The sequence below is a fragment of the Triturus cristatus genome, chromosome 2_1 (genome assembly GCF_964204655.1).
Source record: "Triturus cristatus chromosome 2_1, aTriCri1.1, whole genome shotgun sequence".
NCBI lineage: Eukaryota > Metazoa > Chordata > Amphibia > Caudata > Salamandridae > Triturus > Triturus cristatus.
Window position 1 is genome coordinate 61,400,070 of NC_140581.1, and position 72,089 is coordinate 61,472,158.

General features: G+C 42.7%; 1 protein-coding gene across 1 annotated transcript; it reads left to right on the forward strand.

Annotated features, from left to right (window-relative positions):
• Positions 1–11,692: 11,692 nt before the first annotated feature.
• On the forward strand, positions 11,693–46,567 carry LOC146863731 (uncharacterized). Its single transcript, XM_085627889.1, has 4 exons — positions 11,693–11,774; positions 18,616–18,701; positions 35,332–35,838; positions 41,149–46,567. Exons 2-4 carry the CDS (start codon positions 18,656–18,658, stop codon positions 41,640–41,642), a joined length of 1,047 nt encoding a protein of 348 aa, XP_085484015.1. The 5' UTR covers positions 11,693–11,774; positions 18,616–18,655; the 3' UTR covers positions 41,643–46,567.
• Positions 46,568–72,089: the final 25,522 nt, after the last annotated feature.

Sequence of the window (72,089 nt, forward strand, 5' to 3'; positions counted from 1 at the left end):
CCATAGAGCAAGCAGAAAATAATGGGTATTGTACGGGAATTCAATATATTCATGTATAAAATCTCCTCAGTTCTCCTAACTTGACGCTCTGCGGTTGCCACTTCCTTAAAAGCGGGAAACCTGCCCAGGAAGCAAGTACCAGTCCAGGATGCAGCCTACTGTATGTCGACAGCTTCAGGGGGATGTTGAACTTTGATACCGAGCACGGAGCACTCGGGTAGGGTGGGGGCTACTAGTTTGGATCAGAAGGCCTCGCAGACCTGCCTTCAGACTGCTATACACTAAAATTGCAGAGCTATGGTCAATTTAACAAAGAGGCCTACATATTGAACAGAAGGGCCTACACAGGGGTTTTATGCTGGCTGAGTGGTAAGGATGTCTCAGGATAATTATATAGCAACACAGGACCCGCTGGTCAATTTAATACGGCCTACAAATGCAGCTGGCAGGGCAAGGACAAGGGTCTCATACTTCAGGTGTGGACAGAACGGGCCAGGGGCCCCCTGTGATAGAAAATCTACCCTCCTTCAAGGCTGTGGCAATGTAATAGACCATTGTGGGCAGAAGGAAGAGGCAATGGTAGTACAACCATACATGCCAACAGACCCGATTCAGCCAGGAAACGTCCAATGTTTTTAAGCTCAAATGGGCTTTATTTGATCTGTCTCCTGTCTACAATATCCTCTTTTTCAATGTAACTGAAAGGGGAAAATCAATACCCCAGTTTTTTTTCAAAATCTCCCTCTTACCAAGTTCAAAATGTTCGCAAGTATGGTACATTGGATCATGGAAGGAAATGAGATAGGGACATGGACTTGGATAACAGAGGACAGGAGGGACATGGAGAGGTGCCCCAAACTGACCCTGCAGGGCAGGCATCAGGGTTTGCAGCAGCACAATACACCACACAGGGCATGCAGGACAGGAGTGCAGCACAACAATCCAGAGAAAGCAAGAGGGAGGGAACAGGACCATGCACATGGACAACAGAGAACAGAGGGGCAAGAGGCAATGGTAGCTAGCTGACCATAATGGACAGACAGGAGAGAAAGCTGCAGCATAACAGACCATAAAGGGCAGGAGGGACGGATCAGGGGCATTACAATGGAACAGACAAGCCAGGAGGGAGGGAGTAGGGCTGGGGGCAAGGGGGCAGGGCAGGAGCAGCAAGATAGCCATGGAGGTCAGGCAGGATGGGCACTAGAAGCAAGACACACCATGAAGAGCAACAGTGAGACTGTGATGGCATACACACAGACCATGGAGGGAAGGTGGGAGGGGGTCAGGGGCAGCTAACTGACCACACAGGGAAGGTGGGAGGGGCCATGGCAGCACAGAAGACCATGCATGGCAAGTGGGAGGGTTAGTGGCAGCACAATGGCTATGATGGGCAAGAAGGAGGGTGGAGGGGCATGCACAAAGGACGATGGAGGATAGAAGGGAGGGTCAGGACCTGTGCACAGACAAGAAAGTTCAGGGGAAGGGACCTCACAACAGACCACACGGGGCAGGCAGGAGGAGCAGTTGCAGCACAACAGACCAGGGAGGGCAGAAGGGTGTGGCAGTACAATGGACCATGTAGGACAGGAGGAAGAGGATAGGGGCATGGCATGTGGACAGGCAGGGTGGAGGTGGCAGGGACAGGTTACAGTCATCTGACAATGCTAGGCAGGAGGGAGGGGAGTGGCAGCTCAACAGAACACTCAGAGTAGATAGGAGTGGCAGGTCCATGGGACATGGTGGGCAAAAAGGGTGGAGCAGGGGCATGCACAAAGACATCGGAGGGCAGGGGGAAGGAGAATAGGGGCAGCAAGCTAAGCACAGAGTTTAAGCAGGAGGTCAATGATGGGGCATAGAATTGGGCAATGGAGGGCAGGAGGAGTGGACTGGTACATCATACTAAATTGAGGGCAGTGGCAGCACATCAGACCATGCATGGCAGGAGGGAGGAGGCTAGTCCATGGATTCACACAACAGAGGATAGGGAGGAAGGGGATGGGGCAGCAAGCTAACTGTTCAGAGAAGGCGGGTATTAGGAACTTTATTGTTTTTAAAACATTGTGTCTGTGCGAACTACTTAAAATATGAACAAGTATGCAGCATAATCTCACTTTTATTCAGGAAGAAGAGGACGTTTGTGACTGTGACTCCGGGCTCACTTGGCAGAAACACCCCCTGACCCTCCACCCCCTATCGCAAAATGTAATGCCCGTGAAAAGGGTAGGTGAACACAGTGTTATATAGAACATAGTCCTGAGAGCACGATTGAAAATGAAAACTAGATATAGTGTATGGTATAAACTATGCACCAAAAAGTGTGATATAAGATGAACCGGGCGTGAAATATAATATGCAATACATTGTGCGCAATGACAGATTCATTGGAGAGCGCGAGATAGCACAGGCACTAGCGCATGCTATGCGATATGCGCCTTGGAGTGTAATATGCACAGGGCAGTGTTGTGTAACCTAACTAGTCTCTAAAGTTGTAATATAAAATATGTGCTGGGGAGTGTAACGTTGCATATGCACTGTGACAAAGATATGGATCCCAGATTGTAATATGTATGGCATAGCACTGTGCGTTATAACATAGGCATCGAGAAAGGCACGTTAGATGGGGCAATATAACCCGTGCGAAGACAAGTGTGGCATGACATATTCACGGGGTGGTGTTACAGTGCACATGGGCTAGAGAGTGTCATAGCATATGCACTAGCTAGTGGAATACAACACAGAGGTGTGTGGCACTCGGCAGGCAATGGTGGGTGTAACACAGCATTGGGCTCTGTCAGGAGCACGCTGTGACTCTCAAGTGATGTTCGTCCCCTTTCCAGAGAGTAAAATAAAAAGTATTACACATCCGGCAGTGGATGTGTGTTTTATTAACCGTGAGGGGGGTTTCTTGCATAGTTTAGGTCGAATTTTTGTCGAATCCCCTTTGAATGGCTTGGTGTGCATGTGTATTAAATGTGCCCGTCAATAGCTACCCATGTTTGTATAAATAAACGACAAGGGTGTCTACCAGGATTAGGCACGGTAGGGCATCAGACATGTCAGAGCTTCACTAGTGGTGTAAATACATTCCACGTGGATTCATTGCATGCATGGTCGCCTTTTAATGAATATCACGCAAATCGTCATGGTGATAGGTACGTACGGTTTGTCCAGCATGTCCTAGGTGTGTCTATGAATATATATTTTTTAAAAATAATAAAAAACAGTGGCCGGCCCTGGGGATTGGGGTCAAAAAAATATAATTAGGAGACTGGCCCTGGGGGATGGGGTCATCAGGGCCAATAAATTAGAATAAGAAGGGGAACCAAACAGCCCCCCTTCTTAAAAAACTAAAATAAATAAAAGACTGGCATCGTGCCAGAGGCCATGCCCCCTCCGTGCAGCACTCTGCAAACGCGCCCCCAACAGGCATCTCCAGTATGCGCCAGGGAGCTGCGCTGAAGCCGGGTGTTCTGAGGCCAAGCCCCTTTTTACACCTCTCTGCAACGCAGCTCTGTGGCGCTTACTGGAGGTACCTAGTGGTCTAGTTTGACCCTAGGGACCCTTAGGATTCAAGGGGACTTAATCTCTCAACTTAGAACAGCCACAGGGCGCGTTTACACAGTGGTGAAGGGAGGGGACGGGGCCTGAGGTGACGTGTGCAAACACGCACTATGGCACGTTTTAAATTGGGGATATAATTTCCCTTCAATACTGAGGGCCCCTGGGGGCTAACTAGCCCACCAAGTGCTTCCAGTAAGCGCCACTGAGCTGCATTGCAGAGAGGTGGTCTAGGCCGTGCCACTTTTTACACCTCTCTGCAACGCAGCTCTGTGGCACTTACTGGAGGTACCTAGTGGGCTAGTTGGACCCTAGGGACCCTCAGGATTCAAATGAACTTAATCTCCCAACTAAAAATGGACACAGGGCGTGTTTACACAGTGGTGAATGGAGGGGACGGGGCCTGAGTTAACGTGTGCAAAAACGCCCTGTGGCCTGTTTTAAGAGGTAGTTTTAATCCCCATGCCCTATTATATACTAGGGGCTTACAGAGGAGGTCATGCTAATCACAGGGGGACCCCAACGCATAATGTTCCCTAGTGTATGTAGGTGTTTTCACTGTATTCTAAGTGTCTTTTAACATAGCACTGGCTCTAGGACTGGTTAGTCAGACTCAGTTACCACCAGTATCCGTCTGAAAAAGTTGAGGGTACAGGATGATTTTGCAACAAGGCTTCTTTCTGCTCTTCTTTTTGTTCTTTCTGCACGTTATCCTTCTTCCTGCACTTATCTTCGTATTTGAGGACTTCTGTTGCTTCTTTCTTCACTTCTTTTGTTTCTTTCTGTACATTTTTTCTTCTTTCTTCACATGTCCTATCTCTGTAGGCATAGTTAGAAATTAGCATTTAAAAAACCTTTGAAATTCACAGAAAAAACCATAGGTTTCAGGCACGTTATAGTTAGGAATTAGCATTTAAAAAACCTCAGAAATTCACTGAAAAAACCATAGGTTTCAGGGGTGTTATAGTTAGCTGGACTTTTTACTTGTACAAAACCATTGAAATTCCCCCGTTATAGTTAGTTCAGCTAACTATAACTCGCGCGCCCGCAATGCACTGCTGATGACGTCACATATTACATCACTCATGACATGGTCAGTGACATCACTCATGACATCACTGATGACGTCTCAAATGACATCACTGATGACATCACTGATGACATCATCCTTGTGATAGAGTGGCAGACCTCCTCTCACCCTAATATAACCTTTGATACACACATTCAAAAATAGAGACTAAAATTTTCAAAACAATGGACATACCAATACCAGTTACAACAACCTCTTCAGTAATTCTAAGATCCACATACACATCCACTCATTCACCAACAGTCCTATACAGTCACTCATACATGTACTCACTCATCATATGTACTCATACACCTATACATCCTGTTACACAATGCCACTCATCCATAGAGTTACTCACACACATAGTCACTCATGCTAATAAAGAATCAAACATACATTTACTTGCATATACAGTTATACACACACCACCATACTTACTTCTACGGAAACTTACACATACTTAGTCTTTTAAACAATCACTTATAGAAACACATACTTATTCATACAGGAACTCTTTCAATCTCTCACTCTCACATATAATCACATATATACACCAATAGTCACATATACTAGTTTAAAACATATGTAGTTACTCATAAAGACACTATTGAGACAGTCATTCACTCACTAACACACCCATACACACACTCATCCACCCATACAGTCCTGCACACATGCTGTGTTCAACCCATACAAACAGTGAGTCACTCATTCATGCACCTATGCACTACGTAATACCCCCCACCGAACCATGCAGACACTCAGACTGATACTCAAAAAAACAACTAATAACCTATATAGACACCCATGTAGCTACTCACCAACCCATGCAACCACTTATACACAAAGTGAGAGACTGATACAGATATTTACATATTTAAACATTACTCACTAAGCCATGTATTCACTATGATACACTTAATCAGTCAGTTACACAATCAATTTTTCAAAAACAAATCATCCATTTAGACACTTATATACCCATTTATTCTTCCATCGACCTTGAGATATACATATATAAAACATATTTAATTTTCAGAAAAACACACATTCACTGGATGATGTCATCAGTGATGTCATCAGTGATGTCATTTGAGATGTCATCAGTGATGTCATGAGTGATGTCACTGACCATGTCATGAGTGATGTAATATGTGACGTCATCAGCAGTGCATTGCGGGCGCGCGAGTTATAGTTAGCTGAACTAACTATAACGGGGGAATTTCAATGGTTTTGTACAAGTAAAAAGTCCAGCTAACTATAACACCCCTGAAACCTATGGTTTTTTCAGTGAATTTCTGAGGTTTTTTAAATGCTAATTCCTAACTATAACGTGCCTGAAACCTATGGTTTTTTCTGTGAATATATATATATATATATATTATATATATATATATATATATATATATATATATATATATATATATATATATATATATATTCATATATATTACAGCAATTCCTTCTGAGTCCTTAGAAGGAAAAACGAAGCTGTGTGTGGTCCTTCAAAATTCTTTATTCACTCTTGTTCACTGACAAATGAAATCAAAGCGAGCGGCCATTTTTACATTGTTTACCACGTGATTGAGTTAAACTACTAAAAAAGTGTATTAGAAAACAGACTTGTAGTTTTTGGGTTTCTTCAATTGAAAGGTAGCACGCGATGGTTGACAAAACCGCATTTGTTAAAATTTCACTTGATATAGAGTAAAACATGCGTACAACCTAGTTGTATCAAATATACATACTAGTTAATAAATATTATAAAACTCAATTGTTGGCAATACAGCCCCAGTGGGCTCACGTAGCCAGGTTTTTGTCACTTTCGCTGCTATTCATTTCTGCCCCAGTGGGCCTACAACCACCATAGATACAATCTTTTTACTACATGTCATGAATTCATCTTAAAACCCATTAAACCCAACGTTTAAAACTGATAATGATAAAATAATACATTACTCAGACTAGATGAGTATACAAATCTTCTTCTATGTTCAGTCCATCAGGTTGTTTGGAATTTAGTTCAACAATATACCTTGACTCTAATTTTCTCAAAGCTCTTTCCCGGTTCCCTCTTCTTATGTTTTTTGGAACCGCATCAATTACAAAGTAGGATAAACCTTTGACATCTTTTTTATGAAATTTCTCAAAATGTCTGGCGACTGGGTATGCCCGATCACCATTCTTAATAGCCCTAAGGTGCTGTAGAATCCTCTTGTGTACCTCAAGGATTGTGCTGCCCACGTACTTCAGGCCACAAGGGCACTGGAGCACATAGACAGCAAAATCTGTTTTACAGGAATATTTGCCTCTAATTTTCTTTGAATGTTTACTAAAGCCTGGTTTGTATCTTTCTGTATTTAGGCCATGCGTACAAGCTTTGCATTTGGGGCATTTAATAAATCCTTTGCGTCTTGTAAGCCAAGTGGTTTTTTGTTGTGGCTTACATAAGGTATTTTTCACCAGGGCTTGTTTGAAAGATTTCGCTTTGTGGAATGTAATCTGTGGTCTCCGTGTGACAGTCTAACCTACTATTGGGTCATTTTTTATTAAATGCCAGTGTTTATTGCAGATATTCCTTAATTTATCATGCTGAATGCTATAGGTTGTTATGAATCTACATTCCTTGTTGGTTTCTTTTTCATCTTTTTGTTTAGCTTTCTTATTGTTAAACAAGATCTCTTCTCTTTTCTTTTCATTAGTTCTACGCATTGCATCTTCAACCCAACTGTCAGGATACCCTCTACCTTTAAACCTTTTTTCCAAGGTTCTCATTTCTTTTTGCAGTTCTTTCTCACTGCTACAATTCCGTCTGGTTCTTAAGCATTCCCCGTACGGGATGCTTCTCTTTAAATTTACCGGATGGAAACTTGTAGCATGTAGGATTGTATTACTGGATGTGGGTTTCCTGTAAAGTGTGGTTTGTATTCTGCCATTTTCTATAAACAATGTTACATCCAAAAAGTTGACACTAGTCCGGCTAATTTCACTTGTGAAACTTAAATTGAGGTCATTTTGTTGGAGCTTATTTATGAAGGATTTTGCTTGGTTCTCAGTACCCTTCCACACTACAAATAGCTCATCTATATATCTGCTCCAATGCATGATGTTTTCTTCCCATTCTTTGCTATGTTGTTCCCTGACCACCTGCTCCTCCCACCAGCCCATATGCAAATTCGCATAGCTGGGGGCGAAGCAGGTGCCCCTTGCCGTACCACAGGTCTGTTGAAAAAGTTCTTCATTAAAGAGGAAATAATTGCTAGTCAAGCATTTTTCAACCATGCTAAGGATCATTTGGGTATGCGACCACAAAGTTATAGGTCGCATGCTCAAAAAGTGCCTGATAGCCATCAAGCCGTCTTTGTGGCGAATACTGGTATACAGTGTTGCCACATCAATGGTTATAAGTAAATACTCATCTTCCCAAGGTATGTCATAAATTCCTCTTTAAAAATCTCCAGTATCCTGAATGTAGGAAGCTAAAGGGTTGAGAAAAGTATCGACATATTTAGATGTATTTTCCAGTGGGCTCCCTATGGCTGAAATAATCGGGCGCCCTGGGGGATCTACAATGCTTTTGTGGATTTTTGGGATCAGGTAGAAAACTGGTGTAATTGGATGTTTGATTAGAAGAAATTTGTATTCATCATGGCTAAGTAAACCTTGATCAAACCAAATTTTCAACTTGTTGTTGTAGCTGGTGTTACTATCTACTAGATCTCTTTCTACTACTTTTCTATAACACTTTTTGTTGTTAAGTTGTTTGTAGGCTTCTATTAGATACTTTTGTTTGTCCCAGAGGACTATATTGCCCCCCTTGTCTGCATTCCTCACGATACAGTTATCATTTTCTGACAGTTTTTTAATTAGAGCCTCATAGTCTTTATGCTTAACAGTGTTGTATTTATTAATCCCTCCACTCGTGCTCACTTGTGTACTTAGTTTTTTCAATTCATTTACTACAATGTCACAAAACACATCTATCCCATCTCTAGCCATCATGGGAATGAAGCGTGAAGCTGGTCTGAATTTTGTAGGCGCTTCTTGTGTGATAGAAATACTTTCTTCCTGTGCAGTCTTCTCAGCTCTTACGTCGATTGTTTCTACGTTTTCCATATCCATATCTTTAAGTTCCAACATTAAATCAAAGTCTCCCACCTGTAATCCTTTTCTTTGGGGGATATCTGGGTTATTAATAGTTGATTTATGCGTTGGATTGGATAAAAAATGTTTCCTCAATTTTAATAACCTGATGAATTTGTATAGATCAATTCGAGTCTGAACATAGTCTAGATTCGTTTCTGGGCAAAATGACAGTCCCAGTTTTAGTATGTCCTCTTCTTGATTGGTGAGAGTCACATTAGCTAAGTTAACAATTGTCACTTCGTTTATTGCTGTTAGTCCCAATCGTTCTTCTTCTTTTCCTGTCCCTGCTGCCCTCTTCCTGCGAGCTGCCCCCTTCCTCCTCTTCGTCCTCTGCCTCTTCCTCTTGGTCATCTTGATGTTTGTGTTTGTAGCCTTGGTCGCAGATTGAACCTGCGTTCTTCGCGTAAAAAATCGAATTCATCGATTACTGTTGGTGTTTGGCCTTGTACTTGTTGTTCTTCATCCTGATCTGTATCTACCTCAGAGCTTTGTATGCTGCTTTGTTCTGAATGAGGCTCTTGCATCACACTTTTTTCTTTGCTCATCTTATTTTTCCTTATGCTGTCGAACTTTTTTGCAAAAGTATAAATCTGCCCTCTGTCGTAGTCTTGTTTGTCTCTCATACATTTTTGAGCTTTCCTCTCCTTTATCGATGTTTCTAATTTTTTCATTCTTTCTTTCATGGCTGTTTTGAATTCATTTATCTGCTCCTGATCTTCCTCTCTGCTCAGATTTTCCGACAGTGTCTCAATTTCAGCAAGGATTCTTTTGCGGTCAATGTCGGCATACTTAATTAGAATGGCTAACATTCTTCTTGAGGCATCGTTATTGTTGGCTGCCCACTCGTGTAGCATATCTGGATTTGGCTCTTCGTATGTGGGTGTGACCATAATACGTAGACCTCTCGGCACTCGCTGCACTTCAAGGTATCGCTGTAGGGATTTGGACTCCCACCATTTAGAAAGTTCAAGGCGGTGCAGTTTTTCTAAGCGTTTAAGATGCATTCTTAAATTGCTTGCTGTTCCGCTTTTATGGACTGCTCCCAGATCCTTATCAGTCTCCGAGTGCTCATCATTAAATATTTGCGAAGCTGCCTCCTCGCGTTCTTTGATTTCAGTGGCTGACATTAGCTTTGATATACAGGGATTCCCTGTGGACCACAACCGTTTAGTGCTCCGTGAAAATGCACTGCAACTAAACTTTACTTCCTCCCGCTTCGCGTTATCAAACAAAACCCAGCCTTACCGCGAAGTTACAGCGTTGTCTTCCCCTCTCTGGAGTCGGCTTCGCTGTAGACTTCGGTGCTGGTATCTTTGACGATTGGAAAGTCCTCAGTCTTTATGCGGCGGGTGGGAGGTAGCGTTGAAAATAGGAAGGCGTCCTCTGTGTATAAACTGCCTCCACCACAACGGAAGTCGCATCGTTACGGGAGGACCCCACAGAAGCGGGTCCCGTTAAATTACAGAAATTCCTTCTGAGTCCTTAGAAGGAAAAACGAAGCCGTGTGTGGTCCTTCAAAATTCTTTATTCAGCCACTGGTGGAAGGTGGATATCATGGCTAAGTATGTGAGGCCCTATTATCAAGCTAACGCCAAACTTTGTGGGAATATCGCTGGGTTTCCAGCGATAATCTCACGTTTGGCAGTTAGCACTAGGATTTTTATCGCTTTTGAGATAAGGGTTGCTAGTAGCATGCTATCTCAGAGATAAAAATCCATGCTAACCGGCGACAATTTTCCTAGCGCTAAGTGCGCTTAGCGATAATTATCGCCGGTTGTTGCTGATATGCCCCTAAGGGCCATATCTACAAGGCGGCGATAGAAATTTATCGCCGCTTTTGCGGCCGTTTTCAGCCGAAAAGCGGCGATAATTTTATCGCCTAATCAGCAAGGTCACGCTATCTCGTGAAACCTTGCATTAGCGCACAAAATCTTAACGCCCAGCATTGCATCTCTAATGAGATGCAAAGTGGGCGTTCCTGACCTGACATGACTGGAGAAAAGTCGGTAAGCGACATTTCTCCTATCAACAAGCCCCACGCTATGAAGGATAGCAGCAGGAAAAGTAGCGATAACCCCTGTTATCGCTACTTTCCTTACGCCTGCTTCTGGGCTGACTTAGCCTTGATATCCTATGGAAAGTGGATATCATGGCTAAGTTTGCCTTGCCTTATCATCAAGCTAACGCCAAACTTTGTGAGATTATCGCTGGATTTCCAGCGATAATCTCACGTGCGGCAGTTAGCGCTAGGATTTTTATCGCTTTCGAGATAAGCATTGCTAATAGCACGCTATCTCAGCGATAAAAATCCACGCTAGCCGGAGATAATTATCCTAGCACTAAGTGCGCTTAGCGATAATTATCGCCGGTTGTTGCTGATATGCCCCTCTACTTCTGCCTTTTCTGACTCTCCACTCCGGCTACTTTCATGTTTTATTTTTGTGTAACTGCATTTGCTTTGCATTTGCCTAGACGTCTCAATAACAAAAAGTCATTTTATCGGGTTTCACTTAAGCAGTTCACAACTCCATTCATTCAGGCATACAAGGTTCACCTCCAACTGAGCATGAATATCTAGAAAACCTATCTGATTTACTGGCTCCTCTTTATATCGCACTCCAATACAAAAATAAAAATATAAGTATACAATAATGTCATTTACAATGCCAATAGCTCTAACTTTCACAAATGTGAGACCTATTGTTTAAATAACTTTTTGCAAAGTATTGTGAAATGTTCTCAGAAGCCATTTCTTGGGCCTTCAAGTTGCATCAGTGTGCTGGGGGCACGGCAGGTGAAGACATTTGGCAGGCATGGGAGATAGCTGCAGGGGAGGGGTCACTGTGCAGTAGGACATCCCACATTTTGCCTCCTCCTATAGTTGCATACCAGGCTCTTTAAAAGAAGAGTGTCTGTGGCAGAGGCATCCACTGTGCAGAGGGATCCTTCAAGCACAGACTGAAGCACCTGTACCTGCAGTGACCTCTTCAGACACCAGGTAAGGGACAAGCAATTTGCGTGAGTCCAAACCAGCGCCCCTGCTGCAGGTACTAACCCAGACCAGTAACTAATGCAGTGGACTGTTCCTGACTGAGTCAACAAAGTAACCCAGGGTCAGACCTGATTCTCTTATCATGTGTTTTTTTTTACCATCCCTTCTGATTGTTCATGATAAACATTCAAAATAGAGAAAGCGTTTTAGCTGTGCTGTTTTTAGGCAACCCCAAATGGGGAATGTAGCCAGGGGATTCGAAGCCACACAGCCTGAAACAGTCAGTGCAATAGAGAAGGAACCAAGTAGAACAACCGCTGCCCACCTCAATGGTAAGCTGCACATTGACCATGCCTTATGCACAGTAATCATGTCTCCTTGGATTATGTAAATAGGACACAGCATCTGTAAAGTTGTGTATACTTAATATGTTTTTTTTAAAACAGTAGCATTTTAACTGTTAGCCGTACATATATTACATCTTTGTCACACTTGTATTTTGCAGCCATGATAAAGCTTTTTGTAAGGTGAAATGAATTGGCTGCGCTATCTTGAAAATATGTAATAAAGGAAAATCTGCATCATCGTGCAAGACCCATGTTTACTAAATGTGTTTGTATTCAAGTGTTCTTGTTCTTAGGAAAGCCAGCTAGCAAATCTGCAAAAAATACATTTGCATGCCTGAACTCACCGTTGATTATTTCACAAACTCCAAAAATGATGTAGACGTGACAATGAAAATAACTCATTTCCACCTCCGCTGCTTTCTCTCATATCAATGGATTTAGATGTGTGGAAATGTGCACTTGAAAGCACATTTTGTCTTGTTTTTCTCTCTACCAAGACAGTATTTTTCCATGTAGAGATAACTCTACGAAACAGGAAGATTTTGACTACTTCAACTGTTCTGTTTTTATTTCCAGTTGTCCATTTATATCGATAAAGTAAGTACATGTTAGACTCAGTGACTGACCAAGAAAATATCTGGGCATGTATGTGGAATTTGTATAGCGGGAACCTCGCCAGACAGCAAAAGTGAGAGTTTCATGGAGTACTCCCATCATCCAAGGGAGAGGTGCCAGCATGTAGGGGGCTGGCTGCAGGGCCTTTGGTCATGCCAGGCAGGGGGTTGTATTTACATGGAATAGTTAGATATTACTTTACTTTAAAGAAACAACTCAAAATTAACTGAAAATAAAAGGTAAACAATCTATATAGTTTGGTGTGATAAAAAATACATGTTTTTTTTAAAATACCTTACTAATTCACTAAGAAAACAAAAGGTTAAAGTAATGTTATGGTTAAGTAAATATATCAGTGGCAATAATAATGCTTTGAACTAAACAAAAACACAGATTCACCAGTTGCAATTAGCAGTGCTAGCCATAACTTTCAACCCCATCATGCACTGCTTACGACCTGAAATATTACATTACTCAAGACATGTTTTATGTCATCATTTATGACATCACTGATGTCATCCTAATTAACATAATTTATGGCATCACTGATGACAGCAGACAATGAGTGTGTTTGTTTGTTTTATAATATAGATAGTGACGAGCGACTACCATATTACTTTTATACATATTTTGTAGATCCTGAGTCCAGGTAATGTGTGTAAGTGTTTACAAAACACAATTGCTCCTAATGCATCATAGGTGTGTAGGGGTATTAAACAAGTTATAAATCTTGGTATTCAAGAGCCCTTCCTCTGTGTGCACGTGATAGTTGATTTATGTTCATTATGTTCCACACAGGTTTTTCGGTTCAGCAGAAAATGTATGCAATAGTAAAATAACACTACCTAGTAGATGCTAATTTTTGCGAGCAGCCTTAACTTAGTGGACAGAATTGTGTCAGCATGATAATTTCTATATTACATAGAAGACTGTGAGCACCATATGGTAACCTATGTACACGTGCTTGTTTTTATTCTGAAGATAGGCTATCTGTAAAGTTTTCACCACAGTATGAAAGGTGCAGGTAGTATGATCTCCAGCACATTTAGATCTTGGTTATTTCTAGTAAATAGTGTATTTTTGACAACTGTTGCATGGAGTGTACATTGGTCTTAGTAGATACTTTTGTAATATTTCTTTGGTATAGAGTAAACTTTCTTCAGAGAGTAAACACTGTTTAGCGTACCCACTTCTCTACTGATATCATCTTAATTTCACAGTGTAGGTTGGTTGAGTGTCTGGAGTTGATTGGATGAGTGCATGGAGAGTGCCCGGGTGACTAGATAATTCCATGGGTAGTACCTGAGAGGATGCAGGAGTGTATGCATAGTGCCTGAGGGAATGGTAGAGTGCAAGGATAGTGTGTGAGTGATTGGATGTGTGCATGGGTAGTACCTATGTTGATGATTGAGTGCATGTGTAGTGCCTGAGTGATTGGATGAGTGCATGGGTGGTAACTGAGTAAATGCATGAGTTCTAGGATACTGACTGAGTGATTGGATGAGTGCAGCAGTAATGCCTGGGTGATTGGATGAGTGCAAGGGTAGTGCCTGGTTTATTGCATGAGGGCATGAGTGTGCCTGAGAGAATGGTAGAGTGTATGTGTACTACATGAAAGAATGAATGAGTGCAAGGATAGTGTTTAAATGATAGGATGAGTGCATGGGTTGTGCCTCAGTAAATGCATGAGTGTAAATATAGTGTCTGGGTGATTGAATGAGTGCATGGGTAGTGCTTGAGTGAATGGATGAGTGCAAGTGTAGTGTCTTGGTCATTGCATAAGTATATGGGTAGTGCCTGAGACAATGGAGATGTGCATGGGTAGTACCTCAGTGAATGGGTGAGTGCAAGGGTATTGCCTGAATGATTTGATGAGTGCATGGATAGTGCCTGGGTGATTTTGTGAATGCATGGGCAGTGTGTGAGTGATTGGATGAATGCTTGGGAAGTGCCTGAGTGAAGGTATAAGTCCAAGGATAGTGCCTGAGTGATTGAATGAGTCCATGGTTAGTGTCTGCATGATTGGATGAGTGCATGTGTAGTGCCTAGGTGATTGGATGAGTGAAAGCATAGTGCCTGAGAGAATACATACATTTGAGGTCAGTGTCTGAGTGAATGCTTGAGTTCATGGGTAGTGCCTGAGCAATTAGATGAGTGCATGGGTAGTGGTTAAGTGTTTGGATGAGTGTATGGGTAGTGCCTGGGTGACTGGATGAGTGCATGGGTATTACCTAGGAGAATGGATGAGTGCATGGGTAGTGCCTCGGTGATAGAATGATACCGTGTGTAGTGTCTGAGTGAATGGTTTAGTGCAAGGATTGTGCTTGAATGATTGGATGAATATATGGGTAGTGCCTGGGGGACTGGATGAGTGCAAGAGTAGTATCTGCGTCATTGTGTAATTCCATTGGTAGTACTTGAGACAATGCAGGAGTGGATGCATAGTGCCTGAGTGAACAAATGAGTGCAAGGATAGGGCCTGGGTGATTGGATGAGTGCATGGGTAGTGCCTGGGAGATTAGATGAGTGCATGGAAAGTGACCAGGTAACTGGATAAGTGCATGGATAGTACCTGATACAATGCAGGAGTGTATGCATAGTACCTGAGTGAATAGTTAAGTGCAAGAACAGTACATGAGTGATTGAATGAGTGCATGGGTAATACATAAGAGAATGACTGAGTGCAAGAGTAGTGCCCGAGTGAATAGATAAGTGTAATAGTAGATCCTTTTCTCTGGCAGCTTCACTATTCACCAACTGCTCAGAATGTTGGGTCTACTCAAATATAAAACAGCAACCCTTCCCTTGTCCCTGTTGTAAGTCTCATCATGTTTCGGAAGGCATCAATGCACGTGGTTATGCCTTTTCCAAGTGACATGATACATACAAAGACACCTAGAAATAGTAGAATATCTGTGGCTCAGACCGCATACTCTTTAAGTTTCTGTACAGGAAGGTGTATGTGTTCCTTTTTTCTCATAATACAGGGCACATGGATATTCAACAGTCTATTTGAGGGGGTTCTGTGACACCTATATAGGTAAGACATGTCTCCCTCGGCGACTGAATGATGGAGCGGAACTGAGAGGATTTGTGCACCTGTATGGGAAGCTATCAGGTTTTTAATCTAGTATCTTAAAACACACAGCACATGTCAGAATACATGAACAAGTAGACACATACAAGAGTCACAAGAGCACACAGACCTTTAAACTTGTCTGAGTGTACTTCCCATTGCAAGCAGACACCTACATTTATGCGGCCTATTTCAAGTTTACCTTTCCTGAGACTCATACGAAGAAGTCTAATCCATAATCTCTCTGCCAACATGTCTTAAACCTTACTTTTCTCTGGCAGCTTCACTGTTCAGCGACTGCTCAGACTGGTGGGCCAAGCCAAATATTAAACAGCAACCCTTCCCATGTCACTGTTGTAATTCTCACCATGTTTCTGAAGATGTACCTACTCACACCACTGTAGAATCTTTTATACACCCACTGCTGCTCCCACACAACCATTCACAAACCCATTCACAAATCCTTACCAGTACTTTACACACCCACTCACTGATTCATTAATCTATACACACATCCGCTCATTCACCCCTACTGCTACTCATAGATCCACTCAATCACTGATACAGCAATTGACATACCAACTCTTACAGGCATACATATGCTGATACACTGAGTAAATCACCCATAAAACTACTCACACACCTAGACACTCATGCATACAGTCAGTCATACCTCCACCTACTTACCCAAACAGTTACATACTCACCCACTTACTTACTCATGGAAAATAGGAACATTTTCCTTCTCAGCTATACAGTCACTGACAGAAGTATGCGCTCATCTATATAGACACTCTCACATTCACTAACTCACAAATACAGTCACTCATTTACCCCGTCACTCATGTATACTGCCTTTCACATACTCAGTTACTCACCCATACTGACACATGCACTCAATCACTGACACAGCCATACAGACACTCAGTCACTCATACAACTTTTCATATATCCACTTTGACATTAACTGAAAGACAGATACACACATTCATACAACCAGTCACTCACTCATTCCTTCACTGAGACTCCTAATCACTCACTTATACAGTCAGTCACACACACACTGAGTCATCCATACACTCATTCATAAACCCACTGATTTACCAATACACCTTTGTATATATATTTAACACTCATAAAATTTTAGAGCTTCTCGGCCTTCAAGGTCCCTCGGGAGTAGTGCACCACAAAGCCTGTTTGCAGAGTAGTGGTGAAAGGGGGGCATGGCCTCCGAAAACCTCTTAGCAATCCCACTGTGTGGGAACTACTGGAGGTAACAGGTAGGATAGTAGGCCCCCAAGGACGGCCTTTCAGGCCAGATACCCCTCCTATTACCTTCAGTAAGTCCCACACAGCAAAGTTGCTGAGTTCTGATACCAGGCCATGCCCTCTTTATCCACCACCCTGCAAACACACCTCCTGGTACACTCTTTGTTGGGGGATGAATACCCCATCGGTGCAGGGGGTAATTAGGGGCCAACTAACCTACCTAATACCTCCAGTAAGCCGGGAGCTAGCATTGCTATTGGACACAGTGAGCTGCTAACATGCAGCTCCCTTTACTAGAAAACAATTCTGCTTCCCTTCATGGAAGTGAGAGCATTATCAATGCTCTTGCTTCATGAAGCAAAGTAGTGTTTGCTATGGAATGGCGGGTGGGATGAAGAGTAAGGTGCAAGGTAGGCTGGTTTCCCAGTGTGAAGAGCTTTGTTAGTAAGAAAAGCAGTTCTGAAACTGCAACGAACTTCAGTAGGGAGCCAGTTCAGTTCTTTCAAGGCAGGGGAGATGTGGTTATATTTTTTGATTCCTCTGTCCATTCTTGCTGCTGCATTGTGCTTGGTTTTAAGAGGTACAAGATGGGATTTTGCTGTGTCTGTGAGGGTGGCATTCCTGAAGTCTAATCAGGATAGAACCAGTGTTTGTGTGGAAGATTCAAGATGATGCAGCAGTATGTAGGGTTTAATTTTGTTTAGAAGTTTTAGGTTGTAGAAGGCACTCTTTGCATCATTCTTTATATGATCTTTAATGTTCAGTTTACAGTCCAGTATAATTCCAAGAGACTTGATGGAGTCAGCTAGGGCTACCGTTCCATTAAGAGCTCCAATGGAGTTTAGCCAATCTTGCATCTAGGGTGACTGCTCTGAATTTGATATGAGAAGAACTTCTGTCTCATCCTGGTTGAGTTTTAGGTGGTTGTTATAGCCATAGTTGGACTTCTTTGACAGTGGAATATAACCGATGCATGTCTTCTAGTGAGAAGATTTCCATGTATAGCTGGGTGTCATCTGTGTATAGATGGAAGGGTATTTTTCCGGGGTTGAAAATGACGGTGAGGGGCCCTATGTTGATAATAAACAGAGTTGGCGAGAGGAGAGAGCCTTGGAAGACACCCCAGGCATTGCTGTTGTATCAGAGGTCAGATTGTTTGTTTTTATTTGTTGAGAGCATTTTTTAAAAAAGGGTGTGAACCAGCGAAGGACCATCCCATTCACACTAATCCCTTTTTAGAGGTAGTCCAAGAAAAGCTTATGGTCAACCTTGTTGAAGGCCGCCGCTAGGACTTGGATGACGAGAAGGCAGCATTGGTTTGTATCCAAGGATTTGTGTAGGTCATCAACTATGTTCTTGTCTATTTTTTATCACTTTCAATCTCATTTGATCTAGTCACTCATGTTTAGCACAATGGTCTAAATATAAAATATTCTTAGTGCTAAGCTATAGTTTCCAAAAACTCCAAACTTTCCCCTGAAATGCCATTGCTTTAATCTTTTACCTGACTGATGCAAATAATTTGCTTAATGTTTTCCAGGAGCTGGGATTCCTCCAACTGATTGAAACAAATCAAAGGCATGGATTCCACACGACTTTGGTCCTTTGTTTTCACAGTGATCATAGGTGAGTGACTTCACATCTCAGATCTCTCACAAATCTGCATAAGTAGACTATGAAGGCTTACCAGAGGGATTAAATACAAGGTAATTCATCATGGTATATGGACAAGAGAAATAGACAGTCCACTCCTTGTGCAGAATGACCCATCCAAAACTCCACCTAATCACTCTTTCTACATATCTGCACTTGTGTAGATAGCTACTTTAAATCACATTCTGCGTTTGTTTATAGTAAACTTATTTACTTAATAAATTAAATGAATTTGGTTGAATATAGGGTGTTAAAAGGTCAGTGGTAAATCCACTTGTTAAATTTACAAAAAACTAAGGGCCTCATGTAGGTAGCCAAATTCCGGTCGGTAACGGCCGATTTTCGGTAATTATACCGTTACCGACCGGTATTTTGGCTATTGGTATGTAGGGGGACAAGTTTTGGGGCCTCATGTAGGTAGCCAAATACCGGTCGGTAACGGCCGATTTAATTATACCGTTACCGACCGGTATTTTGGCTATTGGTATGTAGGGGGACAAGTTTTGGTTTCGGAATTTACCGAATCGGTAAAATTACCGATTCGGTAATAATACCGAATCGGTAATGTTACCGAATCGGTAACTTTTCCGAATCGGTAATTTTACCGATTCGGTAAATTCCGAAACCAAAATCGAGATGTAGGGGGAGTGTGTGGGTGTGTTTAAGAGTCGGTATTTACCACCAACTTATAGTTGGTGGTAAATAATTAATGTATGTGTTTAAGCATTTTTACGCGCGTAGCAGTGTGCAATGTGGCATACATACATGCCCTTAGGGCATGTATGTGTGCCACATGTGCACACATGGCCGAATCAGGGGTGCAACAGGGTGTCAATGTGACACCCTGCCACCCTTGCATGTTCTCCACAATTACCGAATCGGTATTTACCGATTCGGTAATGAGGCATACCTTCCCCTCAATGGGAAAGTATGCCTCATTACCGAATCGGTAAATACCGATTCGGTAATTACCGAATTGTAACGAATCGGTAAAAATTACCGACTCATTACCTACATACGAGTTACCACTTCTTAAATACCGATTCGGTACGGCTCGGTATTTAAGAAGTGGTAACTGGTATGTTACCTACATGAGGCCCTTGGTTTCGGAATTTACCGAATCGGTAAAATTAACGATTCGGTAATAATACCGAATCGGTAATGTTACCGAATCGGTAACTTTTCCGAATCGGTAATTTTACCGATTCGGTAAATTCCGAAACCAAAATCGAGATGTAGGGGGAGTGTGTGGGTGTGTTTAAGAGTCGGTATTTACCACCAACTTATAGTTGGTGGTAAATAATTAATGTATGTGTTTAAGCATTTTTACGCGCGTAGCAGTGTGCAATGTGGCATACATACATGCCCTTAGGGCATGTATGTGTGCCACATGTGCACACATGGCCGAATCAGGGGTGCAACAGGGTGTCAATGTGACACCCTGCCACCCTTGCATGTTCTCCACAATTACCGAATCGGTATTTACCGATTCGGTAATGAGGCATACCTTCCCCTCAATGGGAAAGTATGCCTCATTACCGAATCGGTAAATACCGATTCGGTAATTACCGAATTGTAACGAATCGGTAAAAATTACCGACTCATTACCTACATACGAGTTACCACTTCTTAAATACCGATTCGGTACGGCTCGGTATTTAAGAAGTGATAACTGGTATGCTACCTACATGAGGCCCTAAGTGACTTATTTATGAGTAGTGCATGTGTGATGCAACTGTTTGAAGACACGCAAAGCAACTTTGAGTGACTCTGAACGTCTTCAGTTATCTGGAGTAACAGACTCCTGTGTTGAATTACCCTGCACTGGGTATGAATTCCATGGGGACTGCATTGGTGTTCCCACGCAACTCCCATAGATTTTGACGCATCCTGAGATTTGCAAGAACTTATAAACCGTGGGAGGAGCCAAAATATTACACATTCCCACCTTCCCAAAGGCAGCCTAGCAAGGAGCAATATCTCTATTTCTCCTTGTTTCTTCTTATTTATGTGTGTGCTGCTTTCTTCAGCATGTGTTGCCTTAAATATGCCACATTATTACCCTTTCCCTGTCTGCAGTGCATTGCAACAAGGTGACTTGCTGCGCTGCATCAAAAGCTCATAAATGAGCCCTTCAATTCAGAAATGCATCCCTCCACTTGAACTAGCAGTTAATGGAAAGTTGTCCCAAGCAAGTATTTCCTGGTACATTACAGTGTTATCCATAGGACATATTCCCTGGGGTGGCATTTCCCCAGAGTATAATTGTACACAGTGTTGAATTACACACTGGATAAATTGAGGCTGATGCATAAATGCATATGTTTCCCATTTCTTTTTTTCTCCATGGGCTACCCTCTTCTCTTCTCCTCCCTCTCTTTTGAGTTTGGGGTGATCTGGTCTCCTTCCCACTCTGAAGGGGATTAGCTCTAGCACTTTCCAGAGAATCTGAAATACCCTCCCCCAACACTCTGGACAACAATTTGGTAACAGTGCCTTCAAGAAGGGGATGAAAGCTTTCTTATAAAATGGTCAACTCAGCATTAATGGGGGCATCAGGCTGATGGGACCTGGGATACTGGAATACTGGGTCCACTGTCAGCATCCACTGGAGCTATTATAAAACAGGTTTCATCCCATTCTATTGTCATCAAGATAGGGTCCATGTTGATGCTCAATTCATACATTTGCATGTACTTTGTTTGCATTGATATTACTTTTTATTTGTCCCTGGGATGGAATACACCAGGACATTAAGACCCTGCATGGACTGTGCTTGGCACCGGAACCTGGTTCTGATCAGCAGTGGCAGATAGGGAAGCATAGGGGTACCCTGTGACTCACAGGGGTCAAGAGGGTAGGAAGTGGAACAAGTAGCTTCCACGTGGCGCATGCTCCTTACTCCAAGGCTAGTGTACCGTATCTTCCAAAGCCAATAGTGCTGTGATTGCATGCACACCCACCACCATGAAGTGCCCCACAAGCACATTATGCATCCACCACAGTAAAGTACCCAGAAGCAGTTCAGTGTGAGCATGGCTGACCTGGGAGTCATGTGCACTCCAGAAGCCCTTGTGGCTGCCCTGAGGTTCCTGATGAAGTTGCAAAGTCAATAGAGATTGCAGGGGCCATATTGCAGTCAGGCAGAATGAATAAAAAACTATGGAGGTGGCCAATTTAAAGTAAGACATTGTGATGTCTCCATAGGAAACAGCCTGGGCAACCATTTTGGAGTTGGCAAAGGAAGTCTTTCTCCAAGTTAAGGTCAGGTCACTAAATTTTGTGAGGGCACTGGACACCTAGAGAAGTAAAGGACTGGACTGATAGCCCTAGCAGTCCTAAACAAAGCACACACATATGCAGGCAGTGGAAACAGCTAGTTAGTCATGTCAGAGGAAGACATCCCTATCTTCATATTTCACCATCCTCTGCCATTCAACCTCTCTGATTTGCTGATAAAGGTTGCCTGGTGTGAGAAATGGATCAGGTGCTTTGAGCAATACTTAAAAGCCACCTGCAAGAAACACACAGATGAGCAAGCCTGAGACCTGTTCCTCAACCTTGTGGGAGACGATGTGCAAGACCTGCTTGTAACATCCCCTCTTGAATAAATAACTACATACAAGGGTCAGATCAAATGTCTTACAGACACGTTCAATACCTCATGCCAACAAGTGGATATATCATGTAACATACTGTGTATTTGAAAGAGGAGGCATCTTTGAAAGGTGCATTTCAACTGACTTTAGAACACAGATTCTCAAAGAAACCTACATGCTTAACAAGACACTAGCCATGGCAAGGATGGAAGCCAGGGCAATCACTTTGCAAGTATCTGCCAATGTGGGCCCTAACAGCAGACAGAGGTCTGCCCAAGTGGCTGAGGATGAAGTCAAATCAACATGTAAACAGACAACCACGGTTCACCTGATGCCACTTCGATACAAGAGGTAAAGGAGTGCTTGTATCTCATGGTGGATGGTGATGTGGGTGGCCAATCTGAACACATACAGTTACTAGACAAGCAAAACATCAAGAAAACAGCAACTATGGCCCTAAAGGTAGGAGGTCATATGGCACAGCTTGTGTTTAACACCGGAGTCACCTGCAACATCATGTGTGCATAAGAATATGATACACTCCTCCCTAAACCATAACTATCACCCTCAAAGGTTGACCTCTTCAATTGGGGTCTGAAACATCCAGTGATAAACGTAGGCAAGTTTGCGGAAAAGTTCACGTACAATGACATATTGCAAGAAGAGCTACATGTACTACATGGAGATATCCCTGCAACATGCTTGCTCAGTATATTTACAGCACAAGTGATGGGGATGCTGGCCATGATTTACCATGTGTCAGGGCATCACAGTATCTTGAAAGCCATTCCAGTGCTGTTCAGATGACTTAGCAAACTGAAAGACATACAGTTCACCCTTCACATCATTGTAGCCTTAACACCCGTGGCTCAGCAACATCGCCAGGTTTCAGTGCATCTTCATCCACAGGTGGATGAAGAGCCTACTAGCAAAATATGTCAATGAACACATGGATGGGCCAACTCTGTGGTTCTCACCCATTGTCACTGTGTGGAAGAAAAACACACAAATGATATGCGTCTGTGTGACATGTGTATTCCAAACACAGCAATACATAAGGAAAGGTACCCAGGCCTCCATCTAAATGGCATGATCAGCTGCCTAAATGTTCTGTGTGTGTTTTCCAAACTGGACCTCTTCAAAGGCTATCACCAGTTTGAACAGGACCGCCAGTCACACTATATTACCATGTTCTCCACACTCCTAGGGCTATTGTGCTACAAACAATTAAGATTTGGTGTGCCCTCCGCAGCTGAAACAATCTAGGAGCAGGTGAGGAGGTTGAGAAAGTCAGTAAAAAACAACTTAAATTACAGTGATGCCATTCTGGTGTTCGGCTGCACCAAAGAAGAGCATGACACAGCACTGGTAAATGTATGCAGTCACTTGGAAAAAGCACGATTGACCCTAAACAAAGACAAATGTGAGCTGGAGAAAGACAAACTCATCTTCTTTGGACACATATTTTCCCACAATGGAAAGAGACCAGATCCAACATATGTTGATATGCTACACAAGACAGTGGCACATGCTGATGTTGCAAAATGTAGGTTATTTCTAGGGCTAGCAAGCCACTGTGCTCAGTACATCAAGGTCTTTGCCACTGTGAGTACCCATCTTTGGGAGCTCACAAAACAAGGGCAGCCATTCATCTGAACCCCAGAATGTGAAACAGCATTTGCAGACATCTGAAGTGCTGTCACAGCTATGTACCACCAAGGCTTATTTTGATGCTTCCCTCTGCACAAAACTGATGGTAGACACCAGCCCATTTGGTTTGATTTGAGAGCAATTTAAGCTCAACACAAGCCTGGTCATGACCAAGGCAAGTTGTTGCATATCCAAGCAGCAGTCTAACAGAAGTGGAAAAGGTGTACTCTTAACCTTAAAAAGAGAGTCTAGCAGTGGTGTCGGCATGAGAGCGCTGTCACATGTTCATATATAGGAAGCTATTTACAATAGTGACAGACCACCAAGCACTGCTAACAATACACAGAAATCAGAATTCAAAAATATCATCCTGCATTGAGCAATGGGGGATATGTCTGATGTACTATGAGTTAAAAATTGTTCACAAGCCAGGGAAAGAACACAGCCTTGCTGATTACATGTCGAGACACCCCCTGCCGACTACCAAACAGTTAACGTCCATAGTTGAACAGTTCTACTTTCTGTTGTGACAAAACATGCCACCAGAGATTAACGTGGATAAACTGATACAAGACTCAATTAAAGATGCCAATCTGACAGCAGTGAAGCACATCATGCGGCAACAGAGGTGGACACACGGGATAAACAATAGCCAAGATAATGAAGACAACAACAAGGAGGAAGTGCTTGTGTTCAGTAATGTACAAGAAGAATTGTCAAAAACGGAGCAGGGGATACTACTCTTTGACACCAGAATAGTAATACCACAGACCGTTCACCAACAAATGAAAGACACAGGGGACCCAAAAAAATTATGCTTAGGGAAATAGTATGGTTCCCAGGGTCTTGATCGTCTGGTGGAAGAAGTAATCCTAACATACCACCTATGCCAGACCATAGGAAGGCAACTTAAGCCAGAGCTACTACGCATATCAGAACTCTCTGATGCAGTCTGGTCAACACTGGCCACTAATTGTTTGGACCAATGGACACTATGGGTACCTCCTTGTCATGGTCGTCGAATAGTCTTTCTTCCCTCTAGAGCTAAAAGTGTCATTCACCTCAGTAGAAGGCATGCTACCTATCCTGGGTGAGATATTTGTGGCTTGGGGTGATCCCCTGATGCTCAAACTGAACAATGCCCCCACCGAAGGAATTCCACAGAGGTATGGCCTCCTGGGAATATATCATCAGGAAGTAACAACACTATGGACACAAGCCAATGGCATGGCAGAGCACTTTGTGAGAAACATCAAAAAAGGAATTCAGAGGGCCAAGTTGACACTAATATCACCTGGCCAAGCATTCTATCAAATGCTCCGAGACAAATACATCCAGCTGCAGAGTTCCACAAGGCAATGCCCATTGGAATTAGTGCTGGGAAGAAAAAGCAGAATGTGCCTTCCTCAGCTGGAAGACAAAGCCTCGCCAGACCACAAAGACATAGTTGTGCATGACCAGAAGGCCGAGCCAAACATGAAAAAGCTTTCAGACATGCAACTCCCTACCGGCTTAAACCAGGAGATTCAGTGCTTGAGCGCCTGGAAGTCAGAGAGTTCCTTATGAAGCCAGACACTGATGGTGACAGCTGTCAAAGGGACAATGATCACAGCAGTGGCAGGGCCCTACTCCATCACCAGGAACACTTCTCTGGCAGTTTCTGTTTCCAGAAAATTATGAAGAAGTAAGGAGCAAAAGAGACCGTATGCCGCTCCGGAGCAGCGCCACTACAAGGGTGGAAGATTGGGATCCATTTGCTAGTGTTGGTCCTTGTTGAGAAGAGAACGAGGAAGACTGACTTTTTCTCTCTCTCTTGTCTCTCTCTCTTGCGCCTGCTCCATTTGTATTTTTCTCTTTTTTTTTGTTTTGTTAACAAAGAAGTGACATGCCACTGGAATGGAATGCAGCAGGACACTAGGAACCTGCGCTGACTGTGCTGGACACTGGTTCTGGCCAACAGGGGCAGAACAGGAAGTGGAGGGACACCCTGGTACTCACTTATGATACAGGGGTCAGAGGGCAGGACTCATGACAAGAAGCTCCCACGTGGCGCATTCCTACAGTGCCCCTTAAACACAAACAAAGCAAATCTACGACATCCTGCCTGACTCTGTGTGCTTCCTTTGCTATGGGTTGTAAGGAAACAATAGCTCGTGTGGATTAATACTTATCAATACAGTATGTATTCTATAATAATAATAAAAAAAAAGAGGGGTTATGAGAGATGTCAGAAGAAAAGGCAAAGCCATACACGTTAGGTCTTTTTTGTGAAGAATGTTTTTCTTTTATATTACGAGAATATTTACATAGGAAGTGGACATAAATACACAATACAGATTGACATTAAACATACAAATTACAAATTACAAATTAGTGTCCCAATGAAAAAAAACCTAAACAGACAAATAACATAAAATACGACATACAGACAAGGTTTCCATTTCTCTTTACAAAGGCAATCACAAACAATTAATAATTCAAATTAGCAACACTTAAGCATTCTAAGTGTTGATTTAGTGATTTGCCTATCACTTGTCTGTATGTCGTATTTTATGTTATTTGTCTGTTTAGGTTTTTTTTCATTGGGACACTAATTTGTAATTTGTAATTTGTATGTTTAATGTCAATCTGTATTGTGTATTTATGTCCACTTCCTATGTAAATATTCTCGTAATATAAAAGAAAAACATTCTTCACAAAAAAGACCTAACGTGTATGGCTTTGCCTTTTCTTCTGACATCTCTCATAACCCCTCTTTTTTTTGATTATTATTATAGAATACATACTGTATTGATAAGTATTAATCCACACGAGCTATTGTTTCCTTACAACACATAATACCCAGGCTCCTTGTGGGTAGGGTCTCCTTGTTTCCCAATCAAGTCCTTTGCTATGGGGCCACACAGCCTGACAATATTATGCATATTAATGCTTACATTTCTCTGGTTTTTATTTTTTCATCTGCATTCTCATTTTCAGACTGTTGAAAAGCTTTCTCAGCACTATGCTCAGCCTCCCTGCTCAACCTTGCTACCTTACTGAGTCTCTTATGCTGTTGCTGCATGGGCCAACATCCTCTCAAAATAGGGCCAAAAATGCACAATGAATGGAAAAGGCTAAACAACACTAAAGGACACTGTGATTGAGACCATTCTTGGTCTCTTGCATGCCACTGGGAGGATTGGCGCCCCCTTCAGATGACTTCACACCTCCCCAGAGGGACACGCCACACAGTTTGAAGACCAATGTACTCTACTTTTATCCCAAGTATTTCTCTTTAATGTGGCTCTTTACATGCTCTACCATACCCCATGTTAAGAGCTTGCTTGATCACAACGATGTGGTGGGCGCCATACAGAGGTAAAAAACAAAATCATTTTAAAGGATTCCTACTATCCATGCAGCCTCATGTTAGCAGATAAGGAGGATACAAAAACTGTCTGCAATCATGACACCTGAATAACACCCTGAACCCACTTCTGCGATCATTTCTTCTCGACCCATCAGTTTCTGGAATTCCCCTGCCCCATTTTCCACATTGGATGTTCGCTTACTCTTGCATTCAACCTCTACCCCTATCCAGGATGAGGATCCTATATGTCTTTGACTGCCAATGATAATGTGAGCGTTCGGTTTGAGCAGCTAATTTTGTCCTTGAGCAAGTACACTTACCAGTCCTGTGAACAGCTTTATTTTTTCATGAATTAAAGTATTAATAAGTCTATTCATGAGTTCAGAATAACATCTAATGAATTGCTATAACTAATGTTTCACTTTGGTACCATAGTCTTGTCAGGAACAGCTGCAACTGCACCTCCAACTCTAAGATCAGGAATGTGCAGAACAAGCAGCTTTCATACAAACGTAGTGGACTATTTGAGTTGTACTTCTCGGCAGCTTGCATTATGATCATATGTAATGCTTCATGTGAAAAAGTCATGCAAGATATCTACTACATTTAGGGGCATATTTACAAAGAATAGATGCAAAAAAGAACAGTAGGCGATGTTGCAGATTTGGGTCAAATTGAGAGATAAGAATTGTGGAATATTTTCAAAGATATGGCACAATTCTGCCCTCTCATTGCAATGGTGCACTTTGGGATACCTTTCACAAATAAAAGCACTCTTGTGCCTCGGCCTAATGGTGCCTGTTTTGTGGAAATAATATCTGTTTGGTAATGAAGGGCCTCTTTGTACAAAAAACTAACCGTTTTATATGTGCTGCAGACTGCAGCACACATGCAAAAAGGAAGTAGCAAGGAGTAAAATAAAATATTTCTCCTTGTTATGCCAGCCTCAGGTAGGCGTACCATTTTGGCACAAACGCATGTTAACAAGTATTGGTATATACCAGTTTGCATCACACTTCATAGGTATGCCCGTGTATCACCCAGGTAACACCTAACTGATGGAAGATAATGCAAGGCAGTGTAATGTGATAGTTTTGTTTACTTAATTTGTTTTACAAACACATGCCAATCTCATTTGAGTGGCTTTGTACATTCCAAAACCAAATTTGAGTCAGGGCTGCATCACAAAAATGAGGCACTCCCTATTAAAATCTAATCTGAGTAAATATGGGCCTTATTTTCAAAATAGATTGACACAATGAACATTCTCTGCAAAGCACTTGCACACCCAGTTTTCCTGCTACCTGCTTTTTTGCTTCTGTTTAGATGAGTCTTCCACATGTAAATGTTTTACAGAATGTGTAAACAGATAATACAACTAAAGTGAAGCAATTTAATTAAGCACTTTTTTCTGAGCCTATCCTGGACTAGAAACACAAAACATTTCTTTTGGATATGATAGATTCATTTGGAGATGGTCATCATCCCTTCCATTATACATTTATCAGATGTAAATTTACAACCATATTCAGTGTGGAAATGCACATGCATAATGCATATAGGGTAGAAATGTCCATGTCAACTACATTGAGGGTGGAAATGTCCGTGACAAATGTCTTTGAGTACCCTCATCTACTTTGGTACATTTGAAATGTGAGCAAGTGGGTTTCCAAGTTCAGTTTTACATTTTGTAAATCAGGGATCTCAATGTGTAATTATAAGAGATGAATCTCAATTTTAAATCCCCCCTAGTTTTTTGTTTTAGATCTAAAATGGTTTTCAGAGCTCAGAGCCTTGTGTTAAATGTCTTAGATTCAACACCCTAAGCCACTTTCCAAAGATTCTACAGGGAAATTGTTCTAAATGACATTGCCCTGCAAACAAATAAAATAAATAATAATCTTCAGTTAACCATGTCCTTGTGCTAGCCCATCAGCGGAGAAGATCCTTCTCACAAACATAAATATATCAATGTATGCAGACGTCCTCTAAATGGACTTTGTAAATGAACACACATCACTCTTTCCTGGCTCCCCTGGCAGTATTCAATATGCTGATGAACTCATAGCCCTTTTGAAAGGTTGGTGGAAGGTTAAGAAAGTGATTTGGACAAACACATTTCACCACCATGTGATGAAAGCAAGTTTTTGTAGGAATGTATGATAAGAATGTTTATGAAGTTTTGTCAGTGTGGTGATACTTTCTATTTTTTTGTGATGCTGTGTTTGTGTGCTGCATTCTTGCAATGTAATGTTGTGCTGGACTTTGGTTGCTGAGTTGGATAATTTTTTACTGCTTTTACTCTGTTAATTTCATTGTTGTGCTGTTTTGAGTCCTTTATTGTGTTATGTCCTCTTGTTGATTTTAGATAAGATTAGAAATACTCTATTATTTCTAGCTTAGAGCAAATGACTTTAAAATCCCATGAATAAGCAAACACCCCTTTGTAAGGGGACACCATAGCCCTGCTCCAGCTTTTCAAATTTTTAAGACATTTGTCAGCCCAAATCCGAAGGTTATGTTATGTACGTTTTCAGAGCCTCTATCACCTGGGAGGGTATTCTGGCACTGAGCACTCTAGATAAACTTAGAGCCTAGTGGCAATACCTGAAAAGCAAGATTGTGGAATTCAAGGAGTGATGTAGGTGAAGGCTCAACCGCCGGATCTGGTTTCCCGTACACATGATGGACCCGATTCAGATAACTAACTTAAGACAAAATCCTAAACTTACTACCATTTTGGTATTCACAGAAGGCACTTACTCATTTTGGTATTCACAGAAGGCACTTACTCATTTCGGTATTCACAGAAGTTAGGAGTCCTAACTTTAAGACTCCTAAATGCCTTCTGTGAATACTGAAAGTCTTAAAATTAGGATTTTTCTCAGTTTATTAGTAGTATAGTTAGGACTCCTAACTTTAGGACTCCTAAATGCCTTCTGTGAATACCGAAAGTCTTAAAATTAGGATTGTTCTCAATTTAGTAGTAGTAAAGTTAGGACTCCTAACTTTAGGACTCCTAAATGCCTTCTGTGAATACCGAAAGCCTTAAAATTAGGATTTTTCTCAGTTTAGTAGTAGTAAAGTTAGGAGTCCTAACTTTAGGACTCCTAAACTGAGAAAAATCCTAATTTTAAGACTTTTGGTATTCACAGAAGGCATTTAAGAGTCCTAAAGTTAGGACTCCTAACTTCTGAGAATACCAAAGTGAGTAAGTGTCTTCTGTGAATACCAAAATGAATAAGTGCATTCTGTGAATACGACAATGGTAGTAAGTTTAGGATTTTGTCTTAAGTTAGTTCTGTTAATCGGGCCCGATATGTGTGCAAGTAGGAGTCTGGAAAAGTACTGGTGTGAAATTTGATTCAGAGGTTCTTGGCATGAGTAGTGGGGATGAGTGTCATTCAACCTTAGCTCGGTTGACCATCAGTTGTAGTCCCACAGTAATGTGTTCTTACCAAAGATCACAATTTTAGTCTTTTCAGGGTTCAACTTCAGTCAGTTGATCTTTATCCAGTGGGCAATATCAGTCATGCAGGCATTGAACTTAATCCGGGTACTGTGAGAGAGATAATGAGTAGTGTGTTGTCAGTGTTGGAAACAACATTGATGTCATCAGAGCAGATGATGCTGGCTCCAAGGATCATGCATGCATTGGAGAGGGTCAAGTTCAGGTATGATTTTTGTGGAACTCTGCAGATGAGTTGTCAGGCATCCGAGGTTTAGAATGTCAGGCTCACTAACTGGGTCTTTCCAGTCAGGAAGGAGCAGATCCATGGCAATGTGCGTCCTTGGAATTCAATGTTGTCTAGGCAAAGGATGAGGATGGGAATGAGGTGGGAGACCACGTCAAACAGTGTAGCAGATACCATCTCTTTAATTAGCATTCCAAACTCCCACTTCATGTGGTGCCACTCCATGTATCAGCCAATGACTGAAGGACTAGATTTAGCCCAGAGCATGACTGGAAATCAAGAATTGCAAAACAGAAAACAAAGAAGCAACTATTCATAGACTATGGCTTCTTTCTCTCAGAAATCACAGTTTTTGATTCAAGTGTTAATATTCTTCCCCAAATGTTTCTTAGATTGTAACAGTGTGTAATGAGATGTCAGGTTTCAGTTAGAGCTAGCACAGAGAATGTGTTCCAATTCACCATATGGAAAGTACTCTACAAGTTTATTGAATGTATTTTTTGTGTTATTGGGATTAAGCACACAATTATTTGAAACAGGCTTTGGTTTAGAATTTGAGACTAAAGAGACACCCCCACTTGTCCAGGAAACTGAGCAATATACAATATGTTCCTATTTGAGAGTTTACATGTAGATGGGGAGGCTGCACAGGTACTTTCCCTCTTTGATACCCAGGGTCATAGCCACAAAAAATATTTATTTAGGACAAAGCCTTCACTTTACTTTAAAATATAGCCTACCAATTAATTAATGTATCCTCTTGCTTTCGGGTAATCTATATAGTTATATGCTTCTAGAGATGAAAATCATCAAAGCTTCCTGAAACTGATGTATCACACTTTGTGCTGGAGTTAATAGCTGAACTTGATGCACTGCTAAAGTGTGGTGATGATGAAGAGGTGTGTGTGTGAGCTGAAGGATGGTTGCAATGCTCAAAGGTCATGCAGAACCATAAGATGCTTTCCTCTGATCAGGATCCGGTGTCTTGTCATGATTTACATTACTGTCTTCATCATGAAAAAGATCGTGTAGTGTCACTTCCGGCGATGCAGTGGCAATGATATTGGTCTGGCATTAGATAGGGTGAGGAATCACAAGCGAATGAATCTGAATATCAACTTCTACATTTGTTTTTTAAAACTGACACAAAGATATTGGCAAAAAGGACAAATGCAATAGTTATGCTGCTCAGGCTTGTTTCATTGTTGAAAACATGCTGCATTTTAAAACAGCATATGGGATTAATACATCCGCTGCAGAGGCCTTTGTGTCCCATGCAAGTTAGGCGGTATTAAATGAATAGGACACCTGTGGTGTTCAGTGCCATTGTTGGTGAAATCAGTATACACTCTGATCACCACTTTGACTCATTACCACATCGAATGGACAATTAGTGAGTCTGCTGAAACAAACACCATTTAGTGTACCAGTCACAGATTTGCATTTTGTGCCCACTGCTCAGCAAGTTACTGCTTTATTGACTGGCATCTAGGAGCTAGATTTAAATAGCAAATCGTAGGTTTAGAGCCTTATTGTTTATCTCAATGTTTTTTTAATCCAATGTTGCTAAAATTAATTCCTATGGCGAGCTATAAAGACTTCATAGTAAATGTTTATCTGACATCCTTATAGGGCATCCATAGTTTTCATATCAATCTTAAAAAACTAAAAACCTGCATCCAATTCACAGTTTTCCTCTTTACTTCCCGTGAAGATGATTGTGTTTGCTTTGTGGCATCAAGATGTGAAAGCTCCAGTGAACCCCCAGCCAAAACCTACGGCCAGACACATCAGTATTAGCATTTCCTAATTTTGATTCCATCCCAATTGCAATTTGGAAATCGGTATTCCTTATGTGATTCCTAGTGGGTCGCAAATCGACCTACCCCTTGCATACCTACCCCTTGCATACCTACCCCTTGCATACCTACCCCTTGCATACCTACCCCTTGCATACCTACCTCTTGCATACCTACCCCTTGCATACCTACCCCTTGCATACCTACCTCTTGCATACCTACCCCTTGCATACCTACCCCTTGCATACCTACCTCTTGCATACCTACCCCTTGCATACCTACCTCTTGCATACCTACCCCTTGCATACCTACCCCTTGCATACCTACCCCTTGCATACCTACCCCTTGCATACCTACCCCTTGCATACCTACCCTTTGCATACCTACCCCTTGCATACCTACCCCTTGCATACCTACCTCTTGCATACCTACCCCTTGCATACCTACCCCTTGCATACCTACCTCTTGCATACCTACCCCTTGCATACCTACCCCTTGCATACCTACCCCTTGCATACCTACCTCTTGCATACCTACCCCTTGCATACCTACCCCTTGCATACCTACCCCTTGCATACCTACCCCTTGCATACCTACCCCTTGCATACCTACCCCTTGCATACCTACCTCTTGCATACCTACCTCTTGCATACCTACCCCTTGCATACCTACCCCTTGCATACCTACCCCTTGCATACCTACCCCTTGCATACCTACCCCTTGCATACCTACCCCTTGCATACCTACCTCTTGCATACCTACCCCTTGCATACCTACCCCTTGCATACCTACCTCTTGCATACCTACCCCTTGCATACCTACCTCTTGCATACCTACCCCTTGCATACCTACCCCTTGCATACCTACCCCTTGCATACCTACCTCTTGCATACCTACCCCTTGCATACCTACCCCTTGCATACCTACCCCTTGCATAGCTACCCCTTGCATACCTACCCCTTGCATACCTACCCCGTGCATACCTACCCCTTGCATACCTACCCCTTGCATACCTACCCCTTGCATACCTACCTTTTGCATACCTACCTCTTGCATACCTACCCCTTGCATACCTACCCCTTGCATACCTACCTCTTGCATACCTACCCCTTGCATACCTACCCCTTGCATACCTTCCCCTTGCATACCTACCTCTTGCATACCTACCCCTTGCATACCTACCCCTTGCATACCTACCCCTTGCATACCTACCCCTTGCATACCTACCTCTTGCATAGTAAGGAGGTAGGTCGCCATTTGCAAACTATTAGGAATCACAGCCTCACCATCGCCATGTCTGTGATTGCATCTAAAAAGGAAAAATGAAACTTTGGAGATGTATTTTCTTAAAAGTAGGCAGAGGTTCATGGTACTGCTGCCTCCTCATGTAAAATACATTTTTTCAATTTTCAAAGGAGTCAGTTAAATATGAATGTTTTGCAGCTGAAATTTGTTCGTGAAACATTCATATATCTGATTTAGATTCAGTATTTGAAAGGGTTGCTGTGAAAACGCCCCTTCCAAGTACCAAATCACAAACAGAAGTTGCGATTCGGTAATGTGTTATCGAAATGCAATTTGTGTTTTGTACATATGTACAAAAGCATTTTTGCAGTCGGAAAAGGCCCAAATGGCCCTTTCTGAATGCAAAAATGCTTTGTACATCTAGCCCTGAGGCTAAAATAAAAGGAAGGGTACTAACCTCTCACTCTAACCTCTTACTCAATGCAAAAAGAGCACCATATCTGTGATTGCTTTTTAATAAAGCCATCTTTTTTTTAAATGCCCCCTTTTTTTTTAAAGGGAAACGACATGCATTTAAAAAAAGAAAAGTAGGAAGCGCCTGCTCTTAAAAGGTATCTTTTTTCCTTTTTAAATGGTAAGGGGCCCTCTGGGCACTCCTTTGAGGAGTTGGTCAAATATGAATGTTTAGCAGCCCTAAACATTCATACATCCCATTCACATTCATTATTTGGAAAAGATCCCTCGAACACACCCCTTGCAAATACCAAATTGCAAACACAAATTGCAATTTGTGTTTTGTACATATATAAAAGAATTTGGTTTTGCAAAAACTGTCTGATCGACCCTTTCCAATTGTAAAAATACTTGGTACATGTGGCCCTAAGACTCAATCAAAAGGAGGGGTGCTGACTTCTTATTTGAGCCATTCCTGTGGGGCCCAGCTGGCACTGAACTCAAGAGGCCTTCCTCACCCATTCAGCTTCAAGTGCTGAATTCAAAGCACACAATGCGCCGCTCTGCTGAAAGGGCCCTTTGTTAGGCACCAGGACATTTTGGCAGATATCAGTGGGGTTAACCGGATCTTACTTTGCAATATCTGCCAGATGGATCCCCTGCATTTCCAGCACTGTTTTGAAACCCAAAAAGTCTTAGCCTTGTTAGTTGCTAAATATTCTCAAGCTGCATAGCGGTATCTTTGTAGTTTGATGGTGGCCTCCTCCTGAAAAGGTCTCTAACCTTTATTCTTCTCTTCTACCCTTTTAGGCACTGTTCTTCCGGGTCACATTCTGGGAGTCAATCCATTTACAGAAAAGAATTATGGACAGACTGTTGTGACACCCTTTGTGGATGCCTTAAATTCTTTGACGTCTGTTGCTGATACTTTGCTGACCAGCACCGATCTTCAGCAGGACATTCAAAATGTTCGCCAACTCCTAGAGTCATCACAGGAAAGTATGTCAAAGGCAGAGAAGTTAACCGTGGCAGAAATGAAATCAGTGGGCGCTTATGTGGAAGAGTGCTTAAACAAGATAAGCCATCTGAATGAAGAAGAGAAGGTGTTGCAAGCTCAGGAACAAAGTCTTAACGTGCAACTCTCTGCTCTGCAAGGGCAGGAGTCCATCCCCAGACAGAAAGTACAATCATCAGAGGAAGCTCTCAAGAATGCAGATGATGCTCTACACAGAGCAATTCAAGAATGGCATGATGCAGAGAAAACAAGAAAAGCAGGCATAGGCATGCTGACTCTTCCTTTTGTTGGAGGAATAGCAGGTATATATTGCTTTTTGGCTCATATTGAATGTCATAAAAGAAATAACACCCCCACATTCACATCACATAGTCACAAAAAACAACCAGATGAACATCTAGGGCCAGATTTACAAAGCTTGTATGCAACATAGGGCAGCTGAACTGTGCCATATCTGTGAAGAATTAGTACAATAATGCTCTCTCCATGTGCTGGGGAACATTCTACAGCCACGAGTCAACGTTAGCACCCTTAGACCTAGGACACTGGTGTGTAAGTTGTGGGCAGGATAGTTTTTGTACAAAAAGGATTTCCTTGCTGCACAAAAACTATGCTTCAATGTAATTTCCTCTGTTTATCCATGCTACAGAATGCAGCACAGAAGCAGAATGAAGAAAGGAAGAAACATAAACATATTCTCTCATTATGCCAGCCTCGGGGAGGTGTAATTCCATGTATACAAGTCTTGATAGCTATAAATTTGATCCAATGTGGGGATGAATAATACAAAAAGGAGTCTGTCAGTCTAAATGTTGGGCACGGTCAACAAAGAGATAGAAATAGATGTAGAGTATGAGAAAGAACCTTAGAGTGCTGAATGGTTGTAAAGGATTTCCATCAATAACCAGTGATTGGTAGGTGTCATCATCTGGATATCCAACCTTCCCACCACTATAAACCACTCCGACCTGGAGTATTATTTGTGGTACGGTGTTAACCAGAGCACTTGGATAAAGCCCGGGAAGGGGGAAGGAAAGAAGACAGCCAAGTCACTAGCTTAGGCAAGATGTGCAGGTATATACCGAAATGATATATAAACAGTGCAGTGCAGTGAAGTGAAAATTTATTCCTACCAATCCTTATTTAAAAATGGTGCAGAAACAGCTTTTAACAAATAGGCTGTTTAACAATGTGGTCGACATGTTTCAGCCTGCTTGACCCCATGGTCAAATGGCTTTCGTCAGGACCTTTAAATTATTAATTGCTACTGCAACAGTGAAATGTGAAAAAAGGAACAGTGAATATGTTAAAATACAACCTTTTGCGGTGTATAACTCCTTCGTGCACTCAGTCTATATAAGTTAATCTGTGGAAATACGGAAAAAACCAAAGACAACAGAGTAAGGTATTAACAAAAAACATACTCTCTCACGAAAAACTAGTTACTTTGTTGGCCCGGTGTGTAACCAAATCTCAAGTGCTTACCTGGTTAGCACGAGAAGTAAACCTCACCTCACCCGGAATAGACTCAGGTTTGAAGGAGGCCCCGCCCTGAAAAAATAGAAATTGTGGGGGGAATTGAAAAACTGTTAAACCCCAGAAGTAGTGAGTTCATGATTAAAAAATAGGATCTGAACAGAATGTCCTATATGCGCTCTGTTGTAACATCTATTGTGACTTCCCCTAACTAGCAGGTATAACAACCCCGAAGGCAAAGTATCGATTGCAAGTATACTGGCGGACACGCAAACGTAAGCGTTCCAGTGTAGATGGAACATACGATAAGCGGTTTCGCCAGTCTAAGTATAATATTCAGGCATTGTGAGTCAAAGAAATCCAATTCCTTACCTCTCCGTCGGTGCCTCGGAGTAGGTCTGAGCCGTTTGGGAGGTAACCGGCAACTCTGGTCTACGGTGTTAAAAATCATAAGGATGCGTGAAGTCGCATCACTATTCGTCGATCGGAAGCCAATCAGTTTCATTGTTATTATTTTCCTCGCTCACGGTCCAGCGAATCAGTATCCGGTATCGCTTGGGACTACAGAATGACGTCAGCGTACCTGGAAACCGTAGTTCCGCGGGCCGTGAGCAATCTTTATCAATCACGGTTGTATAAACGGACAAACAGCGACGCCAGTAGGCTTGCTAACTAACAAACACCTAATCTCTACATTAAGCTATAATCTGCGGTGGCGAAAAAAGCCACGATGTGTACATAATGCTAATAGGTAGCTTGGTGTCGTCAGTTAGTGTTCATTCAACAGGGTAGGGAGGCCCTTAATGTCAAGTGTGCACATAGGTGTGGAACAGCGTAAAGGCTAGGACGGAAAACAAATAACTGTCTTATTTCTGTGAAGTCATGGACAGGTGCAGATGGCTTTTGGACTATATAGCCCACTTGTATATCACAATGAGACCCAGGGAATGTCATCATTTAAACCTTTTCGATCACTGCAAATTCTAAAAACCCATCGTTGTTCTTTTAGAAACAAGCAGCGAGATATATCTAGGCCTGGGCGGTAAATTCCGTTCCGCTCGCGGAATTTGCGTAATTTGCGTAATTTCGCGTTCCGCGGAGAACGCGAAATTGCTAAAAAGTCTGCTTTCCGCGATTTCGCGAAATTTTTGCTTGTTCGCGATCTCAAAATGCGTGTTCGCGAGATATTTCTCCCCGAGCACGCAAACAGCAATTGTGAACAGGAAAAAAGCATCGCGAGCAAGCAATTCCGCGTGTTCGCGGAATTTCTGCGTGTTCGCGGAGATTTTTACCGTTTCGCGGAGATTTGCGTAACGCAATTCCGCAAATTCCGCCCACCCCTAGATATATCGCTGACATGGGATGGAATGAAAGGTTTTTCTAAAACTGTCCACCAGAAATCATTAGCTTGATGTTTTGCCTCTTCAAAATGTAAGTCTTGTGTTGGTTTTCTTGCAGCGGAAAGTGCTCTTGTGTTCTAGCATACACAGTCTAACTTTCCGAGTGGTCATCCCTACGTATCGAAGTTTACAGGGACATTCGATCATGTAAATTAGATTCTCACTGTTACAATTGGTGAAAGTTCTTTGTTCCCACGGTGTCTTTGTACCTATGTCCAATGATTTGGAATGACTGGTTTGTGGGCATATTGAGCAGGTGCCGCATGGGTGGTGTCCCTGTACTGCAGGTAGGTCCCATAAAGTGCCAATAGAGCGTGGTCTCTCATCTCGAGGTCTTGTATGGACCAATTTATCTCTGAGGTTGCTTCCTCGCTTCAGTGAAAATAGGGGTAGTTGTATCTTCTCTTTACACAAATTTAGGAGGCGCCAGTGTTTTTTCACACTTCTCTGAATCCCATTAGTTAGGGTGCTAAATGTATGGACAAAAGTTAACCGTTCTAACGGTGGTTTGGCAAGGGGAGGTTCAATCAATGCCTCTCTGTTGTTGTTAGAGGCGCGTTTGAACGCTTTTTTAATCAGAGATTTCGGATATTTCTTTTCAATTAGTTGTTCTGTAAGGTTCCTTGCATGCATCTGATATTTGTCAGAAGTGGAGCAGTTGCGTCTTACACGCAAGAACTGTCCGTAAGGAAGATTGTCTCTAAGTGATTTCGGGTGTTGACTATCATATCTCAGGAGGGAATTACGAGACATCGTTTTTTTGTAAAGTTCACTTTCCAATCCAGTAGGAGTGCTAAAGATGGAAAGATCTAAAAAGGCCAATCTCTCTTTGTGTGCTTCCACTGTGAACCTCAAGAAATTATTTCTGGTGTTCAACCAATGTAGAAAGGGGGAAATTGATGACAAATCTCCGCGCCAGACTACAAAGATGTCATCAATGTAGCGCTTCCATAGTCTGATGGAGTCGCTGAAGGGATTGTCATCATTAAGCACATGTGTCTGTTCAAAGGAGTGCACATAAAGATTGGCTAGACTTGGAGCAAAAATGCTCCCCATGCTGGTCCCGGAGACCTGCAGGTATATGGTATCCTCGAATTTGAAAAAATTCTCTTTCATAGCCAGATGTGCAAGCGTCATAATGAAATGTACCGGAGTAATGGTATCCAAGTGTGTATTGTTCAGGATTGAGAAGATGGTTTCAAGTGTCTCGTCCTGAGGGATAGATGTATATAATGATTCTACATCAAATGATACTAAAAGGTCTCTGTCAAGATCAAAATCTACTGTGGGCAGTAGACGTAAGACATCTTTAGTATCTTGTAGGTATGTTGGCATATCTTTTACCAAAGGCCTCAGGAAATGATCGACAAAAGTAGATAAAGGTTCTAGTAGTGACCCTTGGCCCGATATGATGGGTCTTCCTGGTGGGGGTCGTTGGGTTTTGTGAACTTTAGGTAAAGTGTAAAAGTAAGGCATCACAGGATGAGGAGTATGCAGGAATGATGCTTCTTGTGAAGTGATCCAGCCATTTGCTGATGCTTCTTCCACTGCTTCGGTGATGGCTCTCTGAATTCTCTTAGTAGGATCCTGTTGGAGAGGTTCGTAAAATCTCCTGTCTGCCAGTTGTCTAATGCACTCCTGACGATATGTTTCAGTGTCCTGAATGACTACTGCTCCGCCTTTGTCAGCTGGCTTGATTACGATCGTCTGGTCTTCCATAAGTCCTTTCAATGCCAAGCGTTCTTGCTTGGGTAGGTTGCAGTATTGATCTGATTTCTTCTTGTTCTTACATAAATTTGTAATCTCTTCGGTAACCGCTTGTTCAAAAGTTAAGACTTGTGGCGGTACGTCGTGTAGAGGTGGATTGAAGGTCGATCTATCTTTCAGACCAGTATTTGTTTCCCTAGGTGTAGTCAGGGACATATCTTTATTGTTAAAGTAGAAATGTAATCTTATTTTGCGGAAAAATTTGGCCAAGTCACACTGTACTTGGAAATCGTCTCCATGTGTAGTTGTCACAAAACCAAGTCCTTTATTAAGGATTGATGTCTCATCAGGCGTCAAGATCTTCTTGCTCAGATTCAGTACTAGGTCGTCTCGGTACTCGTTCCTGGTTGTGGTTGTCCCTTCTTGGTTTGGCTGCGTGTGCTCATTTGTTGAGGCATTGATGTCGACAGGTTCCAGTGTACCTGTGGCTGTTGTCCTCTTCTTTTTCCTCTGGACCTCCCTCGGCGTGACCCTAAAAAAGGCTTGAAACTAGGGTCCTGTTGGTGTATTGGAAACGGATTAGGTTGAAAGGGCTGGAACGGCTGTGGGGGAGGGGGGTATCCCCAAGGTGTCGGAGGCCACCATTGTTGGAAATGGGGTGTGTATTGTCCCCTCCAGTTCCTTCTGTTACCACGTCCTCTGTATTGTGGCCTATTCGCTTGTGGACCTACATTATCATCCACTGCAGATTAATTCCACCAGCGGAGTTTATCAGTAATTCTGCACAACATGATAACACAGAATTAACAAATTCTTCTGATTCCACTGGTGGAATAAAAAAACCGTCCAGGTCAAATATTAATAGTTAGAATGTTATTCTAGAAGCAAAACATAAAATAGAAGTTGCCTTATAGCCAAATAAAAAAAAATGCAATTGTATGATTTGTACACTGGTAAGTGCATCTATTCACACACTTCAGTGTTTCAGTGTGCCAATAAACATGTAGTCTTTTTTTCCATTCCTGTTAGGTGGTATGATGATCAATAAAGCAAATCAAGCCACTAAAAAAGTCGTGGATGCAGTTAAAGAAGCTGCAATAATGTACGGGAACCACCAGGACGCTGTGGCTAAGTATGAATCTCAGCTTCAATCCTACAGGGAGACAATTGATTCCACGGAAAAGACCATTGGAGTTAACTCCGTGGAAAGTCTCGTCCTGGAAATAAAGTTAAACTCATCAAGGGAGCTGTCTCAAAATTGGAAACATTTTCTCATCTCGTTGAGGACATGCACCAGTTTCTTCAGCATCCTGATTGACAATGCCAGTGTGGACAAAATGTACAAGGAGTTCAGTGAGATGTTTGATGGTATGATGGGAGTCTCGGATGACATCATAGCGAATTTTCAAGCCCTGGCTATCATTAATAAAGATTACTCAATCCTACTCTCTGATGGAATACCAACTCTCAAACATAAGCTGGAAGAGGCTAGCCAAAGGTTAAAGAAAGCTGCAGCAGTCTAAAGCAGTGTGTTCCTATAACACTGCAGTGTGTGGCAATCCCTATAACTGCTTCTTTTCTTGCATTTGCATTGTGCTTTTCAATACCTTTGGGTTGAATTCTCATATCTCCTAAGCTTCTCTCCTTAATTGTGAATGTGCTGCTAGCTGATCAGGGCCTCCAGCCTAAAGAAGGAATAAAATCAAGAACAATATTAACCCCCTGCCAGACCCACCTTTTCCTCATCACACAGAAAAGTGTGATCCCATTAACCTCTTCTTCAGCCAAATAATGCAGAAAAGCCAACAGCACTCTAAAACCATCAACCCTGCTTCATCTCTTGGACCAGCACCTTCCCATAAAATCCAGCAACAAATTCATATCTCTCTCACATTTCACCATCATATTGAACTCCCTCAAATTCACTTTTTGTAAAGATAATATCTTACTCTCGCCCTTCATTAAAGCTCACCTAAGAAAGTCCATCTCACCTGTACTCTCCATTGCCAATGCCTTCCTCACTCAAAGTATCTTTTCAGAAGCTCTCAATACAGGCAAGATACTCCCACTCCTAAAGAGTCCTCCACTGGACACTGATGACCTCATCAACTATCAGCCCATCACTTACCTTCCATTCATCTGGGTTCATCTGCAAGCTCATTAGATCTGGCTGATACTGCAGCTGTTGTGGGACATTAGGCAATCGATCCAAAAAACAACTTTAAGGAGGACTTACAGATAAGAGTCTTTAACTATGTCCTCATGTTGGTAGCCTGGAGTACTTACCTTGATTAGGCAAAGGATATGTGCTTCTAAAAAAGAAGTGCTTACCAAACACACAGATGAGATCATTTTGTTTATTTAGCCAGCTGCATTTGTATGGCACACACAACATCATCTTAGATAACAAGATGCTTTACAGTGTGTGTTCCTCTCTGGCAGCAGCACAGCTGAGAGGAGGGTGGTCATTACATTTGTGCTTCAGCCTGCAGCTTTGTGTTTGAAACCCAGGGTTTCACTATCATATATGGAATTTTTTTCTAGTATGAAAGTGAAACTGTTACCTGATCTTATATGGTCATCAAAACAGAGCTTTAGAAGTCTTAGGAAAGAGGGGCAGAGGCGCCTCCCACATATTGGTTCTGTACTGGATGTGAATTGGCACAATTTGTGTGCTTTTAGTTAAACACTACTTGTATTGCACTTTGTAGTTAATGGCAAAGTGTAAACTGCAGTAGGACTAGGCAAATTATAGGGTCAAGCCAGCGAATATGACTATAGGCCTGGACTGTCCATGAGTAAATATTATGATAAAGACAGTAGGCTGATAGGAATTTAAGGGTGGAATGTTCCTAGTCTATTTTAAAGCCTACAGATAGGTATGATGTAATATGGAATCTCACGTATGTGCCATAGTAGGCAATGGTCTTAGTGTCAATCACTCAGTGTGTGGATATAGAAGGCTTGTTGTGGGAGAATCCTTATTATCTGGTCTTTGGACAGACAGTAGTTTGGATAGATTTCTGGTTTTATGGCTGTGTGTCCGATGGTTTAATTGTGGAAAAGCTTACTCTCAAAACTGTAAGCCTCAGATGGTTAGAGTGATAGGCTATACGGCTGTTTGTTGCGTTGGAAATGTTATGTCAGATGACTTCGGTCTGGTGTTCTTATTATGAAACATGATGACAAAGGCAATTGGTCTAGCTTACTAATTGTGTAAAGCATATGTTAAAGTCAGCAATCTTTCATAGTTGGTTATTACATGGTGTTACAAGCTACAGACAATATTTTTAGTTACATGTAATCTCACAGATTACTGTAGTGGGCAAGGTTTATTGCATCAGCCACTCACTCTGGCAAATGTTGAGGTGATTATCCTTAATAGACCACATCTAGAGGGGTTGTTTATTAATTTGTAACTCTTTTTTTACATATTTGTAATTTTATTACTGTATGCATGGGGTGCAAGATAATGAGCACTCAAATAAGCCTGACATGGTTAAGGTGTGAAACATAAAGGTTAAAGGTGAAAGTCATGACAGATTTCATAGGTTTCATCTGTTTATCATGAAACAATATGAGAAAGTCAGTCAGCCCAACCTACCTATTGTGAAAATGATGTGTTAAAGACAATAGCCTGATAAGGATGGATTGCTATTATACTGTGCTCAGTCTATAGGCAGGTATATTGATAGATGGAAATGTCACTGGTTTAGTAGTAGGCAAGGGTTTTGGTGTTGGTGATTCTCCCCGAAAAACTCTGTGAATTCAATGATCCTTGTTAGGCTCTCTTCGGAATGATTGTCTTGTCCTTTACCAACTGTGATTTTCTTTACACTTGTACATGTATGACTGTATGCTGATAGTTGGCATGTGGAAAGCTTACAGAGGATTTTAAAGACATGATTTGCTTTAGATATGGAAGAAAGGCAATTCACTCTGCAGACGATGGAATTCTAAAGGACATTTTACTCCCATCTGCAAAGGAGGCAAGAACACTTCCTTTAAGTGCAACACAAATGTGAATAGTGTGGCTTTAGAGGATCCAGATGATGATGAACTATAGAAGGCTTGAGTTGGCATGGTGACAAGCCAATGATAAAATTAATGGCTTGAATGTTTATAATGAAAAGTTAGTAGGTCTGACATATTGATTGTAGAATGCATATGTTAAGGTTAATTGGCATTTAGGATTAGAACTCTCTATTTAAACCTACAGAGAGATATTTTGTATAGCATTTTGCTTTGTCAACTGTTACTTAATGCCTGATTGTTGCCTAGTGGAACACTTAAGCTCAGTACAGGAGTCCTCAGTTGTTTATGGTGATGAGACAATTATAACAGCTAGAGGCCTGATGGGTTCACAAGGAGAAAAACATTTCTGATGACATAGGATATAACTGTTTATTATGGAAAGCATATGTAAAAGTCAACACACATTAAAGAACAAATTGTTATTTCTCTATATTAAAGCCTACATATAGATATGTTGGTATCTTTAATGGATCTATGTCAATGTGCCGGCTCCATCATTTATAATGAGGAAGACACCAATGAATCTGGCAGAGACCCTTCACCTGTGAATGTCCTGTGCAGCATCTAAATGTGAAGAAGAGTCTCCTGAGCAAAGCTGAAGCCAGTTTTACTATAGAAGGCATTGTATGAGACCACTTATCCTGTAACTGTACTTTGGAAAGATCTGCATGACAGGTGCAATGAGATGTGGCCTAGTGGCTTGAGCTGGCAAACTTTAGACTTTGGAAGCCAGGGGGTATATTTATTAGGTGTTCACAAACATAGGGCAGCAAGGAAAGTTGCAACTCTTTGGTGCATTAACAGGCGAGAGCTAAATATCTCCTAAGCTATGGTTCCCTTCACCTCTCACCTAGCACCTTGAAGCTGCCTAGCACCAATGTAGTCACCAAAGCACATAGTGGAAGGGTTCCTGTGATATGGGCAGGATTGCGAGCAAAAGAATACCTTCCTGCAAAAAGCAATCCAAATAAGCAATTTCCTTTTTCAATGAGGGATGCAGAATGAGTCATGTATTGAAAGAGGAAATAACGAGGATAAGTACAAATATTGTCCTCATTATTTGCACCATGGTTGGAATGCTGCACTATTTTGGTGTAATCCCATGTTTTCTGAATTCAGTAATTGTGGATGCATGGGAATGCTCACTCGTCATGTGGATGCATCACCCATCAAATACCTGTCAATATGCATGTTAAAGCAACGCGGAACACTCCGTTGTGCTGCAATACATTTATTTACAAAGTCATGCATATTGCCTCTTGTGTTGTTTTGTAAATTGTTCCTAAGCCTTTACCTTGTTGATGCAAGGATAAGGCAAAGACTTAGTTTATCTAGGCCCAGGTTAGAATTCTGGAACTCGGCTCAACATTAGGCGAATCTGGTCAAACCACTTAACAACCTCATGGATTACACATTGTCCTTTTGCAAACTGTTCCATTGCTCTCAAGCCTGGCCCGCACAATATGAAGCTCTGAGAGAAAATTACTAAAATAATTCCAACCTGAATGACATCCACTAACCATGATAGGAAACAGGGAATATTTGTAATTCTGACTCTAATAGTCTGAAGAAACTTAGACTTTTTTACACACTAACTTGTATTTTTCAATTGTAATAGGATCTGGGATTATCAGTATAATGCACTGCATATGGCCACTTTCATATGATAAACACATGGGGCCCGATTCACAGAACTAACGTAAGACAAAATCCTAAACTTACTACTTTTGGTATTCACAGAATGCACTTACTACTTTTGGTATTCACAGAATGGATTTACGACTACTAACTTTACATCTGCACTCGGGCTGCAGATTCCGGCCTGGAGGCGGAGATTCCGGCCCGGAGGTGGGACTTCCGGCCTGGAGGTCGGAATTCTGGCCAGGAGGTGGGGATTCCGGCCCGGAGGTGGGGCTTCCGGCCGGTGGCGGAGATTTAGCCATGGCCAAAATCTTCACCTCCGGGCCGGAATCCCCAACTACGAACCGAAATTCCCACCTCCGGGCCGAAAGTCCCACATCCGTGCCGGAAGTCCCACCTCTGGGCTTGAATCTCCGGCCCATGTGCGGACGTAAAGTTAGTAGTCGTAAATCCATTCTGTGAATACCAAAAGAAGTAAGTGCATTCTGTAAATACCAAAAGTAGTATGTTTAGGATTTTGTCTTAAGTTAGTTCTGTGAATCGGGCCCATGGAAATGTAATGTATCCAAATTAAAGGTGGCACCTGTGTTTCTCTTGCTATGTAATTTATGACTCTTAATGATGATGCCATTGTGTTTTTTTACAGAATATCTGCACCTAATGAGATCACCACTTTTCTGTCTTATTATTGACTGTTTAATAAGTAATGTTTCTGACTCTAATAGCCGATTTTCACTGTTTTGCTTGCAAATAAAAATATCATATTACCGAACAGTGTGCATTGACTTATTCATAATTTGCATGGGTCAGACTCATTGCAGCTCATGCTCAGCCCTTTAATTTTTAACAGGAGCAAAATGAAAGCCACACCTAAACAATGGATATATTATTTTTGTTCTATAAAAACATACTGTTATGTTTCTCTGCAACTCGCACCGGGAACATGAATTAAACATGAGAACTCAAACGATTCTCAAAATATTAAGATTCCATGAGCTTTTTATTGATGATAAAAACATATTCAATTGTTTGCAAAAAAAAATCTTTTAACCTGAAATAACCTTCACTGCACCACTGGTTGAACATATACTTTCAGTTACATTTAGAGAAGTGTATTCAATATGTCCTAAGAAGAGACAATTTTATTAAACAAAATGGACAAAGATCTTCAATAAAATACCTTCAAGGGCAAAAGTAGAAGGAAATATATAAAGAATACAACATGTTTCAACACCAAATGTGACACGATCATATCACAGTTATGGATTTTTTATGTTGCCAATCTATATATTTCATGGTGAAATAACAGACTGTGTATCAATCACCATTCAGAGGGTAATATCAGAGTTTAACATAAGGCCCATGCTTCTATTTTTGGCAGTAATAAACAGAAACATTCCTCTTTGGTAACTCCGAAGACTGAGATGGCAGACAGCTACAACATATGTCAAAGGCCAGATGCAAATAATTAAATTCCCCTTTCACTGAAAAATGTGCCATGAATAAATAAGTTCCACCTCATTCCAAACCTGTCCCAGCACCAATGCAACAACCCTGATTATTGAATAGTAATGGAAGGTTTGAAGAAGGAAGATTTGAAGGATTAGGGTGAAATACAATGCTATAGAAAGAAGCTGTAATGAGAAAAGAAACAAAGAGAGACTTATGCATTTAAAATATGAATATTACATTGAATAAAATAATATCTGCTGTACATTATAAGTCTATTAGAGGTCAGAGATGAGTTCTGTTACCAAAAGAGCAAGGAAGCCAAAGGAAGATGTGACATGCAATACCATTTTAACATATGGCAAAAGGCATTGTGTTCCTTATAATTCTAGGTCACACCAATATCATTCCCAAATTGCTTACATTATTAGAATCGTGCTCCCTTTTGTGAAAGAGAAAGTATGGTGCAGACATGATGAATAAAAGCAGAATCTTTAGTATGAAATAATTCACCAAAAAGCATTTAGTAATATTTTGCAAAAACATATTAGAATTGGTTTAATATAAATCAGATTACTAATTGTTAGAGCTTAAAATGAATAGTGCCATGAAGATCTCCTTTCTACTGGCCATTCTTCATTGTACAAAAACTGTTCATAAATCTAAAAGTCAGTTTTTATTGTTATTGTTCAAGTGCACCCTCCTGATGCTCCATGACTTGACTTCAAACTTGGCTGCAGGCATTAGGACATCAACTGTAATGAGCAAATGAGTTGTTTATATTGGGATTTATGATTCCCATGACATATAATGATACTGAAACTATGGATGTTAAGTAATGACAGGGGTGTGCATGTGTGTCTGTGTGTGTTTGTGTGTGTTTGTGTGTCTGTTACTATCCTTGTGGAGACTTGGATGAGATAATACACTCACACTTTGAGAATTTGATTGCACAGCGTAGACCTGAACCCAGGTCCCTACAGGGCAACATTCTTTAAATGATAAAAAATTACTTCAAGAATATGTGTGTCAATTTTATTTAAATTATCTTGTGAGGACCAGAGTCAAGTATGTTTTTATTTTTGCTTAGCTCTGCCTCTGTAGACAGAAGATGGTACTGCAGTCTTAAACACAGTTTGCATTTAAACACACTTTGCTCATCAGGAAGGGCAAACGTTTCAAATAGAAACATCCATAATCCTTTATCTATCCAAATATTTTTTGTGAAAACCTTCTTTCTATTTATTAAAATAAAAGTTTATTTACTTGAGGCTAAGTGAAATTAGACTGTTAGTGTCTTAAAGTTGTTTGTGGTTTTATAAATATTCCTAAACACAATTAGTGTCCATTTCTAATCCCAGAATACTTCACTATTGCCGTTTGATCCTTATATGCAATTGCACTCCACTGAGATAGGATATAAATGGATCTGATTGTTTGTTGTGAATAACCCTGAGGCATCAATGCCTATTGTTACTTTATAATGCTTGTATCAGGAATTATGAGCTTTTATCTTGCTTTGCCTCTGTTCACATACTAATATGCACTTTGGAATACGTTGTATTAAATGGTGGCTAGATGAATGAGTGACTATTGCTGCACTGTGCTAAGGGCTACATTTTTTCATACAATGAATGTAATGCCCACAGCATGGGGAAGTATATTTTTAACAGAAGAGGGATGTTCTTATGAAATGATTTATCGTCTTATATATGTACAAATATTGTGATAATATTTATTTTCAGTGATTTAAAGAGCGCAATAATATGCAGAGAATAGATTGTGCGTAAGGAATTTGTGATGAGGGACAGTGTGGAATGTGAGATGTGGCACTGCGGCAAGTTGTTTGATACCTTTGCAGTAGGTCATCTTTCGTAGTGAATACTAAGTTAAACAGAATGTTTAAATTTCTTTATTTACATATATATGGTAGAACTGTTAAAATTATAGGTGTATTTTATTGTAATCTTTTTGATTAGATGCACTTAAACAAAAAGAGATGAATATATGTTGGTTGGCTGAGTAATGAGAAATTTCTGGTAGGACACTTACTGTTGTGTCCCAATTGGCCCATGGGCTCAACCAGTTTATCAATTAATTAAGTTGCTGACATCTAAGAATGTTCAGGTTTTTAATGTGGTGTAATCAAAGGGGAATGAATCACGTGTACTGTATGTTACCAGGGTCTGGGGTTCTTGGTGCCTTAAAAACCCTCATTCACGAAATAACCGTGGTCTTGGTTATGCTTTCCTCCACCTGGAGGATGACCAACTGGTATTTACAGTAGTGATAAGAGAGAGTCAGGGTGAGAGTGCAGTATCATTAAAAGGACACCCATCCGTCGATCTTGGTTTCATTGTGTCAGGGATGGGGTAAGGGTAAAAACAAGGTGGTGGTAGAGTGATAGAGAAGGCCTACTCTTCGATCGCACCTATTCAAAATCATGGCTGGTCAACATGTTTTAACCCAAGAAACTCCGAATCGGGTCAGCGGGCCCGGTTGAAGACGGCACCAGCATAAGTTGCTCACAGGACCCACAGAGAGAGAGTTTGACCACCCGTTCCCCGACAAAGCCCAATTGTCTTCCGATAAGTTATAGACGCAAATTCATCTATAACTCGCAAGTGTGCAAAAGGAAGCACTTAAGAAGAAGGGTGAGTGCACTACTTACCTTTGCACGTTATTACCTATCAGCTTGCTTTTCTTGGTCCTGAAGAAAGTCTGCTGACCCGATTGGGCATACTTGGGCTGAAACATGTCGACCAGCAAGAAGGCATTTGATTCCTTAGAATGGGAGTTTCTGTTCTAGGTTCTGTGACAAGTGGGTTTCAGACCACACTGTTTGGCATATGTTAAGGTCCTCTATGCCCAACTTCATGCACAAGTGTGGGTAACTCGGTACATTGAGTTCTTTCAGGTCAATTTCCCACTGGTTGAGGAACCGGCAGGGCTGCCTGGTCTCACCACTGCTGTTTGCCTAGGCAATTAAGCCCCTGCCACAAGGATCTGCTGTGATGCTCAGCCTTTGGGTTCCATTCGGCCGATGACTAGGAGGAATAGATCTTTCTATATGTGGATGAGATCGCCTCTTTATGGTTTTCTCCATTCCACTGGGCCCCATCTCCTTTATCTCCTTTATCTCCTCCATATCCTGCATCTATATGGCAGGGTCTCTGGTCTCTGTTTCAAATGGTGCAAATCACAGCTGCTTTCCCTCAGGAGAGATGACTTGAAAATCAACTTGTAGTCCCAGATCTCAATCTAATGTCTTAACTTTAAATATCTAGGTATCCAGATAACTTTTAAGCTGAGCCTGACATGGAACCTCAACTGCTGCCTCCTAAAACTGTGAATCCACAAGGACATGGCCATATATATCAATCTACCACTTAATATCTTGGGGCGAGTGGCTCTCCTTAAAATGATGATCATGCCTCAACTTTGATGTCTTGCTGTGGGAATATCATCTTTTTGCCCTGATCACCCCCATTTTTTGAGTAATACTGGTGGTTACTGACTCTGAATGTACCCTGGGCCTTGCTAACCAGGCCCAGGGCAGTGCTCTGTTTAAAAAGGTATATGATAATTGATGTGATTACAATTGGGTCAGACAACAAGACCACAGGGGAATCTTTGTACTTAAGTGTGCACTGCTGTGGTATCCAGAGTCATTTACAAGTCAGCCCTGCCTTGCAGGCTGGTTATAAAATAAAACTGTGCCCTAAATTAAGTTTTGAATTAAATGTACTTTAAAAGTCTAAAACTACCATTTCATTACATATACATCATCCTTAAGGCCTCCTCTAGTTGCCCTAAGGGTAGGGTGCCTTCTAATATAAAAAAGGGACATTTTAAAACATGATTTATATGTCCTGGTGAGGGAAAGCAGCCAATTGTTTTCCCCATTGTAGCACTGCTAGTTCTATAGGCTAAAATAGGCAGGCTTTATTAAACTTTAATAAAGTCTAACTTTTGACAAGGGTGAGCATGCAACATAATTCAAAGTATTACATTAATAGTTACAATAACTGCAACAACATACCAAGGTCGGATTTATTGAAACTATTGAAGGGAATGAGTTTTAGAACTTACTTTCCTGAAGTCACCTAAAGCAGCCCTGAAGCAGCCTCTTCTGATTGGCCTGCCTTTGACAGGCTGAGACAAGGTTTTCGCTGAATATGTGTGAAGCTTGGGGCTGAAACAATACATCCAATTAGTGGGAAGAGATCTCGTTTGTAGAAAAAGCCAGGGACAGGAAGGGGGCTGGGGAGATGGACTTGTCTGAGAAGCCCAGATGTCACAGGACCCAGGCCAGCCGCCACTTCTGTTATCCCCAGCCAGAAGGAAACCTTCTAATTAGGTTAGGAGAGGGGATGGAAGAGGAGGTTAGGAAAAAATTAGCCACACCTTTGGGTTGGGTTAGACAGACCCGAACTCCAAGAATAGATTTTCTCCATTATGATTTGTGCTGAGATGTGCATTTTGGGATAGAAATTAAGGGTGGGCGTAGTTACGCAAAGTGAAGTTCGCACTACGCGAGCTACGCGTAGCACTTCGCGAACTGCGTAGTAACATGTTCGCACTGTGCAAGATGTTGTTTTCAATGATTGCACAGTGCGGACAAGCAACCGGCACTGTGCAATCATTGAAAATGGCATCTTGCACAGTGCGAGCTGTAGTTTTCTGCTGCTCGAGTAGATTTTTACTCGAGCGGCAGCTTTCTCAACGCGAACTGGTAGTTTCTCATCGCGAGCGGTCGCGACTATACGCGACCCCTCGCAATGAGAAACCTGACCTCCTCGCGTTGAGAATCTCGCCGGGAGGTTTATTTTTCATTGCTCGCGATCGCCAACTTGATGTTGCTGATCGCGAACAAGGAAAAAGTCTCGCCGGGATGTCATTTTGCTTGCTCGCGGTCGCAAACTTGACGTTGAGGAACGCGAGCAAGCAAAAAATGACTGCAGCACTACGCAACACTACGCTAGGCGTGTTCGCACTGTGCTACGTGCAGTTCGCGTAGTGCGAAGTAGCGCGAACTTCGCAAACTACGCGAGCGTAGCGTAGTGCTTCGCCCAGGCTTAATAGAAATATACAACACTTCTCAGGAAGTAGTCATGGCAGAGCGTGACAACCTAAAACCCATTGTTTGAGGTGTCCCCCATCTTGCACATCCAGAATGGGGAATAAATATGGGAGAGCTGAAAGAGCACTTCAGATCCCTGCCTGAAAATATCTGGAGAAGACGAACTGCCCTACCGGACCTTTGTACTAAACAAGAGAGGACTGCACCTGCTGCACTATAAAGGTTCCAAAACAGAAGCACATTTCCTGTCTTGAAAGATAAGGAGTGAACTCCCTGAGCAACAACAGGTAGAAAAGTGCTGGAGGAACTAACGTGCAGCATCCACATCAAGGACAACTGCAGTGCAAGCAGTCCTCTAAACAACTACACACTTGTCTTTCACACCTTCAATTCCCCAGTCAGTATCTATACATTTCCAGAAAACACCCTGTCACTCCCCTTGGACTCCTCCAGTGACCCATTCAGTACCATGTACTAATCCATTCACTGCATCAAAACCCTATCACTTATAAATTCACCCAGGCACTCTCCTTGCAGTACTCTAATCATTCAGTCAGTACCCAAGTACTCATGCACTGAGCCAGGCCTTAGCATATGGACTGCTTCAAACGCCTATCCACTATGCATGCAGTCCTCTAACCACCTACACATTTGTCTTTCATACCTTCAACTCCCCAGTCAGTATCCATACACTTCAGCAAACACCCTATGACTCCTCTTGCACTCCTCTAGTGATCCATTCCGCACCATGCACTAATCCATTCATTGCGACAAAACCCAACCACTTATAAATTCACACAGGCAGTCTCCTTGCAGTATTCTAATCATTCACTCGGTACCCAAGTACTCATGCAGCGAGCCAGACCGTAGCACATGGACTCCTTCAAACCCCTATCCACTATGCATGCAGTCTTCTAACCACCTACACACTTGTCTTTCACACCTTCAATTCTCAAGTCAGTATCCATACACTACCAGCAAACACTCTGTCACTCTTCTAGTGACCCATTCAGCACCATATACTAATCCATTCCCTGCGCCAAAACCCAACCACTTATCAATTCACCCAGGCACTCTCCTTGCAGTACTCTAATCATTCAGTCAGTACCCAAGTACCCATGCACTGAGTCAGGCCTTAGCACATGGACTGATTCAAACGCCTATCCACAATGCATGCAGTCGTCTAACCAACTACACACTTGTCTTTCACACCTTCAATTCCCCAGTCAGTATCCATACATTTCCAGCAAACACCCTGTCACTCCCCTTGGACTCCTCCAGTGACCCATTCAGTACCATGTACTAATCCATTCACTGCGCCAAAACCCAACCACTTATAAATTCACCCAGGCACTCTCCTTGCAGTACTCTAATCATACAGTCAGTACCCAAGTACTCATGCACTGAGCCAGGCCTTAGCATATGGACTGCTTCAAACGCCTATCCACTATGCATGCAGTCCTCTAACCACCTACACACTTGTCTTTCATACCTTCACCTCCCCAGTCAGTATCCATACACTTCAGCAAAAACCCTGTCAGTCCCCTTGCACTCCTCTAGTGATCCATTCAGCACCATGCACTAATCGATTCATTGCGACAAAACCCAGCCACTTATATATTCACACAGGCAGTCTCCTTGCAGTATTCTAATCATTCACTCAGTACCCAAGTACTCATGCAGCGAGCACTACCATAGCACATGGACTGCTTCAAACCCCTATCCACTATGCATGCAGTCTTATAACCACCTACACACTTGTCTTTCACACCTTCAATTCTCCGGTCAGTATCCATACACTACCAGCAAACACTCTGTCACTCCCCTTGCACTCTTCTAGTGACCCATTCAGCACCATATACTAATCCATTCCCTGTGCCAAAACCCAACCACTTATAAATTCACCCAGGCACTCTCCTTGCAGTACTCTAATACATTCAGTCAGTACCCAAGTACCCATGCACTGAGCCAGGCCTTAGCACATGGACTGCTTCAAACGCCTATCCACAATGCATGCAGTCCTCTAACCACCTACGCACTTGTCTTTCACACCTTCAACTCCCCAGTCAGTATCCATACACTTCAGCAAACACCCTGTCACTCCCCTTCAACTCCTCTAGTGATCCATTCAGCACCATGCACTAATCCATTCCCTGCGCCAAAACCCAACCACTTATAAATTAACCCAGGCAGTCTCCTTGAGGTACTCTAATCATTCAGTCAGTACCCAAGTACTCATGCAGCGAGCCAGGCCGTAGCACATGGACTGCTTCAAACCGCTATCCACTATGCATGCAGTCCTCTAACCACCTACACACTTGTCTTTCACACCTTCAATTCCACAGTCAGTATCCATACACCATTACAATTATACACTCATTCATATAGTTACTCTCACAATCACTGACTCTTACACATGCATATTTATATACACCAACTCTCACATACAATGCCTTTTCTCCTTTTTACTTTGTTCAAGATGTACAACTAAAACATATATTCGCTCACCAACACACAAATAAATACACTCAGTCACCCAAACAACTCGTTCCACATGCACTCTTAAACCTATACACCTAGTCAATCAACCATTCACACATCTATCCAACCATACACAAACTCAGTGTCCCATACAAATACTCACCCAACTAATCAATAACTAATATGCACACTCATGTAGTTAGTGACCACTTGATCCAGCATGGTATACAACAACAGAGACAGTGATGCACACATTCACATAGTTTAGTTAATAATCCATGTATTAAATGAGAAACTTTTAATTACTCACCAAAACAGACAGTCAGACAGCTACTAAATCCTCCATCCAGACAGTTATATATCCACTCAATCTTCAATACAGATTGGTATATATATAATACATTTTTAAATTTCAAACTAAACCACATTTACTGGTTGATGTCATCAGTGATGTCATCATTGATATAATTTGAGATGTCATCAGTGATGTCATTGACCATGTCGTGAATGATGCAATATGTGACATCATCAGCAGTGCATTGCAGGCGTGCGAGTTATAGTTAGCAGAACTAAATATAACGGAGGAATATATATATATATATATTACCTACTGGCGGTCGCCAGTAGGTAGATATAGTTAGGACCTATTTTCCATAGGAAATCCGCAACATTCTATTTGGAATAGCATTGGTGCCGATTGACGAATCTTTGCAAAATTTTCCAAACTTTTGGCCAGCTCCGGTCTGCTCCTATCCTGAAAATTTCACGGTGATTCGTCAAGCGGAGCCCGAGAAAAAAGGGGGGTCCCAAAATGCGTTTTCCCCATGCATTTTCCCTTAGGGCCTGTTGACGCAGCTACAGCCCGAACTCCTGAACGGAATTACACCAAATTTGGCAAACAGGTAGTCCTTCAGACTCGTGCCTTTTGCTTAAATGGTGTAAGTCCGATCAGAAAATCAAAAGTAAAATCATAGATGTATCTATGGCCTAGGAGGATCCGCGCACCCTCCACGCACCCAGCGCGCACCCTGCCGTGCACGAGCTATATTCTGATTGGCTGTCAACACTCCAGATCAGGAAGTGTTGGCAGCCATCTTGTGCCTTGGTAGAACCGAGGCACAAGAAACCTAAAAAACAAACGCAAAAAACGCAAAAAGGGGGCAGGGTAGAAACACCCTGACCCCCTAGGTCTGCTCAGGAAGTCCCACAAGGACCTCCATGGCCAAAAAAGAATTAAAAAAACGTCAAGATTCGCGCACCCTGCGCGATATTTGGCCGAAAATAAAATAATAATTCAGCGCTGGCTCCCGTGCTGAATATTCTAATTTCCCCCCAGGGGCCACATCCCGGGGACATAATTAAAAAAAAAGTGTGGGGGGTCCCAAACCCCCCCACACTGCCCTGGGAAACACCAACCCCGGGGCTCGAAGATTGTATATGCGGGGGGGCTCACGGCCCCCACAGCCCCGGGGACCGCCACCCCCGGGGCTTCCTTAACATAGGTGGGGGGGCTCGCTGCCCCCCAGCCCCGGGGACCGCCACCCCCTGGGGCTTAAAACAATTTGATGTGGGGGGGCTCTCATGCCCCCCCAGCCCTGGGGACCGCCACCCCCGGGGCAACTTGTACATGTGGGAGGGGGGCCATGCGGCCCACATCCTGGAGCCTTGTATTGGCCCTGGGGACTGCCATTCCCCAGGGCCAGCTCTTGCAGTGTCCCGGGGTGCCCACCCCCGGGACTCTACTGTTTGCAATGGCAGGGCGGGAGCCTCGCGGCTCCCACCCTGCCATTGCAAACTGCTTTGTTTCATTGAAGCGAGAGCAGGGAAACCAGCTCTCGCTTCAATGAAGCAAAGCAGATTGCTTTTCTACATGGGGAGCAGCATGTTAGCTGCTCCTCATGTGGAAAAGTAATGCCGGCTCCCGCAGGAGGCGGAGAGCCGGCTGGGACCGTGGGGAGATTGGGGACCCCCCCACGGTCTCCAACGAGAGGCCAGGCCCTGGGGGATGGGATCCCTGGGGCCAGAAGTGGCCCCTCCGCCATTAAATTAAAAAAAAACTAAAACAATGACCGGCCCCAGGGGATGGGGTCCCCGGGGCCTTAAAGTGGCCAGAGGAGGGGGGCTACGCATCCCCCTCCATAAATTTTCTTTTTATAAAGGCCCATGCCCCGGGGGATGGGGACCCGGTGCAAATTATGGCCTCGGGAGGGAGGCCACGGGGCCCCCTTCCCGATTTTTTTCTCATATATAAAAACTGGGGTCAGGCCCTGGGGGATGGGATCCCCAGGGCCAAAAAAACAGAAAAAGAAGGGAGGCTACGCCCCTTCCTTACACCACTCTGCAAACGGGCCCCATGGCGCGTTTGTAGAGGGGGAACTAATTCCCCTTGAATACTGGGGGTCCCTGGGGGCCAACCAGCCCACCTGGAACCTCCAATATGTGCCACGGGGCTGTGTTGTAGAGAGGTTTACTGAGGCCATGCCCCTTTTTACACCTCTCTGCAACGCAGCTCCGTGGCGCTTACTGGAGGTACCTGGTGGGCAAGTTGGCCGCCAGGGGACCTCAGGATTCAAGGGGACTTAATCCCCCAACTTAAAACACGCCACGGGGCGCGTTTGCACCGAGGTGAAGGTAGGGGGCAGGGACTGAGGCGATATGTGTGCAAACACGCCCCGTGGCGCGTTTTAAGTTGGGGAATTATTTCCTCTTCAATCCAGAGGTCCCCTAGGGGCCAACTAGCCCACCAGGTACCTCCAGGAGGCGCCAAGGAGCTGCATTGCAGAGTGTTGTAAAAAGGGGCATGGCCTTTGAACACCTCTCTGCAACGCAGCACCCCGACGCATACTGGAGGTACCTGGTGGGCTAGTTCGCCCCCAGGGGACCGCAGGATTGAAGAGGAACTAATTCCCCAACTTAAAACGCGCCATAGGGCGTGTTTGCACACCTCACCTCGGGCCCCGCCCCCTTTCTTTACCATTGTACAAATATTCCTCTAAAATCAGCCGAACTACGAATTCCGATTTAATCACTTGTTATCAGGAGAGAACCCAGGGCTGCATCTTTTAGACCAGCACTGACCCTGAAAAGTAATTCTAAGCATACTTACCAGTAACTTGTATTTCCTTCTATAGGAATCCATTGTGTGGTTTTCACCAGAAAAGTTTCTAAGTGCCATTTTTGAAACGTACAAATATTCCTCTAAAATCAGCCGAAATACGAATTCCAATTTACTCACCTGTTATCAGGAGAGAACCCAGGGCTGCATCTTTTAGACCAGCACTGACCCTGAAAAGTAATTCTAATTATACTTACCAGTAACTTGTATTTCCTTTCATAGGAATCCATTGTGTGGTTTTCACCAGAAAAGTTTCTAAGTGTCCATTTTTGAAACTTACAAATATTCCTCTAAAATCAGCCGAACTACGAATTCCAATTTACTCACCTGTTATCAGGAGAGAACCCAGGGCTGCATCTTTTAGCCCAGCTCTGACCCTGAAAAGTAATTCTAAGCGTACTGACTAGTAACTTGTATTTCCATCCATAGGAATCCATTGTGTGGTTTTCAGCAGAAAAGTTTCTAAGTGTCCATTTTTGAAACGTACAAATATTCCTCTAAAATCAGCCGAACTACGAATTCCGATTTACTCAACTGTTCTCAGGAGAGAACCCAGTGCTGCATCTTTTAGACCAGCACTGACCCTGAAAAGTAATTCTAAGCGTACTTACAAGTAACTTGTATTTCTTTCCATAGGAATCCAATGTGTGGTTTTCAGTAGAAAAGTTTCTAAGTGTCCGTTTTTGAAATGTACAAATATTCCTCTAAAATCAGCCGAACTACGAATTCCGATTTACTCACCTGTTATCAGGAGAGAACCCAGTGCTGCATCTTTTAGACCTGCACTGACCCTGAAAAGTAATTTTAAGCGTACTTAACAGTAACTTGTATTTCCTTCCATAGGAATCCATTGTGTGCTTTTAAATAGAAAAGTTTCTAAGTGTCTATTTTCGCAAAATATTCCTAAAAAATCATCTGTATGACTTAAACACATTCTTTCAACTGTTTACAGGGGATTCACCTGTGCTGGATCCAGGATCCACCACTGAGTAAGAAAAAGTAACAATAACACTACTTTCCTGCTAAGTGAATTTTCTGCCATAGGATAACATTGGTGATTCTATGCTAAAAATGTTCTGTGTCAACTTTTAAAATACAATAATAATCCTTAAAAACGCTTTTACTCAACTGTTTACAGGAGATGTCCAAGGACTGAATCTAGCATCCAGTCCTGTGGTTAGATAAGTAATCCATAAAGTAACTAATTGCATTTGACTAGAAATTCACATTGAGCTCAATGTTGCATTGTGTTTGAAATTGTTTTGCCCATTGCAACAACTGTAACTACTGTACTTAAAAGTCTATTGCCTATTTGCAAAGTAAGTAAACTAAAGTAATTCATTCTGAGAAAGTATATTTTGTATTGTATTGTATAATTTAATTGAAATGTAATTAAAGAAAAATATCTAAAAATAAATAGTTTAAAAAATGTAGTCAATCAGTATCAAAAAAATCAGTAGAACAATTAATTCATTAAAAATTGTCATTTACAATCTTTTGAAATTCACTGAAAAAACCATAGGTTTCAGGCCTGATATAGTTAGGAATTAGCATTTAAAAAACCTTTGAAATTCACTGAAAAAACCATAGGTTTCAGGCCTGATATAGTTAGGAATTAGCATTTAAAAAAACGTAGAAATTCACTGAAAAAACAATAGGTTTTAGGGGTGTTTTAGTTAGCTGGACATTTCACTGGAACAAAACCATTGAAATTCCTCCGATTTAGTTAGTTGTACTAACTACATCTCGCGCGCCCGCAATCCACTGCTGATGATTTCACATATTACATCATTCAAGACATGGTCAGTGACATCACTGATGACTTCTCAAATGACATCACTGATGACATCACTGATGACATCATCCACGTGACAATCAGATACACCTCATCATACACTAGTATAACCTTTCATCACTCACTGTAAAATAGAGTGCCAGATTTAAAACCATTGACACACCAATACAAGTTTCTAAACACCCACTCAGTGATTCCTAGATCTATACACACATCTAATCACTTACCTATAGATTTACTCATACATGCTGTCAATGATCAATAGAACACTATCAAATTTACTTATACACCTATATCTCCCGAGAAATGTGCATGCGCAGGCGCCCGCTCATGCGCATTTGTGAGGAAGAAGTTAGCGAGGAAGCAGGAAGATGGAGCCCCGGGACGCCGCAGCTCAGGTAAGTAATTGTCTTTACTTTTAAGGTTGAAAGTAATTTTAAAATGAGGGTGGGCGGGAGGCGGGTGGCGGGCAACTCTGCTCCGCCGTGGCGTGTGCGTAGTCTGCCTGCTACGCCTAATTAGCGAAGCACGAAGTAGGCAGCACCACGCACACTCCGCGGGCGGAGCGGAGAACTGCGCCCACCTTTAATTAAAACAGGATCTAAAGAACTCGGGCCTGAATAGATAGTGCTCATGTAAATTTTGCCATGAGAAACGCTTTAACTTCTTTTTTTAACGATGCGGTAGAGGCATTCAGTCTGGTTTCAGGGGGAAGAGTGTTCCATATTTTGGGCGCCATCCCAGAGAAGGATCGTTTATAAGTTTTCTTCTTGTTGAACCTTTGTGGTTTCAGTAGAAGGTTTTCAGCACTCCTAGAGAATCTTAGACCACCAGAGATCATCAGTTTCTGCTCGACGTAGCTGGGAGTGCTATGATGTAAGGCTTTATGAGTCATGCATGCAACTTTTAGGTGGATTCTAGCTTCAAATGGTAGACAGTTCAAGGTTTTTAAGTCAGAGGAAATGTGTGCACTTCTTTTCAAGCCAGTGATGAGTCTTGCTGCAGCGTTGATAAATGCTCTTAGTGGCGCTGTTGCAGCTTTTGGGAGGCCACATAAGGAGACATTTTTGTACTCCACATGAGGGATAACTCGAGCTTGCACTGCCAGCTTGAAGTCCTCGACTGGCAGGAAGGGTTTCAGCTTCCTCAATGTATTTATCTGGAAATTAGCTCCCTTTGTAGCATTACTGATGTGTTTTTGCATCGTGAGGTTGCTGTCAAGAGTAATTCCCAAGGATTTTGCTGAGTCCACGATGGTTGGTTGAGTGTTGAAGGCGGTAAGCTGTTTGATCAGGTCATGCATTAAGGGGACTTTGACCAGTGGTGTTATGAGGAGAAATTCTGTTTTCAGCGCGTTCAGTTTGAGATGATTTTCTGACAGCCGAGACTAGGTGTTCCTGAGTGTGGAGTTAAGCATCTTAATGTCTTCTAGGGAGTTGATCTTGAGACATAATTGTGTGTCGTCCACGTACATATGAAATTGTACGTTAGATGCCTGTAGAATAAGGTCAGCAAAAGTGAGGACCCTTGCGGAACCCCAAGTGTTACAGGTAAGGAATTGGAGAGCGTGTTGTTGGCCTTGAATTTTTGTGTACGGTTATGGAGGAAGGAGGTAAACCAGTTTAACACTGTGCCTGACAGACCCATTCTATGCTCCAGGAGATCTATTAGTTTCTGGTGTTTGACCGTATCAAAGGCTGAGGAAAGGTCTAGCAGGATGAGTAAGCACGGTCCGTTCTGGTCAAGGATTTGTAACGCATCATCAATAATGTGTGTCATGGCTGATTCTGTGCTGTGACCTGCTCTGAAACCTGATTGGTGTTTATTTAGGAGGTCAAAGTGATCTATGTGATTAGTCAGTTGTCGGTGTACACATTTTTCCAGCAGTTTGGCCAAGGTGGGAATATTGGATATGGGACAATAGCTGTTAAGGTCCGTAGGGTCAGCTGTGGGTTTCTTTAGGATAGGTGAAACTTGACCTACTTTGAGGGAGTCCGGGATGCAGCCTTGTTGAAGTGAGCTGTTAATGATTTTGGTCCAAAGTGGAAGAAGCCAAGGTGAAAGGTCTTTGACTGCATTGGCAGGGAGAGGGTCAATGAAGTGATTGGCCGGTTTCAGGGTGTTGAGAATCTTGCCTTGTGTACGTATCAAAGGAGGACCATGCTGCCTCGTTTTTAAGGCCAGGCTTAGAGAGGAGTTGGCATGGTGCGGTTGGAAAAGAGGTGGTGATTTCCGTATGAGGAGCAATGTGTAGTAATCGGTCATTGAGGAGATCCTTCATGATGTTGTCGATTTTCATATTAAAGAAGGTAGAGAATTCTTCACAGTTTGGTTTTGGGCGAGCTAGGTCTTGTAGCCGTTGGGGTGCGTCCATGCATTGATTTTTGATTAATTCGAAAAGTTTTTTTGGGTGTTTTTTTGCTTGGTCTAGTTGATGGCTGAAGAAGTCAGCTTTAGTTCGCTTAATCTTTTTGTAGTATGCATTTCTCTTTTTCCTTAGAAGTTTAAGGTGGTTAGCTGATGGGATTGATCTCCAGTTGCGTTCCAAGGACCTGAGGGCCCGTCTAGCGTTGTACCAGGGCTTGGAGTCTTTAATGAGAGCTCTCTTAAGTTGCAGAGGGGCTACCTCATTAATTATCGTGGTCATAGCATTGAGATAGTGGTTGGTGAGATCATGGACGTCAGAGGTGCCCACAGGGGGCTGGAGCAGGTTGTAGCTGGAGGAGGGTAGTGTGTTGGGGTTGAGTTTTTTCAAGTCTCTTTTCCAGATCTTTGGTTTTGTGGATTGCGCTGAGTTGAGTTTAGTGGTTTCCTTGATATAGACGGCAATATTATGATGGTCCGACCAGTCACAAGGTTGGATCGAGTCCACATGTATGACGTCAGATTTGGAGATTATAAGATCAAGGTTTGAGCCTTTATTATGTGTCGGGCTGTTGCAGGATTGGATGAGGGCTAGATCATCCAGTAAGTTTTTGAAGCTGTTGACCACTGAGTCATTGTTGTCGTTCCAATGGAGATTGAAGTCGCCAAGGAATATTTGGGTATTTGGCCACCCATTGTTAGAGGAGATCAAGTCCATGAGGTGTTCGATGAAGAGGAGGTTGTCTCCTGGGAGATGATAGATGATGTCGAGTGAGCATACTGGTTTGCCATTGCAGCTAATGTCCAGACATAAGTATTCACATGATGGGAAAGTATGCGATATGGCTCTGTTTATGGTGATGCTGCTACGATGTATAAAAGCTATGCCACCCCTAGCTTGTCCGTTCTGTCTAATCTAATGATGTTGTAGTCGGGTGGTACTAGGATGTCGAGGAGAGGGGTGGAGGATTCTGTTAACCAGGTTTCAGTTAGAAATAAGATGTCCAGCTCCTGAGAGATAATGAGGTCAGCTATGTCAGCTGTGTGTCTGGAGGCCGATCTACAGTTTAGCAGAGTGCACATCAGATGGGGTGAAATGAGGGAAGAGGAGGGGTCCTGAGTGATAGGGATTCTTCTTAGGTTATTATCACTGACTCCTCTGTTGTTGTGTGTAGCGGGTCTGCGGGGGTTGAGGGGGATAGTTGGGATGGTCATCTGAGAGGACGTAAGGCAGTTGGGGAGGGAGGGTTCGTAAGAGTGCAGAAGAGAGAGATCGCTCTCCGGAAACGGGTTGGTGCTGCGAATTGGGCGTGTTAGTGTGTTGTGGGACAGAACTGTTTTCCAGCTGGGTGGGGGCATTTTAGAGGCAGATGAAATGAGGTCCGGGTGCTCGTGCAATTTATAGGTCTTTGAGGGAGTGAAATGCAATGAATGTCTCGACAACATCACCTTGAATGAATGCTCCGCTTTAATTTGGTGCAGGGCGATCATAATTTCCTCTAGTCTAGGGTCTGGTGTGGATGAGAGAGAGGTTGGTGAGTGTGTTATGCCTTAGGATGGCTGTGTGGGAGGGTGTAAAGTGAGGGTGGCTGGCTGTTGTGAGGGAGTAGGGATAGTATGGAGGGTGGATTGCTCAGAAGGAAGAGTGGCATCAGAAAGGGGGTGAGGTGATACGTTATTAGCCTGCAGTCTACGTGGGAGTGGGTGTCTGTCAAAGGGGAGGTGGCGGAAGAGATAGATAGTGAGGTATAGACTGTAAAGGGGGAGAGGAGTGGTGGTCTTCAGAGGAATAGGTTCCCCCTCTAAGGGAGGCGCATAGGCTGCCTCAGTTGTGCTGGGCCGTAGAATGCCCTGGTCAGGTGCAGTAACGGGAGGAGTGTGGATGGTAGGGGTGTACAGGGGGGGAGTGCCGTAAGGCACCGGTGCCAGTGGTGGCCGTGGTGTATGCAGCACGGGGGTGTCAAGCGAGTAGGGTGGTGAGGATGAGGTGAAGCATGGTGTGTGGGAGAGGGGGTAAATTGTGTGGGGGACAGACGAGGACAGGGCGGTAGCGGGGAGGTATTGTTTGCCAGGGTGGGGGGGGCTAATCCACTCTATGTTGCAGCAGGGAGCAGGTTGAGAAGACAGCTGGGATATAGACACCCGGTTTTTAATGATGGGGAAGATGTTGTCTAAGAGATTTAAATTATGGTCTGTGACTTGAATGAGGATAGTGCCGTTATTGTATATGGTGATGTTCGCTGTCGCATGAAAGAGTTGGGAGGGGGAAATACCGAAGGCTGTCCCATGCGCGGTTTTCCTCACAGAGGAGATCGAGAGAGAAGCTAGGAATGCTTTTCTCCATTGGGCTCTTCGTTTAGTGTGGAAAATGAAATCAGTGGTAGTAAACCCGCTACAAAGTGAGAAATAAGGGTCCAAGAAGAGAGTTTCGGGGTGGAGTTTTATGAAATTATGCTTGAAACATTTGGCTTATTGTTTAGTGAGGTTAGGGGGATAAATGATGCTGTAGGTGTGTGTACCTGCACGCTCATGATGCGAACCACCCAAATGCAGTGTGAAGCATGCTAGGGGGGCGATATGGGGGGGAGAAGCGAGAAAGCTGAAGCCAGGGGCTATGTAGAAGTGGACTGAAAGGAAAGGTGGGGGGTGGCACACTGGAAGTAGATGTAAGCCCTGGGTGCGGATTGCAGATAAGGAAGAGAAGTGCAAGAGGGGGGAAAGGAAAAGAACAAGTATTTAGAAGAAAAGAGGTCAACGATATGTCGAGTGAGAGATAAAAAGAAAATCGGAAGTGTGGAGAGAAGAAGCTATGGTCAGTCTTATCAGGGGTAATGGGTGGGGGCAGTCTAAGATGGCTGCCTCATTGGGACTGAGCCAATAGCGCAATTGTGTGGTCCATTGTCAGTTTCCAATGATCAAGTGAGCAACCTTGTAGTCCTATGTCACTGACTATAGTGGAAGGTGGGAGCTCTGGGCGAAAGAGGGACCAGCTATGTAGATTAGCTATAAGGGCTATGGTGCTGAGAGATAGTCCTATGTCAGTGGTAGTGGCTCAGTGGTGAGACATTTATGGTCTCGTCCATTTTAGGCAAGCATAACTATGGTTGCCGCCATCTTAAGGAAATCTAAAGGGACAAAAACGAGCACACCAATATGGGGTGGAGTAGTAGGGTGCCCAAAGGGGAACGGTTGCCTTAGAAGGAAAAGTTACCTTAGAAGGGAGGAAGAGGTGCCAAAGTGTAGATAACTTCGATATAATGACAAGACATCCGATGGCTTCATCCAGGACTTGTTGAGTTGGACGGGGAATTGTGGCCGCAGTATGGGTGAGACCTTTGCACTAAAGATATGAATGACAGTCAGCGGTGAAGCAACAACGGGACAAATAACGTGCTATCTGCGTTATTATGTGGATTTGGGTCTTTCCGTTTTCTTCATCTGTGACTTCATAAGGAGGGCGGGGCAGGGAAGACGGCATCAGTCGGTATCATATGTACATATGTAAAAGGCAGTGTATGTGAGACTTGGAGTATATAAATGACTATATGTGAGAGTCAGTGACTGTGAGAGTGGCTGTATGGATGAGTGTGTACTTGTATCAGTGATTGTATAAGAGAGTAAGTATGTGTTAGTATATATTTGAATAAGTGAGATGGTGTGTGAATAACTGTATAGGTGAGGAAATGGGAGTATTATTGATTCTTTGCATGACTGACTAGGTGTGTTAGTAACTCCATGTATGAGTGGCGGTGTGTGAGTGTCTGTACAGGTGTATGACTGCATATGATAGTGTTTTATTGATGAGTAACTATGTATGAGTGATTGTATGGGTGAATGCTTGGATGTGTATGTAGACCTAGGAATCAGTGACTAGTAACTGGTATTGGTGTGTTGATGGTTTCGAAAATAGTAGTCTGTATTTTACAGTGGGTGTATCAAAGATTATATTACAGTGTGAAGAGGTGCATCAGATTTTGACGTGGATGATGTAATTAGTGATGTCATCAGTGATGTCATTTGAGATGTCATCAGTGATGTCATCAGTGATGTCACTGACTATGTCATAAATGATGTAATATGTGATATCATCAGCAGTGCATTCCGGGGGTGTGAGTTATAGTTAGCTGAACTAACTATAACGGGGGAATTTCTTTAGTTTTGAGTGAAATGTCCAACTAACTATAACGTCCCTGAAACCTATGTTTTTTCACTGAATTTTTAAGTTTTGTAAATGCTAATTTCTAACTATAACCTGCCTGAAACCTATGTTTTTTTCAGTGAATTTCAATGGTTTTTAAATGCTAATTTCTATCTATAACATGCATGAAACCTATGGTTTTTTCAGCGAATTTCAATGATTTTTTTAATTCTAATTTCTAACTATGCCTACAAAGTTAGGACTTGTGACGAAAGAGGAAGAAACGCGCAGCAAGAAGCAAAGCAAATGCAGAAAGATGCAACAGAAGTCCAGAAAGACAAAGAAAAGTGCAGGAAGAAGCAAGAGATGTGGGGAAAGAACCAACAGAGGAGCAGAAAGTCCTCCTGTGCCCCCAGCGTTTTAGTGACAGGTACTGGTGGTGACTGACTCTGACTAACCAGGACCAGAGCCAGTGCTATGCTAAAAGACACTTAGAATACAGTGAAAATATCTATATACACTAGGGAACACTATGCGTTGGGGCACCCCTGTAATTGGCATGACCGCCTCTGTATTTGCCATGAGTTAGTGCCTGGGCCATTGCATGAGTACATGGGTAGTGACTGGATGATTAGAGTTCACCCAGGGACCCTCAGGATTGAAGGGGACTTAATTCCCCAATTTACAATGTGCCAGAGGGTGCATTTGTACACTTGCGATGTCAGGCCCTGCCCCCTCCCTGCACCACTGTTCAAATGCACCCACTGGCTCATTGTAAATTGGGGGATTAATTCCCCTTTAGTTTTAAGCGAATATTAATTGAAGACAAACTGTAAACTACTCATAAAAGTAATATATTTTTACATTTAATCCTATATTCTTTTTAAATTCAATTTTGCGGATGCACGCTGGGTGCGTGCTGCATAAGCGCACGGTGCGCGGATCCCATGTGACCTGAAAAAAAGAGATTTGATTGGTTCATTACACTTCCTGTTCTAACTATTGAAAGACCCCACCCATTTCAATCATTCTTCTTTGACATTCTTTGGAGGAGTATCTCTTTGCAGAGAAGAAGCTTTTTTGACTAGGTTTTAACTTAGCTCAAACTTTTTTCTAACCAAACAATGGCTTCAAGACAGCAGGCATCTCCTGGATCTCCTCATTCATCTGAGGATGATTTTTTGGAATAGCCACCACGCACACCTCGTTTTTCATCTGTGGTGGGGAAATTTTTCACATATCCAGCGGGGCAAACAAAGACCAATTCCACCGAAGGATGAGAGTCCTTCCTGCTCCTACGGATTCATCACAGCCAAGCACTTCAAGAGTGCATCCTTCTGCACAAAATTTTGACATCCGTCCGCAGCTCCCCCCCTAAAGATTTTTTTTCTAAAAAGTCCATGTCCCGGGGGTTGGGGTCCCCAGGGCCGATTAAGGCCTTGGGAGGGCCAAATTCATTTTTTTCAACAAAAAATATTTGGGTGCAGGCCCTGGAGGATGGGGTCCCCAGGGCCAATAAATTAGAAAAAGAAGGGGGGCCACACAGCCCTACTTCTTAAAAAAATAAATAAAATAAAAGACCGGCATCGCGCCGGAGGCCACGCCACCTCCTTTCAGCACTCTGTAAACACGCCCCCTGGCCAGTTGTAAGTTGGGGCATTAATTCCCCTTCAATACTGAGGGTCCCTGAGGGCCAACTAGCCCCACAGGTATCTCCAGTATACGACAGGGAGTTGCGTTGCAGACAGGTGTTCTGAGGCCACGCCCCTTTTTACACCTCTATGAAACGCAGCTCTGTGGCGCTTACTGGAGGTACCTAGTGGGCTAGTTTGACCCTAGGGACCCTTAGGATTCAAGGGAACTTAATCTCTCAACATAGAACGGCCACATGGCGCGTTTACACAGTGGTGAAGGGAGGGGACGGGGCCTGAGGTGACTTGTGCAAACACGCCCTGTGGCACGTTTTAAGATGTAGTTTTAATCCCCTGCCCTATTATATACTTGGGGCTTACAGAGGAGGTCATGCTAATTACAGGGGGACCCCAACGCACAGTGTTCCCTAGTGAATGTAGGTGTTTTCATTGTATTCTGAGTGTCTTTTAACATAGCACTGGCTCTAGGACTGGTTAGTCAGACTCAGATACCACCAGTATCCGTCTGAAAAAGTTGAGGGCACAGGATGATTTTGCAACAAGGCTTCTTTCTGCTCTTCTGTTTGTTCTTTCTGCACGTTATCCTTCTTCCTGCACTTTTCTTCGTCTTTGAGGACTTCTGTTGCTTCTTTCTGCATTCCTTTTCTTTCTTTCTGTGTGTTTTATTCTTCTTTCTTCACATGTCCTATCTCTGTAGGCAGTTAGAAATTAGCATTTAAAAAACCTTTGAAATTCACTGAAAAAACCATAGGTTTCAGGCATGCTATAGTTAGGAATTATCATTTAAAAAACCTTAGAAATTCACTGAAAAAACCATAGGTTTCAGGGGTGTTATAGTTAGCTGGACTTTTCACTCATACAAATCCATTGATATTCCCCTGTTATAGTTAGCTCAGCTAACTATAACTCGAGCGCCCGCAATGCACTGCTGATGACGTCACATATTACATCACTCATGACGTGGTCAGTGGCATTACTCATGACATCACTGATGACATCTCAAATGACATCACTGATGACATCACTGATGACATCATCCTTGTGATAGAGTGGCAGACCTCCTCTCCCCCTAATATAACCTTTGATACAAACATTCAAAAATAGAAACTAACATTTTCAAAACAATGAACATACCAATACCACTTACAACAACCTATTCAGTAATTCTAAGATCCACATACACATCCACTCATTCACCAACAGTCCTATACAGTCACTCACACATGTACTCACTCATCATATGTACTCATACACCTATACATCCTGTTACACAACGCCACTCATCCATAGAGTTACTCACACACATAGTCACTCATGCTAATAAAGAATCAAACATCCATTTACTTGCATGTACAGTTATACACACACCACCACACTTACTTCTACAGAAACTTACACATACTTAGTCTTTTAAACAATCACTTATATAAACACATACTTATTCATACAGGAACTCTTTCAATCTCTCACTCTCACATATACTCACTTATAAACACCAATAGTCACATATACTAGTTTAAAACATATGTAGTTACTCATAAAGACACTATTGAGACAGTCATTCACTCACTAACACACCCATGCACACACTCATCCACCCATACAGTCCTGCACACATGCTGTCTTCAACACATACAAACAGTGAGTCACTCATTCATACACCTATGCACTACGTAATACCCCCACCGAACCATACAGACACTCAGACACTCATACTGATACTCAAAAAACCAACTAATAACCTATATAGACACTCATGTAGCTACTCACCAACTCATGCAGCCACTTATACACAAAGTGAGAGACTGATACAGATATTTACATATTTAAACATTACTCAATAAAAGCCATGTATTCACTAAGATACACTTAATCAGTCAGTTATACAATCAATTTTTCAAAAACAAATCATCCATTTAGACACTTATAAACCCATTTATTCTTCCATCGACCTTGAGATATACAAATATAAAACATATGTAATTTTCAGAAAAACACACATTCACTGGATGATGTCATCAGTGAAGTCATCAGTGATGTCATTTGAGATGTCATCAGTGATGTCATGAGTGATGTCACTGACCATGTCATGAGTGATGTAATATGTGATGGCATCAGCAGTGCATTGTGGGCGCGCAAGTTATAGTTAGCTGAACTAACTATAACGGGGGAATTTCAATGGTTTTGTACGAGTGAAAAGTCCAGCTAACTATAACGCCCCTGAAACCTATGGTTTTTTCAGTGAATTTCTAAGGTTTTTTAAATGCTACTGGTGGTCGCTAGTAGGTAGTTATAGTTAGGACCTTGTTTCTATTCAAAAACGTTTTTTCTTTTGCCAATATCTGTGGGGCCATTTGACGAATCTTCGCGCAACTTTCAAAACTAGTGACCTGCTCCAGTCAGCTTCTGGCTTAAAAGTTTCAGGGTGATTTGTCAAGCAGGGGCTGATGAAAAAGGGGGTCTCAAAATACATTTTCCCCATGTTATTTTCCATAGGAAACTTTATACAAAGCTAGAGCTTGCACTAATGAACGGAATTACACCAACTTTGACAAAAAGGTAGGTCTTGGTTGAGAAAGAGCCCTTTTTGTTAAATGGTGTAAATCAATTCAGTAGTTTTAGAGAAATTAGAAAAAACAAAAATATTGATATCTGAGCACCGAGGAGGGTTTGCGAACCTTCCAGGGCACGAGCTTCACTCTGATTTACTGCCAACACTCCAAGCCAGAATGCGTTGGCAGCCATTTTGTGACTCGGTAACCGAGTCACAAGAAAAGAGTTAAAATAAGTTAAAAAACAAGAAAAGGGGGAAGAGTAGAAAGATGCTGACCCCCTAGGCCTGCTCAGGGGGTCCCACAGGGACCCCTAGAAAGCATTAAAAAAAAAGGAATTTTCAGAATTAGCACGGGGTGCGCGAATCCTGCCCAAAAAAAAAAGCACAGGATTCCGCGCTTCATTACTAAAAAGCCCCCAGGTGGACCAGGTCCCGGGGGCAATATAAAATTAGGGTGTGGGGCCCGCAAGGGTCCCCACAGCCCCAGGGACTGCAACCTCCCCGGGGCTTATTATATTGTATGTCGGGGGCACGTACCCCCCGCAGCCCTGGAGACCATCACCTCCGAGGGACTCTGATTATTTTTTTTATTAAAAAGATTTGTGGGGAGCACATACTGATTTAAATGTGGGGGTCAGTAGCGGACCCCCGGCCCTGGGGACCACCACCTCCCCTGGGCTATGTAAATGAAGGGAGCAGGCCATGCAGCCCCCCTCCAGGAGCCCTTGATTGCCCTTGAGACTGCGACCCCTCAGGGCCGACTCCTGCAACCCCGGGACATTGCCGTTTGCTATGACAGGGCGGGAGCACAGCACCCGCACTGTCATAGCAAACTCTGCTTTGCTTCATTGAAGCAATAGCAGGAAAACCTGCTCTCACTTCAATGAAGCAAAGCAGGATTGCTTTTGAGCATGGGAAGCTGCATGTCAGCAGCTCCCCTTGCTGAAAAGTAATGCCAGCTCCCGCAGAAGGCAGGGAGCCGGCGTGACCGTGGGGGCATTAGGGCTACCCCCACGGTCCCCTATGGTAAGGCCAGGCCCCAGGGATGGGGACGCCATGGCCAAAAGTGGCCTGGGAGGGGGGCCACGCAGCACCCCCTCCCCAATAATTTAAAATATTTATTATAAAATAAACAAACAGAACAGCTGGCCATAGGCAATGGGGTCCCAGGAGCCACAATTGGCCTGAGGCCGGGGGCCATGCAGCCCCCCCTCCTCAAAAATATAAAGTGTGCCAGGCCCCAAGGGATGGGGTTCCCGGGCCAAAAGTGGCCCAGGGAAGGGGGGACAAGCATCCCCCTACCATAACATTTGAAAAATAACAAAGTTAAAAAACGGCAGCTCGCCGGAGGCCCCACCACTCCCTGCAGCACTCTGCAAACGGGCCCCCTGCCACATTCTATGTTGGGGAATTTAGTCCCCTTTACTACTAAGGGTCTCTGTGGGCCAACTAGTCCACCTGGTACCTCCAGTAAGTGCCAGAGAGCTGCGTTGCAGAGAGGTGGTCTGAGACCACGCCCTTTTTACACCACTCTGCAAATGCAGCTTGTTGTGCACTGCTGGTGAGGTGATGAGGTCTTTTTGTGTCCTGATGACCTTAGGACACAAGGGGACTTCATCCTCCAAGCAGCAGTGCACCAGAAGCCATGTTTGCAAGGTGGTTT

Bases quoted from the DNA above. Each gene is read 5' to 3' on its own strand.
- LOC146863731 (XM_085627889.1), top strand. From the start codon at position 18,656: ATGGATTCCACACGACTTTGGTCCTTTGTTTTCACAGTGATCATAG. The intron at 18,702-35,331 runs GTGAGTGACTTC...CTACCCTTTTAG, and splicing joins TGTTTTCACAGTGATCATAG to GCACTGTTCTTCCGGGTCAC. The intron at 35,839-41,148 runs GTATATATTGCT...CATTCCTGTTAG, and splicing joins TTTTGTTGGAGGAATAGCAG to GTGGTATGATGATCAATAAA.